This window comes from Sorghum bicolor, chromosome 1 (genome assembly GCF_000003195.3).
Source record: "Sorghum bicolor cultivar BTx623 chromosome 1, Sorghum_bicolor_NCBIv3, whole genome shotgun sequence".
In the NCBI taxonomy this organism is placed as follows: domain Eukaryota; kingdom Viridiplantae; phylum Streptophyta; class Magnoliopsida; order Poales; family Poaceae; genus Sorghum; species Sorghum bicolor.
This window is the reverse complement of record NC_012870.2, coordinates 39280986-39353074: the sequence shown is the minus strand read 5'-3', so window position 1 is coordinate 39353074 and position 72089 is coordinate 39280986.

Genomic DNA, 72089 nt, shown 5'->3' with positions numbered 1-72089 from the left:
GAGGACAACGATGATTCTGAGGGGATGGCGTCTCGCCTTGACCGGATCATCGAGGGTCCCCCTCGAGGCGACGTCGACGCCCACCGGACTGAAGCTCCGAAGGAGGGTCCAGGCGAATCCCACCGCCTTCGCGCCGACACCCCTCCTGCGCCCGCGGCTGGTCGGGTCGCCCCGCGCCCTCCTCCCGTGCCCAAGATGGGTGGCCACGCTAGGCCCTAGGCGACGGGGCCATTAACCCGCGGTCGCGCCGCGGCCTCCAAGAAAGGCGAGACTGGCCACAGGAGCGCCAGTCCCGGTGTCCGTCAATCGGAGGTTACCAGGCCAAGGCCGGCGCCTGTCTTCGAGGGGTCTGGGATCTCGACGCGGGGTGGCTCAAGGCCCACCGGTCGGGGTACTGGCAGGCGAGCTGTTCTTCCCGTAGGGTAAGCCTTTCGACGTTGTGACTTTTGTTTTCCCATTCCTCCGTGTTTCTTTGTATACCGGTCTTTTCATGCTCGTTCCCTTCTCTTCGGACTAAAGCGGACGCTCGAGCAGGCCCAGCCTTCAATGGCGAAGAGGCTTAAGGTGGGAGCAGTCTCCGATGTGCTAGGTTTGTAGCTTACTTCTAGTCTTTTGACACTCTTGCGTTGGTTATTATAGTAGCCGGCCTTTATTCTTTGTTTTGCAGGCTCCTCCGACTCTCAACCTCCGGCCGACGCTGAGAGCGCCCCGCCTCGTCCCGAGCCTACCCCGTTGCCGCCGACGCGTGACGAGGTGGCCCAGACTCAGGGGCAAGAAGGAGCCCCCGAGCCTCCTCGATTGGGGGTCGAGGCGGACCCCATCACCATCAGCGACACGTCTGGCGGTAACGAGGCGTCTGGGGATGCCCGCCCTATGGAGGAGGATGCGTCGACCTCCCTTCTCGCGGGGCGGACTTCCTGGCCCGCTGGCCTTAGCGCCCTCGAGGAGCAGAAGAAGAAAGAGGAGGAGGAGGAGGAGGAGCGGGTGCGCAAGGCAACGCGGCAGCCGCAGGAGCAGCAGCAGCAACAGCAGCAGCAGCAGCAGGTGGAACAGCAGCAGCAAGTGCTCGAGGAGCAGCAGCAGCAGCATCAGGGGGGCCAAGAAGAAAGATAGCTCGAGCTTCCGCCTCAAGGTCTGCCCCAACCAGTACCACCGGCGCCGCAAGAGCCCGGTGAGCAGGAAGAAGATTTGCCGGTGTACGGCCCTCCGACCCCAGCGTGGCTCCTTCCGGGGGCGCCCGCCGCGATCCGGGCAGAGCCGGGGCGAGCGGATGGCGTGGTGGCACTTGCCTGCATGATGCGCACCCCCACCGACCCCGAGTCCGAGATCAAGAGGACGATCTACGGCATGGACAGGATCGCCCCAGGGTTCCTCCGGGAGCGTCGGGCGTGGGAGGACCGCTTTCCCTCTGAGGAGGACGAGATCGGGACATCGGGGAGTAAGGACGGTACCTGGAAGACAGTGGACGACGATGGGCGGTTCCCATGCCTCGTCGACCTGTTCTTGCGCCATGGGGGTTCCCTCGAGACCGTCGAGAACCTTATCCGCGGCGTCAAGGCGCGGGCTGATCGGGAGATGGAGAACTGGTGCCCCGATCGGATTCGTATCCGGGCTTCCACCGATCCGTCCGAGCCCAACATCTTCCTCGATGATAAGAAGGAGGCCGAGAAGTGGGAACACGTCGAGGAGCTCCGCCTTTGGATGAAGCACGTGGTGGGGCTCCTGTCGGACATCATCAATTACGGGCTCGGGCCGGCTTACCTTGTAAGTATTTTTCGGTCCTTAATCCTCATAGATCCTTTGGTTTCGTGTTCTAACCGTTCGACCCCCGGCTCGCAGGACATGAAAGAGACCTCCCGTATCAAGTCGAGCTTCATTCACGCCACAAGAGGAGGCTGGGAGCAGCTCCCCGTCCTCAAGGATCAACACCTCGAGTCGCAAGAAAAGCTCCTTAAGGCCTATAAAGACCTCATAGCGCTCGAGGAGGAGAAGAAGGCATGGGAGGCTGCCTTGGTCGAGGCTCGAGAAGCCTCAAGGAAGGCGGAGGAGGAGACGACGATGCTATGGGAGCGGGCTCTGACGGTCGAGGAGGCCGCATCCAGAGCCCGGGAGGAGGCCCTGTCCTACAAGAGCGTCATTGCAGACCTGGACAAGGAGAAGGGCCTTCTCAAGACCGACCTGGACTCCCTTCGAGAGTCCTTCCAAAAGATGAAGGTGGAGCATGTGAACGGCGAGATCGCCAGGAGCGCCGCGGAGGAAGCCAAGAAGAAGGCCCTCGAAGATCTCGAGGCGGAGCGGGCTCGATCCCGCAGGCTCTCTGACGACGTCGAACGTCTGAAGGGAGAGCTGTTGGAGAAGAGTGGGACTATTGCTCAGGCTGGCAAGGGGATCGAGGATCTCCGCGTTGCCAACACTGAGCTGACCCGCTCCAACAGAGAGATCGAGAGGGCCAACACCAGACTAGTCGGTGAGAACACGGCCTTGGAGGAGAGTGTTCGCGGTACGTTTCCTTTGTCGGATTTCTTTTTCGGGATGTGCTTGGTTTTCCCTAAAGTTTCTTGTATTGGTATTTACAGGGCTTAAGGACGAACTCCTAGCCACCCAAGCCGAGGCTCGTAATGTTAAGGCCCAGCTCGAGGCGGAGGTTGCTTTGAACCGTCACGTGCGGACGGCGATAAACGACCTCTCGACCTCCTGGGAGGTCGAGCCTGTGGACGAGTCGAAGGAGGACGCTCGAGGCGACGCACTGGTCGACCAGCTGTGCTACTTAGGCGCGACGCTGAGAGATCGGGTGCGGGATGCCCTCCACATCAGGGTGAAGCGGGCGATGGCGGTTGTCTGCTCCAGCTTCTCCTACGACATGGAGGTAGTGTCCCATGGCTTCATCACCGACATCTCTAAGACCGACGCGGAGAACGAAGAGAGGCTCCACGCCTTGATCGACGACGTGGAGGCTCCTGGAGAGAGGCTGGCCAAGCTATTTGAGCCTGAGGTGCTTCCTCCTGAGACTAGCTGGGGCGGAGGCGAGGGTGTTGAGGATCGTGCCATGGACTGAGGCCTGCGAGCCTGCTCAGGTGCCTGGGGCCCCTTGTATAATACTTTGTTAATCCTGTTTTTGAGCGATACAGTATCTTTTGGTAATTGTTAAATGTTTATTTGTCTTTCCGCTCGAGGTTCTTTTATTTCTCTTAGCGCCTACGTATGTGTTCCTTGTTTGATTTTTCGTAAAAGACAGCTTCGATTACCTCGAGGGTGAGGGAGTGAGTAGAGTTTCCATAGCCCGGAGGCGTAGGAGTTCTCAGGCTCGTTATCCCTCAGCCCTTAAGGGGCTCGAGGCGCCTCAACTACTCGATCATGCAAGGTTTACTAAGTAAGAAAGAGAGAAATTTTTGGCTTTTTCGACACTTGGGGGGGTCGCCCCCCTGGTAGCCCCCGAGGGGGTACCGACTATGATGGGTCATAGTCGGTACTCCCTTCTTACGTCGGGATTTTGACTTGTAAAGCCTTAGTACAAAAGGAAGTTGCTCGAGGGAAAGACTTCATTTATTCATGCATTTATTTACAAAGTCTTGGTACAGAATGTGCGCTGCTTTGAGAAGCATCGAGCATACTCTCGAAGAGTTTCTCCTGACTTCTGTTTGCACTTGCTGAGGTCCCACGAGTTCCCGGGCCGTATGTAGGTTCCTTTGAAGTTACCCTCGAAGACTCTAACCAAATCGACCCAGTCGTGGATCTGATTAGCTGGAAGTTCCTCGAGCCACCGACGGGCGGTGTCGGAGAGGAAGAGTGGCAGCTGTCTGATGATGGCTCGATCATCTCCTCGAGTGCCTCCTAGCTGACAGGCCAGCCTAAAATCGGCCAGCCACAATTCTGGTTTGGTCTCACCATTGTATTTTGCGATGCTGGTCGGGGGTCGGAACGGACTGGGTAGGGGCGTGCTGCGGATTGCCCTGCTGAACACCCATGGGCCTGGTGGCTCAGGGGCCATCTGGTCCTCGTCGCTGTCGTACCTTCCACCGCGATGCGCGATGTAACCGCGCTCTTCCGCGTCCCCATACCGACGGCGTCGATTCTCTTCGATGTCACGCTGCGCGTCGTGTCGACGCTGATTGTCGATGGGGAGGACGAGAGCGGTCTTTCTACCTCGAGGGGGAGGCTGTTGATGGACTGACACCTCCTTTTCGTTTTGGGGTGGCTCATCGCGCTTTTCGGTGGCAGCTCCTCGGCATCGAGAAGCTGAGCTTTCGGCTTGTTGAACTGCCGCCACCTGGAGCAAAGTCTGTACCTCGTCTTGAATGCGCCGAGCCTGGGAGTTCGATGGTTCTGGCATGTTGCGCAGTAGCATCGTCGCCGCCACTACATTCTGGCCCACTCGAGGGAAACGGCTGACAGGCTGCTCTGGCTCTGCGTCTCCGACGATTTGTCGATGTACCTCTCGAGCGCGTCTGCGGACAATTCCGCCCGGCGGGTAGGGCAGGTCTTGCTCAAGGATTTGCTCGAGCAGGACGAGGCGCTCATGGTCTTCGTCGAGCTTCATCTTGAGCTCCCGTAGCTGTGCAAGCTGCGCAACCCTGTCTTACTGTGGAGGGGGGTCGACCTGTCCGTCGTTCCCAGGAGTCCTGGGGTCTTCCCGTGCTGCAGGGACTCGACCGCCCGCAGCAGCATCCTGCATCTCGTCGGTCGTTTCTACCGCCCCGTCGACGTGATAGCATTCTCTTGTAGGGTCGTAGCTATCAGTCTCGGAGTCGGAGTCCGGCTCGGCGGTGTAGAAACATCCACGTCCCTCCTCCAACAGTCGTTGCCTGAGTGAGGCGATCGTGTATCGCCCAGGGCCTAGGCGGCGGAGGCCTCGCACCTAGGAGAAATCCGGCAGTTCAGACGTCGGCCGTAGTGCTTCAGAATCACGTGGGAGGACCATTGGTCTCACCACGTACGTCTGGGTGTTTGGGCATATTGCTCTGGCGAGCGACGCCGCGGCGTTGTCTAATCCGAATGGCAGTACCCTTCTTGGAGTGAACAACCCGTGTGGAAGTAGCTTAGCAGCGGTGGGGGAGGGCGCGCGAGACACGTTCCCTCCCGTCGTCGTGCGGTGTTGAGCCGTCGTGCCCGCGGTTCCGGCACATGGTGCTGCCGACTCGTGGCCCACCTCCTGCCTCGCACGAGTTGCCGGTTGTGATGAGGCAGAGGGGCGGCGGTGGTGCTGTCCGCGCCTCTTCTTGGGCGGGGAGGCGTGGTGGCGAGGGCGTCTCGGGGCCCTCAACCGTGCTGGTGCAACGCAGGCTCCTCCTGGTCCTTTGACTGAGAGCAAGATCATGTCATAGCCGGAGCCCATGGGCATGAACTCGAGACTCCCAAACCAAATCACCGTGGAGCGCGCAATCGGCGAGGCGAGAGCAGCCATCTGGAAAGGAGTGGGAAATCGATGAAAAAACATGCAGGACCCCTACCTGGCGCGCCAACTGTCGGTGTTTTCCCCACGGGGGTCACACCAACGAGTAAATTTATATGCGTGCTCCCATTCCCAGATGGTGATGCAAGAAGACACAGAGATTTATCCTGGTTCGGGCAAGAGAAGGCCCTACGTCCAGCGGGGGAGGGAAGTTTGTATTATCTTGCACCTAAGTGCTTGTACAGGGGCGAATACAAGCGTGGTATGGAGTATGGGAGTCCTACCGCGTATGGGTGAAGTGTTGCGTGTGTCCTCTATCTATTCCCGGGTCCTTCCTTTTATAGCTCGAAAGAGAGACCCAGGGTACAAGTATAGGTGTCAGAGTAGGGGTCGATAGAAGCATAGAGCGCTGACCTACTCGAGGCTTCCGTACCGGCGTGACCTCGAGCCGTCCCGTCTTAGTAGCCTGGTGATGATCACGCGTGCCCCTGTAACCTACCCTGCGCGCCCTCTTGGGCTGGTTCACCGGTCGCACGCCTGTACGACACGGCGGCAGATCCGGCGGAGTGGTTGTGGCATTGTCAGTCGACGCCCATTTCGTCCCCAGGAAGGAACTAGGTCTGGTCGAGGGTCGGACGCCACGCTATGTCCTGATATCCGGAGCGCTGACTTTGGTTGTCTTGAGGGGGTCCTGATTGGACATTCCGTCCCTGTTTCCCGCGTCCTGACACGCCCTGGGTCGTTTGGTGGGGAAGGCTGCAAAAAGAACGACGGGACGGGTGCCTGTTCCCTATCACGCTTCCCGTGATCAGCGTGTTAGGTGGGAAAGCGACAGGCACATTAAATGCCTTGGCTCTCGTGCGCGTGTCAGGCGGCGGGCAGCGTCCTTGCGCTCGATGCCTCCCGGTTTGCGCGAGCCCGCTTCCGTACTCGACAGTATCTAGCGCTCGACCCCTGATCGATTCGCTCGACGCCATTTCCGTCTTCGAGGCTGCGGTCGTCGACGACCGCGCACATGTATGACCAGGGCATAGAGTTGAGGGCCTCGACCTGCGTACGGATAATCTCGATATGTGGGTCGGTGAGGGTACCCATTACTGATACCCTCGACACATTCAGACCACAAGATGAGGGGGAGGAAATCCTAGGACCTCATGTCCCATACCTTAGTGCCGTTGGAGCACTGATGTACCTTGCCAATAGCACCAGGCCTGACATCGCTTTCGCAGTGAATTTGCTAGCAAGGCACAGTGCCGCTCCTACCAAGAGACATTGGACAGGAGTAAAACAGATCCTCTGATATGTTAATGGCACAAGGGATCTCGGATTATTCTTCCAAAGAGGAACAAATTCTGAGATCATAGGATACACCGATGCTGGATATCAATCAGACCCCCATAATGGCAGATCACAAATCGGTTTCGTATTCTTACAAAACGGAACCGCCATATCATGGACATCATCCAAGCAAACCTTGGCAACAACGTCCACGAATCATTCTGAAATAGTTGCACTATATGAGGCCTCACGTGAATGCGTTTGGCTTCGCAGAATGATCAACCACATAGAACAGTCGTGTGGTCTTAAAGCTATCACAGCTCCAACCATTATCTATGAAGATAATGTTGCTTGTGTTACACAGATAGAGACAGGCTATATCAAGAGCAATATCAACAAACACATCTCTCCAAATTTGTTCTATCCTCATGAATTACAACAAAAAGGAGAGATTGATATCTTGAAAACCAAATCATGCGACAATCTCGCTGATCTATTCACTAAGTCCCTACCAGCTTCCTCATTTGAAAAATGTGTCAAAGGAATTGGTATGCGACGACTTAGGGATTTGCAAATTTCAGGGGGAGAAATCTCCTAGACATTGGCCTGTCTACACCATCATATTATACTCTTTTCTCTCTATGAGTTTTTCCTCACAAGGTTTCTCATAAGGAGTTTTTAATGAGATAATATTAACACAACAGTGTCATACTCCTTGTTTTCCCCACAGGGGTTTTTTTAAAGGAGTATCAAAGACACATATTGTCCTCTAAACTACAACATGAGTTTTCTCCTGCAAAGGTTTTCTCATATTAGTTTACAATGAGGCAATCATTAAGTGCTATAACTTTCTCCTTCTTTTCCCAAGCGGTTTTAAGGAGTTTTACTATAGCACATATATACACGTATTTTTCCTCGTTTTTATCCTACAGGAATTTTTGGAGGAGCAATACGATTCATTGATCTCAACAAGTGATTCGATCAAGGGGAGAGTGTTACGGATATTTTACCGGGGTGATCTCATCTCCTCGGATCCTCTTACGGGAGATCTATCCTAACTACGACATCTCCCACGACCGCCTACGGGATATCACCCACGACTACGCACGTACCCGTGGAGACCGGTTCCACCTCCGTGATATCACCCACGACTCATCGTGGGCTCGAGTTTACTTGGGGCGAGAGTTTTCTCTCCCCCCCCCCCGACTTGTATAAATACCCGTGATCAAAACACCGAGTTTATTCTATTTCTCTCTGTTCTCGTACTCTTACATTCTACTTGTAACATACGTCACGCCCTTGGCCGACTAGGGCGATCTTTGTCTTGTACGGCGGAACCTTCGCGTTCTCCTCATACGTCCGATGTTCACATGGATCACGGTGGGATGCGGCAGTTATTTTTATGTGCTAGATTTCGTTGGCCAGAAAAAAACATGGAGTAATAAGCGTTACAAAGAATCAGGAGATGGGACAAGGATTTTTGTGGAGAAACGAGTGTGATCTATTGACACCCCTTTAGGGATAGAAGTCGTATTTGACTCGATCGTATATACCTAAAATAAGGAGACATACGTGAGTTTGAATCTTAGTTTACCAAGAGTCTTATATGTAAGATCACCATCTCATATAGCATGATGTGTAGACGTAGATCAAACTATTATTATAGAAGAAGAGTAAGATCACGGATGATAAAGGACTCATTTAGTACGATGTGTAGATATAACGGTTATTATAAAGGGATAGCAAAAAAAACTCTTCTTTTATACTGTGATGATAAATTTAGTCAAAAGCTTAAGGGGCTATTTAGTTTTCAAAAATTTTACAAATTTTTTTAAGATTCTCCATCACATCGAATCTCATGGCACATGCATGTAACATTAAATATAGATAAAAAATAACTAATTGCACAGTTTGTCTGTAATTTGCGAGACAAATCGTTTGTATTTAGCAATTATTGTTCAACCATGAACTAACTAGGCTTAAAAGATTAGTCTCACAAATTATAGCCAAACTATCAATTAGTTATTTTTTTACCAATATTTAATGCTTTATGCATGTGCCACGAGATTTAATACAATGAGAAATCTTGAAAAATTTTGAGAAGTAAACAAGGCCTAGAATTGCATTCTCTTTTGCAGACCAGAGGGAGTATCATTTTAATTTTTATTAGCAAAAATGTCGGTACGTTGCAATGGGATAAAACATATTACATAACTATATATCTTTTCCCTCCTTTTTATAAAATGTGAGCGATTCATATCTAGCTCTGCATGGTGGTCTTTCCCAAAGCTTGAAAGATCCTGAGTCACGCTTTTTTTTCTTGGTGAATGAGACTTCCGAAATACGGACATCATTGATACATATAGTTTCTAGTCATCAAATCAGTTCGATAGGGTAGACTAAAATTAGGCCAAAATTTTTACCTCTTTAGTATAGTACTGTCCAAACATGCCCGTACGTTGCAACAGGGTGTACAATTTATTATTCGATGATTATACACTTTTTGTAAATCTTAAATGAGTTTGGCCCAATTTTAAATAAAATAAATATAATCTCATATGAAAATTTGACAAGAAATTAAATCAATTTAATGACTATGGTTTGTATTTATTATGAGTTTATAAAAAGGTTGAAGGTGAGCCACACATCTACACAAAGCATTATGAATAGGACAAATAGTGCAATGTTAAGGAATGTTTTACGGTTCCAAACTCAAATTTGGTAGAATAGCAAAGGAATTATATAGTCCATGACCAACCAAACACTATCAAAGTGACATATTACACACACGTAAGCAATTTGGCGATGGTTCTCTTGGGAATTCCTTCGCACGTTCTTCCTAACACAAAGCCGCTGAAAGAGACATTAGAGAGAAAGATTCAGGATCAGACTCATACTTTGCTTTTAATCACACCCAGTTCTAACCTGAGTGCTACTCAAAGAGATAATCACATCCAATTCCAAACAATGAGTACTACTTAAAAATGTCTCAAAAAATTAATGCCTTTTCTTTCTTCAGGACTTCAAAAGGGATGATGTGTAAAAGCTATCCCTGTGATAAGAAAAATAATTAACAAAATCCTTATAGGCTTATAGGAAGAAAATAAACTATGTCAATACTATCACTTAAGACAATGAAATAAAATTAGATTCATATAAGGTCCACACAATGGGAACACGAAACAAAATTAACAGCCAGTGTCGTTGAGTCATCTTGCCAATTAATTTGCTTCAACTTTACCAACTAAACCATAAGTAAAGATTGTATGTAGTATGTGTTGACAGTCCTTAATGCTCACATTTAACCGTCAACTAATCATGAAAAAGGATCCAAATACAACCGACACCTAGACTTAGGGTTTCATCTGACAGATTTCCACGAGTTTTGGTGTTTGTCTATTTCTAAGGGGGTTATCAGAAAATACGAAGGAAAGGCCCACACGTCGGGTTTACATAGAGAATTAATGTGTTCGGTAATTTTCCATAATCAGAAAGACTCTAGAAGCAACTCGACCGAAGCGGAGCCGAGATAGGCCTCGGACCAGGGCGCCCGCCCTTGATCCTAGGGCGCCCGCCCAGGTACAAGCACCAATGAATGGAGTACACCATTACAAAGATCTCGTCGAGCTGATCGAAATGCATATATTATTTGCTATATTTGGAGTTCGAAATCAAGAGATATTAATAAAACAAAGACTCCACATAAAAGAGCTGCGGGATTAATTGGGCCAAATCAGATTTTGGTCCATTAAGGCCTATGTGCATTTGAATAAGATATGGTGGAAAGTTTAGTACCAGATCGCCTGCTGATCCAAAAAGGGCACAAAGGAGGAGGCTATATAAGCAAGGCCCCTGGCCCCTGGAGGAGAACACATCATGGCCCCTGGAGGAGAACATATCATTATAGAGTTGAGAGGTGCCCTTGAAGGATAACCTTTCTTCTATAGATAATTAGGGCTAGACATTCCAATGTAGTAGATTAGTTCTAGTCGGAAGTTAGGGAGAGCGGAGCTGCACTTCGGTTTTGGAGAAGTCTTTAGAGTTTTGGTATGTCTTTATATTTATTGTAAGACTTATGCTTTAATATATTTATCTTCTCTATTTACTTTTATACCTTTATTATTATCGAGTAGTGTAGTTGTTATATTTTGGCATAGGATCTCCGTTCGCTATCGAGTGCTCTAGTTATTCATGGTAATTAGAGTAGTAATCGTTAGTGTAGACGTGGTGTCTATACTAGAGGTTACCTGAGGTTGCACCCAGTCCTGCGGATTGTTGTGGTAGCCTTAGGGTAGTGACAGCCCTAACGGTCAACGTATTCCACCTCGTTCGGATCGGTGTTTGTAGGACCGTAGTCAGAGCTTCCCAGCCCCCTTCCAGTTCTCTTTCTATGGTTGGTGTTCTGATGTCCCAAAGTGCTAATATGTGATTGCTATATCTATTCATTCTTTGTTATCATAGAACTAAAGTAATAGAGAAGTATACAGGAACCCAGGTCTCTCCCGTTGTCCTCCCGCTATGGCTATCTACGCATTTATCATAGAATTCTCACCTTTATATTATTACCTATCATATATCATTTACCCCTACCTTAGTCTAGTTGGTTTATTAAATTAGTAGATGCATGATAGTAAGTTATCAGATTCTTTGACCTTAGCTTCCCAGTGGTAAAATATAAATAACGATATCTGGAATACTCCCGGTAAAATGCTACGATGATGTTCTGTGCGCTTGCGGAATTTTTCTTATTCTTATTGCACTTAACGAATGTCAACAAGCATTTTTGGAGTCATTGCCGGGGAAGTAATTGGTGTGAAGATTTTGATAATGATCTTGATGTCTGCTAATTTAATGTATCACTAGCTTTAGTAGGTTTATTGTATTTATCTTTTTTGCATTTGTTTTTAGCGTATTTATTTTTCATCATCATTTCTTCATAACATATTTATCCTTCTGCATTATTATTGCATTAGAAAATATAATAAAAATATTTTATATAACTCATTGCATCTTAAATACTAAAACCCCATGTGAATAAATTGTGTGGTGTGTAAAAGCCCACACGGATATTCACCGTGGTGGAATAAAAATAATAATAATAAATAAAAGTAAACAAAAATGCATTCATCCTGTTCCATTTCCTTTTGCTTCATAAAAAGATTAAAACCCAATATATATATATATATATTGAGAAAGAGATCTTGTTGAAACTCTGCTTAGAAAAAGAATTAAGAAAAATCTAAAAAGCTTGGACAACTAAGGCTTAAGTGGCCAACTACTAATGTTTAATCAGTGCCACAAATTTTGTTGTCTATTTGAGTTTAACATGATTTAAAGAGAGAATCCCCAATGATCAAGATATCTTCATCAACTTGGAAGCGCTGCAATCATCACTGACATTTTGAAGCTCAAGAATATTGAAGAACATCTGTGTTGTGCGGATTCAAGATTAAAGACTATGTCAACATTCAGCTTGGGGGAAAGCAATCCCGTTATCTTCGTGATTCAGGCTTGAAGTAAAAGAGTGAAGAATAACAACAAGGTATGTCCAATCAATCATCATGCAACATTGAATTAAATTCATCCAAACTTGACTTGTTCAAGCTGGGGGGAATACCTTACACAAAAACATCCTTTGCCATGTTGCTATGTTGGTTGTCCCTACCCTTAAGACATGCTCAATTTGTTAAACACTAATCATTCTACTTCATCCCCACTTGAGTAGATCTCTATAATGTTGTCATGCTACCTTTGTCTATTCACAAGTAAGTGTTGGTTTGAAAGTACTCGACATACTTCCATTGGCATTTAAATTAAGCATGGTGCTTAGGTTAAATAGCTTTCCTTAATCCGATTAGACATGGAGTCTAGTTTGGTTATTGAACTAAAAACTGCTTGTGTAGACACTGGTATATTTTGTTGGACTAACCCCTGCAGGAAAAATTTTAATATCGATTTGAGAAGTCTTGAGATAAATTCAGAATGGAGATAAAGAGGGAGACATATGAAGTTTAACAATTTGCACAAGAAAGACATAGCTCGTCCATCATAGAGAGATAATCCATAGAACGAGACGAAGAGTGCCACGAACAAGATGCACAACCATTGAGAAAGAAAAGCTTCCACAGGGTGATATTGTACCATCACTCTTCAATTAAGGTAACATCTTAAGGTATGTGACTGTCACTGTTATAAGCTTCTCCTTGATTCTAGCATGCATATGGATAAAAAGACAAACATGTATGATTTATAACTCCAAATTAACCAACCCAATTGATTCAACATGTTTAGTCCTTTAATCTTTGTTCCCGGTACTACCTTCTTGATCCCACACTCTTAACCATATGAGCTAAAATGTTGCACATCCAATCTTTGGAAAATGATAGTCATGTAAAGAAAAAACATTTACTTAGATAGATTATTTCTCCATAAGGTTGAGTGATCTGATCTGACAAATGTGACAAATGTTTTAAATGCTATAATCATGATCTTATCATCCATCAACTTTGTCTTGCTCACTATGCTTAAGGTTAGAGAAGAATAAATACACTTTTGGTTCTGTTGGTGTTTTCCACCAATAGGGCCCATGCACTTAATCTCTGCCTTGTCTCTATGAGCAGGATACACTTCGAGCAAAACATGAAGGATTTTTCCAACTCCCAGACTCTACCAAGTGAAGGACCTAGATCTACGAGCACAAACACACAGAGGAGGATGCTGCCAACGCCGCACTTCGAACTGCTGGGCAAACGAAAAACATGGGTGACACCGTATCAAGAGGTGCAGATGTCAAGGTCCACACCTAACTCAAATGACGCACCTAAAGAATAAATGCGGTGAGAAGTCTTGTTCAAAAGACTTAAAACATTGAACCCTCGCCGAAAGGTAAAATCGCTAGTTATCCATATTTATCCTTTCTGCATTCTTTTTTTAAAATTATTTACTTTCCTTAAAGAGCTTGTTAGTTAATCATGCTATCTTGAAAAGAAAATAAAAATATTAAAAACAGTAAGCCCCATGTGAGTATGCTCGTGGCATAAAACCCATTCACTGTGGTGGCGTAAAAATAAAATAAATATATTACTGCCCTGTAAAAATGAAAATATAAAAATAAATTTATGATCCTGCTAAAGAGAGTAATATTTATTAGAGAAAGCTCGATGTTGACACTTGCTAACACCACTTGAATACTAGGTTGTCATTCCCAGCGTGGCACTAGAGTGTACTATGGTATTTATATGCACACAGATAATCCGCAAGCGCACGGATACCGTTGAAGCTTTTACCCGGTTAAAGGTTTTATCGTATCCACAGGGAAACGGGAGAACTGATCTATGCTCTAACTTAACCAAGATAAGTAAATAGGTGTGAATAGGAAAGATGGTAGAATCGAATAAGAACAATATTAAAGGTAAGATAACAGTGAGTGATAATATGGGAATAGAGAGTAGAGCAATTCTAGTATATGGGCGATGGTAGCAGAATAGAGAGGATAACTATGGTTTCTCTACTTCAAAGGGGTATGTCTATGTCTGGGACGAACCACGTGATAAGAGTACACCACAAAGGATGCTTATCCATAGGCCGATAAACCCTACCCGTCCTGCTAACGAGAGGTGGACTACAGGGGACCAACGTAATTGTCACCTACGCGGCCTACCACACGATCCAGCTAGTCAGGGGATATCCACAAGTAATCTATGTCTAAGCACCACGCTTACACCTATACTACAACTCTAACCTATAGGGTCCTATAGATTAGAAGTACTCAAAAGAGTTGTGAACCAGAACATACATGATTAGTAATTGCATAATGAATTAGAAGTAGATTACCAGAGTCATCCCATGAGCAAGCTTGATTAGAGCTTGATCATGGCGAAGTACAACCGGAGGAAGAACCGACAGGCCGGCCTCTCCTCTAATCCTCCTTCGCTCTCCATCTCGCTACTATCTAGATCTACTCTAGTTTAGAGAAGAGAGGAGAGCTCTCATCTCTAAACCCTAGCTTTTGCTCTGTCTATGAATAATGAATAATGATCAAGGGGTGCCTCCTCTAGGGGCCAGGGGGTCTGGTTATATAGTCTTTTCAGATGAATCTGGGCCGTCGGATCAAACCGACATTGATCGTGTGGTTTTCCTTGAAGTATTAGGTCGGTGGAGCATGATCCGCGAAGTTGAAGCTGATTGGTTACTGTAGCTGGGCGGGCACCCAAGGGACTTGGGCGGGCGCCCTGCCCCCGGGCCCGATCGGCCTCCCGTTCGTTCCCGTGGCTTCTGGAGTCTTCTAGATGGTAGAAAATTGCGCGGCACGTTAATATCTCTATGTAAACCCGATGTGTGGGCCTTTCTTTCATATTTCCTGATAACCCCCTGCAGAAATAGACAAACACCAAAACTCGTGGAATTCTATCAGATAAAACCCTAAGTTTAGATGTTGGTTGTATTTGGATCCTTTTCTTTATTTATTTGATAATTAAATTTGATACTTAAGGACCGTCAACAAACTCCCCCAAGCTTACCTCTTGCTCGTCCCTGAGCAAGGATAGACTCAGCAATGGATCAGAAGTTGTTGCAATATCTTAAAAATTTGACGGTACACATGCTTTTAAATAAGATCTCATCTCTGAGTTAGAGTAAACTGTCAAGAACTAAAACTTACTTACTTTACCTTTCACCATGGGACTTGTAACCGTCACTTCTGTCTTGAGTAGTTAAAAGATAGAACAGTCTAGCCAAGTGCCATGTCTCTTATTCTTGATCAGCTATAGCTCTGGATTTTTTGCAGATTTTCAAATAAAACTCAGAGATTCCTTATATGACTCTCTAAATCTCTCTTTTGTGGTATTTCTGGATCCTTACCAAGGCAGTGATGGTATATGCCTTCTCTCAAGATATGTGGTATTTGTGGTATAAGGCATAGTGACATTGCCTTCTGTCTCACCCTACTCTAATAAGGCTTTAATATCTGGAGCTCATAGGTGGCAGACAGCTAATACATACTTACAAGACATTTATTGCATAGTCAAACCATGGATCCAGAGAAACAAATCAATAAGTCAAATCAAGATGTGCATGTGTGGCGAATGAATGGTGTATGGTGATGATGGTGATAACAATGGTGAAAGTCTAATTCTAATTTTTCTCTTTTGAGGGGATACATACCTTCCTTGCTTTTTGAAACTTTATGAGGAGAATGAGATACTCTATCTTTCATTTTTCTTTCCTCTCAGGTGGGTATCCTGTACTCCTAATTCTACTGTCGGACACTTGTCCATTTTTACCTCTCGTCTCACTCTTTTTCTTTTCTTTCGAGGTTCCGGGCACTTGCCCCTTTTTATTTCCTCGTTTTTTTTATTATTTTTTTTCTTTTCTTCTTTTTTCTCTTTTTTTTCTTTTCGGAGCACTCATCTCTTGAGATAATATAGCAAGTGGTAGTAGCAAGATAACTTGAGCATTTATTTTACAAGGGAAAACATAAATATTTTTGGCTATTCTCTCCCGGATTAGGAGTAGAATATTTTTGGGTGGTTCTGGAGATGGAAATGAGTGGATATATGTGGATGGTACTTCCGGAGTAGAAGTAGCATATATGAGTGAATGTGCAAGTGAAATCTTGATTTAACCACATGACAAGCTCCTAAGGGTCTACACAGCTTGACCACACTCAATGCTCATAAGCAGTAAATAGTAAATGTGTGGCTCAAAGTCTAGCAAGCATGTATATATGGCTGTGGTAGGAATTTAAACTCTCATCATACAGGAACTCATCATGCAACATTTTAAAGATTTTCAAAGATAAAATTCTCCAGAATTCTAGCATCTCTAGGAACAGATAAACAACAGCTCAACCTTCCCATATCATATCCGTTAACAACTTAGATTTTAGATCAAGTTTTCATCCCACAAGTTTAGATCTAGAGCAAGCTTTAAATTATAACAGTTATGTCTAAACTTGAGAGAGAACTTCAAATTTGCAAATTAGGCAGAGCAACTATTCATCATATCCATGCTAGAGTTTTATTATTAAGATTCAGATTAGCATAGCCACTTTATTTATTTATTAAACACACTAAGCAAAAGATATATATAAGCACAAAATCTTTATTTGGTTTTTCATAGTTTATGTATTTTAATATTCTAATATAATATAAGTATAAAGATAGGTAGAAATACTTAGCGAGATAAATGGGGGTGGTCTCCCCCAAGCTGAATTTTGACGTAATTTCTCTTGATGTAGCTAGCAGGTGGCAGAGGTGTATTTGAAAGTCAGCAGCATTCTGACAGCGATTAGAATGTCCTCCGTCTGCTAGTCTTCTTGATTCTTAAATTCTGTGGAGCTCAAATAGACAACAAAGCTTGTGGAACTAATTAAGTGTTAGCATAAATATCTAGCCTTCATCATGTTGAGCTTCCTCAATAAATATTACTCCCTGTTTTTATATTTTTATTTTATAAAGCAGAAAAAAAATATTTATTTTATTTTTATGCCACCACAGTGAAGGTACTTATGGGTTTTACGCCACTCGTATACTCACATGGGGCTTAGTATTTTTTAACATTTTTATTTTCTTTTCAAGATAGCATGATTAACTAATAATCTATTTAAGGAAAGTAAATAATTAAAGGGAAAAGGGAATGCAGAAAGGATAAATATGGATAACTACCGATCTTATCTTTCGGCGAGGGTTCAATGTTTTAAGTCTTCTTAACAAGACTTCTCACCGTGTTCATTCTTCAGGTGCGTCATTTGATTCAGGTGCGGACCTTGACGTCTGCACCTCTTGATACGGTGTCACCCATGTTCTTCGTTTGCCCAGCAGTTCGAAGTGCGGCGTTGGCAGTAACCTGCTCAGTGTGTTTGTGCTCGTAGATCTAGGTCCTTCACTTGGTAGAGTCTGAGAGTTATAAAACTCCTCCGTGTTTTGCTCAAAGTGTACCTGCTCATAGAGACAAGGCAGAGATCAAGTGCATGGAGCCTGTTGGTGGAAAACACCAACAGAACCTAAAGTGTATTTGTTCTTCTCTAACCCTAAGCATAGTGAGCAAGACAAAGTTGATGGATGAAAAGTTCATGAGTGTAGCACTTATAACACTTGTCAGATCAGATCGCTCAACCTTATGGAAAGATAATCTATCTATGTATATGTCTTTTTCTTTATATCTCTCAAAGATTGAATGTGTAATATTTTAGCTCATATGATTAGGAGTGTGGGAGCACAAAAGTAGAAGGACTAAACATGTTGAATCGATTGGGTTGGTTAACCTAGAGTTGTAAATCATACATGTTTGTCTCTTTTATTCATATGAACACCAAAACCAAGGAGAAGCTTATAAAAGTGATAGGCAAGTACCTTAAGGTGTTACCTTACTTGAAGAGTGACGGTACAGTATCACCTTGTGGAAGCTTTCCTTTCTTAGCGGTTGTGCATCGTGTTTGTGGCACCCTCCATGGATCATCTCTCTATGATGAATGAGCTATATCCTTCTTGTGCAAATTGTTAAACTTCATGTGTCACTCTCTTCGTCTCTGATGTGAGTTTATCTCAGGACTTCCCAAATCGATATTGGAAGTTTTTCTGCAGGGGTTAGTCCGACAAAAATATACCAATGTCTACACAAGCAGTTTTTAGTTCAATAACCGAACTAGACTCCATGTCTAATCAGATTAAGGAAGGCTGTGTAACCTAAGCACCATGCTTAATTTAAAAGCCAATAGAAGTATGTGCAGTACTTCCAAACTAACACTTACTAGTAAATAGACAAAGGTAACATGACAGCATTTATAGAGATCTACTCAAGTGGAGATGAAGTAGTGTGATTAGTATTTAACAAATTGAGCATGTCTTAAAGGTAGGGACAACAAACATAGCAACATGGCAAAGGATGTTTTTATGTAAAGTACTCCCCCAAGCTTGAATTTTGCAGAATTCAAGTTTGGATGAATTTAATTCAGTGTTGCATGATGATTGGTTGGACATACCTTGTACTTGCTTGTCATTCATCAGATCTTCTTGTTCCAATCCTGGAAAGGTTAGTGACAAGAATACCCGAAGGAATATTTTTTTACAATTATCCTTATATGCTCAATACACCAGGTAATGTTGTAAATAATTAAAAACTCATGTTACGATCTGATCAGTGCTTATTTTAGGACACCAAGCTTGTCCTTGGGAAACCATCAATTTATGTCGGCGAAGTGGTTTCCCTTCCAACGCTGACCTAAATCAAGATCAACTCAACGAGATCTGCAATATTTATTATAGACATATGCATCGACAACCGCCCTTTTAAAGTTTTTATAAATAGAAAGGAAGAGGGGGTTGGAGATCTCAAATGTGGTGATGTCGGAGAGACCAATAGATTGGGAAGATGTTGCATATGAGCATGGAGTAAACGAAGTGGCTATGAAATAAATTCCATGCTCATTAATGTTATCTTCGTCTCTAATCTGAATGTTCGGAGTTTCTCCTAGATTGGTCTCACCTATGTCCTCTTCTGTAGTTGGATGAATCTCATCTTCAAAGGGAGTCAAGAACTCACCATTTGGAATTGAGCCAAAGTCAGAACCCATTAAGGCTTCTTCCTTATCCATCCATTCTACACATTCTAGCCATTTAGAACTTGTGATCAAAATAGGGGAGGTGTTAGAATTTTCTATATGGCTTAGCTCTCCTTCTATGGCATTACTTGACATGCCATCCTTATGGTCTTCATGACTCCTATGGTTTGGTTGTCTTGGTGAATTGCTAGGATCATCATGAGACTGAAAAGAAGAGGGATAAGAGGGATCTCTAAGGTCAAGGATGGATTTAGAACTTGTGAACATGAAAGGGGAGTAGATAGAATTGTCTATATGGCTTAGCTCTCCTTCACTTGATATGTCATCCTCGACTTCTTCATGACAGGAACCAGGACATTCTCTAAGAGAAACATTATTGCAATGATTTGAATTATCCCTGCTTGAAGGTCTCTTATAGAACCAGAAGTCTAAACCATCAGCATCTAAAAGATTTAAGGTCGGAATTCCTTCCTCCCTTGGAGAATTTTGGGGTATTGATGGTTTATGATCGATAGCTAAAGTTTGGGATTGAAGTGGTTGTGATCTGGCTATCGAAGCTTCTTCTTCTTGTCTAGGAACTGGTTCTTTCTCTTTCTCAGGGATATAAAAGCTAGGAGACTTTCCGCTCATTAAATCAATCAAATTCCAAGCTTCACTAGCGGATAGGTGGTGGAAAGATCCTCCAGAGGCCGCATGAAGGGTTTGCTTATTTTTCCTACTAAGGCCCTCAAAAAAGTGAATTAGAAGAACTTCTTCTGGAATAGAAAGTTTTGGGCCAGTGAGAGTAAGGTTAATAAAGCGGTCCCATGATTTGCCAAGAGATTCTTCTTCCAGTTGTCTAAAAGAAAGAATCTCACGCCGAAGTTCCACCACTTTGGAGATTGGAAAATATTTAGAAAGAAAACTACTATATAACTCCTTCCAATCTCCATGAACACTCCCTACTTTGAGTTTATACCAATGTCTAGCTTTTCCCGTTAAAGAGAACGGAAAGAGCTTCCATTTAAGGGTCTCATCGGACATGCCTTCTATGCGAAGGAGGTCACAGACTCGATAAAACTCTCTTAGGTGTGTGTATGGGTTTTCCTCACCTTTTCCTGAGAAAGGTTGTTTTTGAATAAATTCTATGTATTCGGGGTCTATCTCAAAACTAGATGCTATGATAGGCTTTGAAGATTTTGGTGGTTCGAGATGTGTGCCCATAGGTCTATGAAATTCATAGATAGACATGTTTGAATTCATAATAGACCAGAGATCAAGGATTAGATAAGAAGAAAGAATAGCAGAGATGAGGCAAAGGATAAAAGGAAAATATATTTTTTTATTCATTTTTTAGAAAATGATTAAACTAGTTCGTAGTCAACTCAGCAACCGTTTCCCCGGCAACGGCGCCAAAAATGCTTGTTGACACTTGCTAACACCACTTGAATACTAGGTTGTCATTCCCAGCGTGGCACTAGAGTGTACTATGGTATTTATACGCACACAGATAATCCGCAAGCGCACGGATACCGTTGAAGCTTTTACCCGGTTAAAGGTTTTATCGTATCCACAGGGAAACGGGAGAACTGATCTACGCTCTAACTTAACCAAGATAAGTAAATAGGTGTGAATAGGAAAGATGGTAGAATCGAATAAGAACAATATTAAAGGTAAGATAACAGTGAGTGATAATATGGGAATAGAGAGTAGAGCAATTCTAGTATATGGGCGATGGTAGCAGAATAGAGAGGATAACTATGGTTTCTCTACTTCAAAGGGGTATGTCTATGTCTGGGATGAACCACGTGATAAGAGTACACCACAAAGGATGCTTATCCATAGGCCGATAAACCCTACCCGTCCTGCTAACGAGAGGTGGACTACAGGGGACCAACGTAACTGTCACCTACGCGGCCTACCACACGATCCAGCTAGTCAGGGGATATCCACAAGTAATCTAGGTCTAAGCACCACGCTTACACCTATACTACAACTCTAACCTATAGGGTCCTATAGATTAGAAGTACTCAAAAGAGTTGTGAACCAGAACATACATGATTAGTAATTGCATAATGAATTAGAAATAGATTACCAGAGTCATCCCATGAGCAAGCTTGATTAGAGCTTGATCATGGCGAAGTACAACCGGAGGAAGAACCGACAGGCTGGCCTCTCCTCTAATCCTCCTTCGCTCTCCATCTCGCTACTATCTAGATCTACTCTAGTTTAGAGAAGAGAGGAGAGCTCTCATCTCTAAACCCGAGCTTTTGCTCTGTCTATGAATAATGAATAATGATCTAGGGGTGCCTCCTCCAGGGGCCAGGGGGTCTGGTTATATAGTCTTTTCAGATGAATCTGGGCCGTCGGATCAAACCGACATTGATCGTGTGGTTTTCCTTGAAGTATTAGGTCGGTGGAGCATGATCCGCGAAGTTGAAGCTGATTGGTTACTATAGCTGGGCGGGCACCCAAGGGACTTGGGCGGGCGCCCTGCCCCCGGGCCCGATCGGCCTCCCGTTCGTTCCCGTGGCTTCTGGAGTCTTCTAGATGGTAGAAAATTGCGCGGCATGTTAATATCTCTATATAAACCCGACGTGTGGGCCTTTCTTTCATATTTCCTGATAACCCCCTGCAGAAATAGACAAACACCAAAACTCGTGGATTCTGTCAGATAAAACCCTAAGTTTAGATGTTGGTTGTATTTGGATCCTTTTCTTTATTTATTTGATAATTAAATTTAATACTTAAGGACCGTCAACACTCGACATGATAAAGGCTAAGAGATTTTATGCTAACACTTAACCAGTTCCACAAGGCTTTGTTGTCTATTTGAGCTCCACAGAATTCAAGGATCAAGGAAGACTAGCAGACGGAGGATATCCTAATCGCTATTAGGGTGCTGCCAACATTCAAATACACCTAGGCCACCTGCTAGCTACATCAGAAGAGATTACGTTAAAATCCAGCTTGGGGGAAAGCACCCCCATTTATCCAGCTAAGTGATTCTACTCACATGTATACTTTACTCAAATAATAAAAAAATGCATAATCATAAAAACCCAATTAAACATTTTGTGATTATATATATCTTTGCTTAGTTTACTAAATAAATAAATAAAGTGTCTATGCCAAACTGAACTTCAATGATAAACTCTTACATGGATATGATGAAAAGTTGCTCTGCCAAGTATCTAGTTTTCAAATTTGAGCTCTCTCTCAAGTTTAGGCATAAATGTTATAATTTCAAGCTTGCTCTAAACCTGAATTTGCGAGAAGAGTACCTGATCAAAAGTCTAAGTCGTTAACAGATATGATATGGGAAGGTTGAGCTGCTGTTTATCTATTCCTAGAGATGCTAGAATTCTAGAGAATTTTATCTTTGAAAATCTTTAAAATGTTGCATGATGAGTTCCTGTATGATGAGAGTTTAAAATCCTACCACAGCCATATATACAAGCTTATTGGACTATGAACCATACATTTACTTTTTACTGCTTATGAGCATTGAGTGTGGTCAAGCTGTGTATACCCTTAAGATCTTGTCATGCGGTTAAAATCAAGATTCACTTGCATGTTCACTCATGCATGCTGCTTCTACTTGTTGATATTTGGTAACGCCATCAGAAAATGATCCGCAAGCGCACGGATATCGGTGAGCATTTCACCTAGGAGGTTATCTAGAGTATCGTATATATATTTTTACCACTGGGAGAAAGCGTGCATCTGACTAACCAAATCTATTGCTACTACCCTTTAAGCTACAAAGAATGTTTCTCGATGTGAGCGATGTATAGAGAAGACTACAACCGTAGTCTCGTTCTAACCTTGGTAAGGATGATCTATTGTTCTATTGGGGAAGCTTACAGAATCTAGACACCATAAAGGATGTTCGACCCGCACCTATAAACCCTACCCTTCCTGCTAACGAGATGTGGGATGCAAAGGTAACTCGGAAATGTCACGTTCCTCGCTACTACCACGGTCCAGCTAGTCAGGGGATATCTATGAGTACCCTAGCCCAAACACCATGTTTACGCTAGCAATGATTACTCTAAACTCAACCGGAAGAGATTAAAGTAAACTTATAAACCAAAGAACAATAAAACAAGAACTTACTAGAATTAGAAGTCGAATTACTGAAGAATCCTAGGAGCAAGCTTCGGGTTAGGAGAACTTGATCCCGCTGGTACAACCTCGGAGTAGACACCGACAGGCCGGGCTTCCTCCGATCTACACCTCCACTCTATCTCTCTCAATCTAGTAGAAACTAGAAGATCTAATTCTACTCACATTGGATGCTAAGCCCGAAGCCTATTTAGAGGAGAGGTATTCCTTCGAGGGCTCCTCTCAACTCTATGATGAACTTGTTCTCCTCCAGGGGCTAGGGGGTCTACTTATATAGTCCCCTCAGGTGAATTTGGGCCTATTGATGCAAAAGCTGATCTGCAAACACAAAAGGCTAATACCCGATTTAAACGTTAAGGCGTGCCAGCCGATTTGACCTTACTATCGGCAAAGGTGGTAACTCGAATACTTTGGTCCTGACAACAGCGATGCGCCCGGATGCCACGGCCAAGAGATATTCACGCGGAACATGAGAACACACCGAGCTTAAGTCGACGAATTCCTAAGAACTCGTAATAAAAAGGAAAAAGTATGACGAAGTCGTCGGAAAAGTAGATGCTGGAATATGAGTAAAAACTTGTGTTTGATTGATTGATCGATTGTATTGTGTCAATTACAAGGCCCCAGGGTCTACATTTATATCCTGCTCAAAGAGCTACAACCAGACACGACTAGAATTCGAATATTCCAAATCTAAACAAAATCTGTGTACAAAACGATTTAAATAACTAAGGAAAACATAAAACTATCCTTCCGTGACAAACTGGGACACCACCACGGATCAATCGGCAACCTTCAAATCTTCCTTCCATGTCGTCGGCATACTCCCAATCGGCAACAGTTAACCCTGGCCATCGGCAAAAACACATCACCATCCATGGACTTAGCCATATCCAGCTGTCTTCTCATCGGCAACCGCCCTCATCAGCAACCCTTCTGCAGACCAGTGACCATTACTCTGTCTTGCCGATCCACACTCTACCAATCCTGGATACGTGTCCAAAAACGGTGTCAACACATGCCCCCCAATTTCGGAGTATGAAATCATTAATGCTCCGAAATTCTCTACAGTAATGATGCCTTTCCGCAATTAATTCTCCCAATTTGGTAACCGACAACCTCAATCTGAACAACCCTGATCCAATCCCTCCACAGATTCCTCGAAATCCTCAACCTCCTAAATAGACATCTCCACTGTAATGTTACCGTTACAGAGAGCTGCCGATGGACTGACCAGGACGCCCCGTACAGTGACGTTTCTTATCCTCCCCAATGGATATCTCCACTTTATTCGTCCATCGGCAATATTACCGTTACAAGGCACTGCCGATGGACCGACCAGGAAATCTCGCACAGTAAAATATCTCCAAATCACGACCGCTTCCTGTCAAATCACCTGTGCAATCCCTTGATTACCGTGCGAACAGTTACCATATCTTCCTGAGTATCCTCGGATTTCACGGATATGGCGAAGTGAAAGTCAGATTTACCCCTGCCCATTTTATCCTATAAATAGTTCCTTCTCGGGTACTCCTTCTCCATCACATCATTCCACAGCTCCGACTCCACTTTCCTAGCGGCGGCGCTGTTCGAGAGCTCTGAGAACTCCAGCGAAGGCTTTTCTCCACCAATCTCGAAGTCTTCAATCTCCTTCCTTGCGAGGAATGGCCATCAACTTCACCGTTCCTGAGGTCAGTTCATCACCCTATCTCTTGTACCTTTACCACATCCATGTTTGTTCGTGATTCATTTTACTGAATATTCCTCTTTTTCTTCTTTTGATCTTCTTTTTATCTCCAAAACCATAGGATCTGTCCAACAAAATTGTCATCCCCACCGATCAGCCACACCTCCAATGTCTTGGTCCGTTAGGGGATCCAGATCCCACCAATCTTATTAACGCAGAAACAAATAGAATCCCCTTTAGAGCCGAGAATTTTTCTCTGGATCTGTGGAAGGATACTTTCCGTTCCTGGCCCAGTCCTACCGTGGGGTGGAAGGATTGGTTCTTGAGAGTCAGCCACTCAAATGAAGTCCAGTGGGGCGAGAGAAAACTAGACCAATGCATCAGGTTGTCCATTGCCGATATGCATAGGATTGAGTCACTACTGATAGCTACATCATATTTCTGGTCAGACACACTCAATGCCTTCGTCTTTGGCCATGGCCCTGCTTCCCCTACACTTGCCGATGTGGTTATGCTCATCGGCCTAGATGTATCTTCTGCCGATAGGACCCACTTTTTTGATACCAGACCCAGTGCTAAGGTAGAAACTCGCTCCATCGGTGGTTGGTCAGGGTACATCCAAAAATACAAACGAACAGGCCCTGTTAACATAAAGGAACAGACCAGCTTCATGAATATGTGGTTGGACAAATTTGTATTTTGTGGTCGATCGGCAGGCCCAACCTCCGTCTACCTGGCAACAGTAGAAAGACTAGCCAATGGTGGCCGATTCCCCCTCGGCCGATACCTGCTTGGCGCAGCTTACCACCTCCTTCATTAAGTAACCAGGAAACTCCTACTCGGCCAGTCCATCGGCAACTTGGGGGGTCCCTGGTGGTTTATCAACATGTGGCTCAGCCTCCACATGCACAAGCATCTTGAGTTTGACCTTTTCGCACAGCGCTTTCCTAGGGATATAGCTGAGGACTATGAACTGGACGAAGAAGAATCAGCAACTCGCCCTGCTATAAACTTTGGCGAGGCTGCCATAGTTCTGCCCGGTACGGGGGGCAATGCAGACCAGGTCAGCCGATTCTTCCAAACCCTGTATGAAGGCCTGACCAGAGAGCAGCGAGCATGGATGCCCTATGAAGACCCACATACTATGTTTCCTTTGGTTTTCCATCCATTCAATGACGCTCTCAATAAGGATCATGACGTGATGATGGCACTGATCACTCCCAGAGCTATACCAATGAATTTCTTTGGCAGTGGGAAAACTTCCAACTAGACTTATGAGTTCTACAACCCATCGGCACTAGCCCGTCAACTAGCTTTCGGCCAGCTGCCGATCGCACTCTGTTATGCCAATGTGATAAAACCCAGGGAAGCCATCACTAACCTCCTCGAGTGGATCTGAGTAGCCCAGCTATCACCGAACACCGATACAGATGCAGATCTATCAGAGTGGGTTCCAGCCCTCTTCATCACTCAGTCGTACAAACAATGGTGGGAAGAATGGAAGGAGCATTTGTTCTGCAGGTCGGCCCTTTCATACCGTGGCATGATTGATCCCCAGTACAAAGTTCCTGATGATACTATAAGTATCTCCAAATCAGCGTTCTAATCTTTTTATTCTCATCCTCATCGATAACTTACTTTTTGTGTTATATTGCAGGTTGATGATACTCCCCCATCGGTCAGCAGGAGCGGCAAGCCGATTGATCTGTTCCCATCAGGTCCAATCTCCTCAATCGGCAACAATGCTCCCACTTTGGCTACCATAATGCACCGAGGTGTACGCCTCAAGAAAGTCACCACCAAGAGGACTAAGACATCTCCATCGGTAGCTGCCTCTGCTTTGGCACAGGCTTTCAAGGTAAATTTTCAAACTTTTACACACCGATTTCATTTTGCATCTGTTACACTTGTACTCACAAATTTTTCTTTCTGTATCAGCATACCGGCGCATCGGCAAAGACTAGAAGCAAAAGTGCCGATGCCCCACAGTCCAGCCAACCGAAGAGAAAGGGTGCCAAGAGCACCAGGGCACAAGCAAAGCGCCAGAGAACAGCAACACCTTCTCCTCCCCCAGTATCACCAATCCCAGTAGAATCTTCTCCTTCCTCTCCAGAGACACAGACGCAGCAGGTACCATCCCCTTCTCAGCTACAAGAAGCACGACAAGTGGAAGAGCCCCAACCAGAAGAGCCAAAACAGAAGTACCTTAGCCAGAAGACATATCGGCTGACGTGCATGAACAAACTACTGATCCAGCAGGTTCCATTATAGCATCGGTAGTTTCCTCCATTCAGACAAGTACTGCTCCCCCTCAAGGTAACATACTTTTATGAAATTATTGCCGATGCACTTATCTTCTCTGTCTTATAGTTATTTCTGTTATTTTTCAGCTGACATTGTTACATCGGCAACCCCAGCCGATCAGCCTGTAATCCCATCGGCATCTTCCAGTCAGAGGTGAGAGATTGCCCTAAAACAAGTAAGTCATCCTGCCTCTATCGGTATTACTTGTCAATACTTGACCATAGAATGACCCACTTTATTTCCCTTTCAGGAACAGGATTCTCCTGACAGCTTGTTCTCCTTTGCTATTGACATCTCCGAAGACAAAGGTGAAGAAGCAAGTTCCTCCCGGGCAATCGGAATCACATCGGCAGAAATCAGGGCGAAGTTGGAAGAATTATCAGCCCTCCTTCATCAAGACACAGCCCAGCTGGTTGACGATTCTGACCCGGCCAAGGCTTTGTTCAAGACCCTCAGAGGCCAAATCCCTGCCGATGCTGAAGAAATCCTTTTTCAAGCTGCACATCTAGAGAGCCGTCAGCTGCAGTACCAGAGGGCTGCCCAACGTCTTGCCGATAGAGCTGCACATGCCCAGCTCTCTGAGGAGATGATGAAGGTGAAGCTCCTTGCCGATGAGAAGCACAAAAACATCGGCATTTTACAGTCCTTAGGGGATGTGTTGAAGCAAAAGATTTCTGACCTATCGGCAAGAAGAGAAACCTTGTTGGCAGAACTCAAGCAGGTAGAGGATGCCTTGTCCCAGGCCCGACAAGAGGAAAGCCAACTGCCGGAGACAATCAAGCTTCTTGAGCAAGAGCGAAATATTCATGGTCGTAAGGCACTGCAGATGAAAAAGAAGCTGAAGCCGGTGGAGGGCTCTGCCGATGACGACGTGAAGGAGATAAAAGAAGCCAACCAGATCCGTCTGCGCGCCATATCGGCAATCCAGGCACTGCTGAACACATGAGCTCTTCATCGGCGATACATCCTCCTCTCCTCTTTTGAGCACTCCCAGTACCTTAGTCTAGCCGATAGGACTGTTATCGGGACCTTTCAAAACACTAAGTTCAACTCCAGATACATTTTGATCCAGCCGATAGGAATGTTATCGGCACTTAAACTTTCATGCATCGACCCATATGCTGGGGTAGCACTTCTTCAGATATTTGCCATTTAATGCTCTGGGAAATTCAACTCCTTCGAGAGTTTCTAGAATATAGGCATTACCAGGAGCCGATTGACTTATCTGATAGGGACCCTCCCAATTGGGAGACCACTTCCCAAATTTTGAACTTTTAGTCCCGATCGGTAAGATTAACTTCCACACTAAGTCCCCATCGGCAAACTCCTTAGCTTTTACCTTCTTATCATACCATCTGGCAACTCTCTTCTTATTCTCTTCTATACTCATTAAGGCCCTCAGCCAATGTTCTGCTAGATCATCCAAGTCGTCAGTCATCAAAGTAGCATAATCATCGGCAGCCAATTGATCTTGAAAAGATAATCGCCTAGACCCAGTCTTAATTTCCCAAGGTAACACTACATCATGCCCATACACCAACTGATAAGGTGAAATCTTGGTCGATCCATGACAAGCCATCTGGTACGACCATAAAGCTTCAATTAATAATGTGTGCCACCTTCTAGGATTTTCTTCAATCTTTCGTTTAATAAACTTGATAATTCCTTTGTTAGATGCCTCGGCCTGCCCATTAGCTTGAGCATAGTAAGGAGAAGAGTTTAACACTTTAATTCCCATATCGATTGGAAATTCATCAAACTCCCCCGATGTGAACATAGTACCATGATCGGTAGTAATTGTTTGAGGAATCCCAAATCGGTAGATAATGTGCTCTTTCACAAAATCAATCATGTTGGCCGATGTAACTTTCTTCAAAGGAATAGCTTCAACCCATTTGGTAAAATAATCGGTGGCAACTAGAATAAATTTATGACCCTTGCTGGATGGCAGATAAATCTGGCCGATCAAATCAATAGCCCATCCCCGGAACGGCCAATGCTTGATGATAGGATTCATGGCCGATACGGGCGCTCTTTGAACATTGCCAAATTTCTGACAACCTTGACACCCTTTGACTTAAAGCAATCCTCAAGTATAGTCGGCCAATAATACCCATTTCTTCTAATCATCCACTTCATCTTAAAAGCCGACTGATGTGCTCCACATACTCCCTCGTGGATTTCTCCCATTGGACTCTTAGCCTCATCATCACCTAAGCATATGAGAAGAATCCCATCGATAGTTCAGTAATATAACTCACCTTCAAGGAGCACATACTTGGTAGCTTGAAACCGAACACGCCTCTCAACTTTCTTAGATGGATCCTTCAAATAATCAATTATTTCTTTCCTCCAATCATCGGCACCGATTGCCGATATTGTATTAATCATAGGTTGATATCCCGACGCATGCTGAGCCAACCGATTGGCCTCTTCATTATGCAATCGAGGAACATGCTCTAACCGGAAATCCTTGAATTCCTTTAACAGTTGCATACTCCTTTCATGATAAGTTATCAAGACTTCACTCTGGCATTCATAGCTTCCAGCCAATTGATTTATAACCAGCATAGAATCCTCGATGACCTCAACAACATCAGCACGAACTTCTCTCAGCAATTCCAAACCCTTTATCAAAGCTTGATACTCAGCTTGATTATTTGTGGATGTGGCAACAATCGGCAAGGAAAACTCGTACTTCCTTCCCCGAGGGGAAATTAACACTATGCCGATTCCTGCCCCCTGGTCACACGTGGATCCATCAAAGAAGAGCGTCCAAGGTATAATTTCCAAAGCTTCCACTGTACCGCAATGTTGAGTTACAAAATCGGCCATAATCTGTCCCTTAACCGCTTTAGCCGATTCGTAACGCAGATCGAATTCCGACAGCACCAAAATCCACTTACCGATCCTGCCGCTCATGATCGGCATAGACAGCATGTATCGGACCACATCATCTTTGCAAATAACCGTGCATTCGGCCGATAGCAAATAATGCCTTAACTTAATACAGGAGAAGTACAAGCATAAGCATAGTTTCTCAATAGCCGAATACCTGGTCTCAGCATCAATCAACCTCCTGCTTAAATAGTAAATCACATGTTCCTTCCCTTCAAATTCTTGAATTAAAGCCGAACCGATGACCATCCCATCGGTAGACAAGTACAATCTGAAGGGCCTCCCTTGCTGAGGTGGAATCAAAACTGGAGGATTTACCAGATAATTCTTGATTTCATCTAAGGCCAACTGTTGTTCCTTCCCCCAAACAAATTCTTGATCGGCCTTCAACTTGAGCAAAGGACTGAAAGCACGAATCTTACCAGATAAATTAGATATAAATCTCCTGATAAAATTTACCTAGCCGATCAAGGACTGGAGCTCAGTCTTGTTGGTAGGAGCAACTATTTTGTTGATAGCATGAATGGATCTTCGACTAATTTCAATCCCCCTTTGATGCACCATGAAACCAAGGAACTGTCCTGCCGACACACCAAATGCACACTTATTGGGATTCATCTTCAAACCATGTTTCCTTGTGCATTCCAACACCTTTCGTAAATCGGCAAGATGCTTTGTGAAGTCTCTGGACTTAACCACCACATCATCAATATAAATTTCCACCAACTTACCGATGAACTCATGAAATATGAAATTCATGGCCCTCTGATAAGTAGCACCAGCATTTTTCAAGCCAAAAGGTCATGACTATCCATTCAAACAACCCAACATGACCAGGACATCTAAATGCAGTCTTTGGAATATCTTCTTCAGCCATGAATATTTGATTGTACCCTGCATTGCCATCCATAAAGCGGATAATCCGATGCCCTGCCGCAGTGTCAACTAGCAGATCAGCAACTGGCATTGGGTAGCCATCCATCGGTGTAGCTTTGTTAAGATTCCTGAAATCAATGCAGACCCGAAGCTTCCCATTTTTCTTATAGACTGGAACAACATTGGAAATCCACTCGGCATACCGACATTGCTGAATAAATTTAGCTTCAACCAGTTTGGTTATTTCGGCCTTGATATCAGGAAGAATATTAGGATTGCATCGGCGAGCTGGCTGTTGATGTGGCCGAAATCCAGACTTGATAGGCAACCGATGGTCGACAATTGATCGGTCCAAACCAGACATCTCAGTATAATCCCAAGCAAAGCCATCTTTTATATTCCTTTAACAAATCAGTTAACTATTGCTTACACTCAGAATTTAACTTGGCACTAACAAAAGTAGGTCTAGGTTTATCACCACTACCTATATCTACTTCTACCAGATCATCGGCCGATGTGAATCCCTGGCCTAATTTTGCATCATCGGCGAACCTATCCATTAAAAACCATCTTCAGAACCGACTGCTTGGATCGGTGGAATTTCATAATCGGCAACCTTGAGAAAATCCTTTTCCCAAGCTTCTCCTGAAATACACCTAGTCCTTTCATAGGTGTCTGCCTCTGCCGATGCGATGACATAAGAAGAATCTCCTGGGACAATCTCAATCTTATCACCTACCCACTGGACCAAGCACTGGTGCATTGTAGACGGGATGCAACAATTGGCATGAATCCAATCTCCTCCCAACAGTAAGTTGTAAGCACCCTTTCCACTGATCACGAAGAAGGTTGTCGGCAAGGTTTTACTGCCGATGGTTAACTCTACGCATATTGCCCCCTTAACTGGAGACACATTCCCTTCAAAGTCTTTGAGCATCATATCAGTTTTGGTCAAATCCTGATCTCCTTTTCCAAGCTTCCGATACACTGCATACGGCATGATGTTGATAGCAGCCCCACCATCAATTAAAATCTTGGTCATCGGCTGACCATCAACCCTTCCTTTGACAAACAGAGCCTTAAGATGTTGACTTTCATCATCGGCAGGCTTTTCGAAGATGGCTATCATCGGATCTAGAGCCAACTTAGCTATCTGGTCGGAAAACTCCAACTCATCATCACAGGATGGTGCAAGGAACTCCATCGGCAACATAAATACCATGTTGACGTCTACCGATGGACCTTTACCCTTAGGATCTTATTGTTGCTGATCCCCAGACTGTCCAGAGTTCTCGCCCTTGCTTAACTCTTCTCGCCTTTCGCGCTGCAGTCTTCTCTTCTGTGTCCTGGTCAACCCCTCTGGACACCATGGAGGAAGTTGCTGCTGCCTTACCGATGGGCGATGATTCTCCCTTGACTCCATCCGATAAGTATTGGCATCCCTGCAAAATATGAACTCATCGGGAATTCGAGCATTAGCCATCTCCTCAAGTTCTTCCTGGTTCCTGGGAAAGTATTCAACACGATCGCCGAGCCTATCGTGCACACTGAGGCTGCCCCCCAGCCGATCATGAACGGATGCTCTCCCCCTAATCGGCCCATTAAATCGCCGATCATCATCACGATAGCACCGATCGGACTTGTCATACCGGTCATAACCGTTGCACTCAGGGCAATCTCTGACAGTGGGAAGTTTGATATTTTCCTCCCAACAATGGATGAAGAACGGACAATTCTAGTGGTCCCTATGCCGATTCCACTCCTGTCGGCGTCTTTCTTCTTCTTGACGATAGTCCTCTTGCTGGCGCCGATACCGATCTTCACGCTGCTGCCAAGTTTCCCGAGGCCTTCTGTGAGTTATCACAATAGCAGATCGGGGAGGCCTTCCTGAGTTAGTCCCCTCCTGGATCAAGCCTTTTCCTTTTGCATCAGCAGTAGTGATCTGATGCTGAGGATCCACCGTTGCACTTCTTTCAGCAGCCTCTGATGTCAAGACCTTGGCCTTTCCCTTAGCATCCAGCATGTTTGTTGGGAAAGGATGCTGATCGATCTTCATCAGCTTCTAGGTTTTGGAACTGTCAAATTTGATCCTTCCAGATTCTATAGCCGATTGCAGCTGTTGTCTGAAAACTTTGCATTCATTGGTGTCGTGAGAAGTTGCATTGTGCCATTTGCAGTACTTCATCCTTTTTAATTCTTCAGCCGATGGGATTACATGATTGGGTGAAAATTTGATCTGACCTTCCTGAAGTAGGAAGTCAAATATCCTATCGGCCTTGGTGATGTCAAACGCGAACTTCTCTGGCTCTTTATGCCCAAAAGGGCAAGACATCGGCTTCTTATTTTTCACCCACTCTGCCAAGCCGATGACTGGTTCCTCATCAGAATCCGAGCTTGCTGCCTCTTCAACGAATGATACCTTTTTATTCCATGCTCTCTTGGGCTCAAAAGGCTTGATATCTTGATCAGAAATTCTCTGCACCAAATGACTTAAGCTTTCAAACTCTTGAGATGCATACTTGTCTCTGATATGTGGCAACAGGCCCTGGAAGGCCAAATCGGCTAGCTGCCGATCATCCAAAACCAGACTATAGCATTTGTTCTTGACTTCCCGTATCCTCTACACAAAACTTTCGACCGATTCATCACTGCGTTGCTTCAGTTTGACCAAATTGGTGATCTTCTTCTCATGAACTCCAGAAAAGAAGTATTTGTGTAATTGTTTCTCTAGATCGGCCCAAGTAATCACTGAGTTGGGAGGTAATGATATAAACCAGGTGAAAGCCGATCTAGATAATGATGATGAGAATAAGCGAACCCTTAGCTCGTCCCTGTTAGCAGCCTCTCCGCACTGGATGATGAACCTGTTGACATGCTCCATGGTTGATGTATCATTCTGCCCTGAAAACTTAGTAAAATCCGGCACTTTGTACAGATTTGGATGCGGGATTAAATCATATGCGGGAGGATATTGTGTCCGATAAGAGTAAGTGTTGACTTTGTTCTTTATCCCAAATTGGTCTGTCATTACTTCAGCTATCTTGTCGGCCCAATAAGCATCGGCATCTTGTCGATGAGGCCATTGCGGATCTGGAACCTGCTGGTAAGCTCCCACGTGTCTGTGCAGTGCACGTTCTGCATGGAACATTGGGTTGGCCATCTGACCACCAACCTGCTGACCACCGACCTGTTGCCCGCCAAACTGTTGCCTGCCGATTTGCTGCCCAAGATTCATCGGCTGGTTGGGCAACCCTTGATTTTCTAACCCAGGGTAGATCTGGCCTTGCTGGAATCCTGTAGCTTGATGATGCTGTTGGGGCATTTGTGGAAAGACTTGCTGCTCAGGCCATCCACTATTAGCATTCATCGGCATAGAGCCTGCCGATGACTGGTAATTGGGCATGATCATTGAGTTGACATACCCTGGCTGAGTCATAAATCTCTGTTGCATCAGCATTGAATCTGCCAATGCATTAGGCATCTGGAACATTGGAGCTTGAGAATTCCCAGTGCAAGGTCTTGCAGTAGTAGTTGTAGTATACTGGGGACTCTGATTCATCGGCATATTGGGAGGTGCCGATGCCATAGGAGCCTTGCCTCTCATATCAGCCGTCTGAGATGTGCCAGGTGTCTTTAATGTGAACTCTGGAGGCATACCAAAACCCCACCAGTTAGGGGGAGGAACTGGTCTCGAAATTGCTGATGCCAATAGATCTATAGTATGTTTAATCTGCTCATCTGAAGTCGGTGGATTAGTCGTCATCGACGTAGATTGTGCATCAGTGACTCCCAACGTACTTGGAGGAACAGTAGTCTGGACGCCCGCAGCGGCTGTAGCAGCCGATGGAGCTGTGACCACCGGTGACCCTGGCTGATGATGAGATGGGCCCACATGATTTGGTGGCAAATGTCCTTCTATGAAAGTTCTAGCCACGGCATTGAAAACCGTATTGGACAGCACACCAGCTTGGTTGATCAAAGCACGGTTAATAGCATTATCAACCATATCTTGACGTTTACCAGGATTGGCATCAAAAGTAACCTGTCGAGGCATCGACAGAGCTTCCTTCTGGATCACCTCACCGCTCCTGTTTATGCTGAAAGACCTCAAGCATTGCTGCTTGTAATCCTCCATGGCTTTAGCAATAGCTTGCTTCTGCTCATCCTTGAGATTGGCCTCCGTCACGGGGATGACATTCTCCTGATCAAACTCAGTAGTCGACATGTTGATCTTGATTTTGAATCTGGTCCCACTGGGCGTGTCAAAAGATGTGTTGATGCAAAAGCTGATCTGCAAACACAAAGGGCTAATACCCGATTTAAACATTAAGGCGTGCCAGCCGATTTGACCTTACTATCGGTAAAGGTGGTAACTCGAATACTTTGGTCCCGACAACAGCGATGCGCCCGGATGCCACGGCCAAGAGGTATTCACGCGGAACTTGAGAACACGCCAAGCTTAAGTCGACGAATTCCTAAGAACTTGTAATAAAAAGGAAAAAGTATGACGAAGTCGTCGGAAAAGTAGATGTTGGAATATGAGTAAAAACTTGTGTTTGATTGATTGATCGATTGTATTGTGTCAATTACAAGGCCCCAGGGTCTACATTTATACCCTGCTCAAAGAGCTACAACCAGACATGACTAGAATTCGAATTCCAAATCTAAACAAAATCCGTGTACAAAACGATTCAAATAACTAAGAAAAACATAAAACTATCCTTCCGTGACAAACTGGGACACCACCACGGATCAATCGGCAACCTTCAAATCTTCCTTCCATGTCGTCGGCATACTCCCAATCAGCAACAGTTAACCCTAGCCATCGGCATAAACACATCACCATCCATGGACTTAGCCATATACAGCTGTCTTCTCATCGGCAACCGCCCTCATCAGCAACCCTTCTGCAGACCTACCGATCCTGGATATGTGTCCAAAAACGGTGTCAACAGGGCCATCGGATCAAACCGACATTGATTGAACGATTATCCTTGAACCTTTAGGTCAGTGGAGCGTAATCCCCGAAGAGAGTCCTGATTGGACTCTAGGACAGGGCAGGCGCCCTAGGTGGCTTCCCGTTCGTTCTCGTGGCTTCTGGAGTCCTCTAGGTGACAGAAAATTGCGCAGCACGTTGAAAGGATCAAGATGCCCAAGAGGGGGGGGTGAATTGGGCTTCTCCAAAAATTTAAGCAACCTATAAGCTCCAATTCAACTCCTTGTACCTAATGTGACCTAGAGAGCTATCAGATAAAAGTTTTGCAATCTAGTTCCAATCCTATTCTAGCAAGGCAATTCTAAGAATGTAAAAGCACAAAGTAAATGCTAGAATATAAAGGAGTAGTGGAAGAAAGTGCTCGGCGATGTTTTACCGAGGTATCGGAGAGTCGCCACTCTCCACTAGTCCTCGTTGGAGCACCCGCGCAAGGGTCTTGCTCCCCATTGGTCCCGCAAGGACCAAGTGCTCTCTACGAGCTGATTCTTCAACACTGCATCGCGGTGAATCACCCAAAACCGCTCACAAGCTTGACACGAGCCACCCACCAGAACTCCGGGTGGTCTTCGTGCCTCCAATCACCACAGAACCGTCTAAGTGATGGCGATCACCAAGAGTAACAAGCAAAGAACTCTCACTTGACCCAAACAATGCTCTAGAGAGTGGTGGATGCACACTTGACTCTTGGAATTCACTAGAGAAGGATTCTCTCAAGAAATCACTCAAATCTCAATCCTCTCTAGGCTCTTGCTACTCTCTTGCTCCACAACAAGTTTCTCAGATGTTCAAATGGGCAAGAGACCTCTCATGGATGAGGTAGAGGAGTATAAATACTACCCACGAAGTCCAAAGGTCAGCCAACCGTTTTCCACTAAAAATGGGGTCACCGGACGCTCTTTATGTTGCACCGGACGCTCTACACCGAGCGTCCGGTGCCCCATAACGGCTAACTGTACCTGCGTCTGACAGGTCACCGAACGCTAACTCTCAACGTCCGGTGGCGCCGTCCGGTGCTCCGGGGAGTTTTACATACTCCCTGCGCATGGGACCGGACGCTACCCGGTGCGTCCGGTGCTAGCGTCCGGTGCTCAGGGGAAGTTTACAACCTCCCTGGGTGTGGACCGGACGCTGCCCGGTGAGTCCGGTGCCAGCGTTCGGTGCTTAACCCTAAGCACCACACTGTTCCAACGGCTAAGGACCTCACCGGACGCACTCACAGAGCGTCCGGTGCAGCGTCCGGTGCCCCCTTGGGCACCCTAACTTCGTCGAAACGCGGTCGCTCCAAAACGAAGTTGGTTCCTCTCGATCTAAGGACTATCTCTGAGCTGCCTAGTGGTAGGTTTATCAAGTGTGCACCACACCTAAACCTAAAGCCTTGCCTAAGTCAATTTACTAGATCAAAGCCCCTCTTAATAGTACGGTCAAAGGAAAACAAAGTCCTAAACTACTCTAAGTGCCCTTCTTCACCATATGGCACTTACACCTAGTCTAGTCTTGACGATGTCCATCCATCCTTTGAAAACCGAAAACAATTTTCACTATTAAGTAGGCATGTACGTCCCTGTCCATCGAGTACCTATTACCATGACCTTACCTATGACTTTGCCTCTGCAAAACACATGTTAGTCATAGTAATCAACATTGTCATTAATCACCGAAATCACTAGGGGCCTAGATGCTCTTTCAATCTCCCCCTTTTTGGGGATTGATGACAATAACCTCGAGTATGAAAAGAGTTGAGGTTTTCAAAAGACTTGGTTTCAATGAGCATGATACAATAAGAACAAAGGGATTAGACATGCTTATATCAACCAAGTCCAACATCCTGCATCAAATATGTGAGTGAAGAACAACAGGATATAAACACACGGCTCATACGTACATTAGAGTAAAACACGGAAGCAAGGTAATATGAGCCAAAAACACATGAAATTAGGATATCGCAATTAAGCACAAGTCATGTCTCACAACTATAGTGTATCTCACACAAATGCAATGCATAAAGATAAACGTGATGCATGATGGAGTAGCACACATAAAGGTATATCAAAAGAATAAAAGCCCTCCTCACTAGCTCTCTAGCTCCCCCTAACTCTCATACTCAGAACTCTCTCTCCCCCTTTGGCATCAAGCGCCAAAAACCTATGAAGACGGAGGTGGAGGCGGAGCAGTGGAGTCCCTCGGCACGGCCTCAAAGTGAGCGGCATCATCGGAACCATCGGCCGTCGAGGCGGAGGAGGTGGAGTGACCCTCTGAGGCTGCATAAGCTGGCAAAGCGATCTGGGTCTGCTCTAGAGGCGCTGAAGCGGTCCCTGGCTGTGCGGGCTGCTCGAGTCCTGCTGACGAAGCTGGCACAGACTCGGTCGCTGTAGCTGAAGTCTCTGGCACGGTAGAAGAAGGTGCTAGCTGCTCAGACGACGCTACTGACGACGACAGATGCTCTGTAGTGGTGACTGGTGCCGTAAAGGCTGAAGGAGCCTGCAGAGGTGGTGACGTGGGGTCACCAGTCAGAGCACTGTAAGAGAAGCTGAGGTGCGGGTCTGTCGACGAGTCCAACACAATCTGAGATGTTGTCGCTGACTGTGGAGTCAATCCAGAGCGGAGAGGTGTAAACTGCGGTACCTGCTCAAAGCCAGAGGAGATAGCACCCTGGGAGACATGGTGCTGAGGCGTCGAGAATGGCTGACTCTGAGCGGGGAGCTAAAGGGGCTGCTGAGACTGACTCTGAGTCTGAGGCGCTGGAGTGGGTGGCCTGACAGTCGAAGTGCCTGGGAGCTGTATCTGCGGAATCTGAATCCCTGAGGCGGCCATAAGAGCGGCCATCATCGCTGTCTGCTGGGCCTGGAACACAAGCTGCTCCTCCTGAAAGGTCAGAAACTGTCGCTGGAGCTTGTCCTGCCTAGCCCGCACGGCTGCATTGATGGCAGCCTGGTCCCTGTCTCTCCCCACCTGCTCCTCAGCTGCCCGACGCTGATCGGCCCTCATCCCCTCTAGAATGGCAAGCAGAGTGGGGTTTGAAGCACTCGAGGAGCTTCCTGCCTCGTGGTCGTGTGCCCTCGGTAGAAGGTCTGACATTGGAGGACGATAGTCATCGTCCGAGCTGTCCGAAGCGAAGTCAAACTCTCCCTCAGCCTCAGCATCTGCAAAAGCTCCAATGGCTATGTCCTATTGCTCCTCGATCTCTGGTACTGCTCCTGTACTGTGAGTGCCCCTAGGAGAAGGTGGGGGCACCTGTCCACGTGGTGCACGAGGAGGTGGTGTAGCCCTAAGGTCGTGGTGTGCTCTCAACATCTGCCGGGGGTCGTAGTGAGGGAAAACGGTGTCCGAGTCTGTCAGCTCTCTATGTAGGTGAGGTGGTAGGGGAACGGGCCTAGCACGAAGAATGAGTAGGGTGATCCAATGTGCATACGGCAACTGACCCATCCCCTGAAGCTCTCTGAGATAGTATCCTCGATCTCTAAGACTATCAAATCCCATAGGTCAAACGGAGTCTGCGAGATGAGGTGAGCTACGAGCCACTACTGAATCCAAGTGAATCCATCTCTGTAGCCTGTCCTGGGGAGGAGTGTCTTCCTCAACACAAAGTCGAGGATCCTGGCTGGGCGAGTCAAATCTCCCACTGTCCGGCTGGAGCCCTCTCCAAAAGGCGGACGGAAACAAGGAGCCACAAAGTCAACTGGTGGTATCTCACCACCATGAGGACGTCGAGGAGGCTCGAAGTCTCCGTAGCACAGCTGGTGAATCCTGGTGGAGTAAGCTCTGAAGCCAAGTACCTCTCTGGCCCTCTGTGCTGTGATCCTATAGTCTGAGCCTGCCAGTGCGTAGTGGATATAGCTGTGATCTGGAGACACCCACACTGAAGCATAGAACTCTCTGGCCCACTGCTCACAGTAAGTACTAGGTAAAGCTAGTAACTCGGGGAGACCGTGGAGGTATGTGAAGTACTGACGGATGTCTGCCCCAACCACGTTCCCTAGTATCTCAAGATCTATCACTCTGTGCTCCCTGAACTGAGACTGTGAGCGAACCAGTGCCTCGTAGATGTCCTCCTAGACCACTGTGTAGAACGTGGCACCGGCTCATGGATCCCTAGCAGCTGGAAACCAGGTGTGAAAAGGAACAAAGCGTAGCTGCTGGATCTCCCTAGCTGACACAAGGGTGAGGTCCTTGTGTATCCTGACTGGTCCCTGACAAGGAGCTGGTGTGCCTCTAGCTGGTGTAGCACGAGCAGCGGAGGTAGACTGGCCCTGCATACCAGTCCAAGGAGTGGCCTGAGTACGAGTGCGGGTCGACCTCCTGAGGGGCTGCTCCTGCTGCTGTCCCTCTGCTCAACCCTCTGCCTGGGCCTCTATCTCTGTCTCTGTGTCCGGGTCCTCCTGATCTGGATCTCTGACATTTATCCTGACATGCTACCCTCCTATCATAATGGTGCCTGGAGGTGATCCATGACGAGCCTCGGCCTCAAGAACTGCACGCCTCTGACGTGGCGTGAGATCGGCCCCTATCCTCAGGGCACCTGAACGACCACCCCTCTCAGCTGCCTCTGCTGCTGCTGCAACTGCCTCTGCCACCTCTGCATATCTGTCGCTGGCCTTGCGCTTCTTGGTGGCCAACTTCTTGCCCTTGCCCTTCTCTGCCGCTGACAGGCGATGGGGAGGATCACCTCCTAGGGAACATCCAGCGCTGGCTGCCGGTCCACTAACGTTCTTGCAACGAGCCATCGAAAGAACAAATTGCCTGAACAACTGCTGACAACCGACAAATTTGCACGAGAGAGCAACGTAGATCCGATGACGGGATGCGTTCCGGACGAAGTATTGCGATCGAGATCGGCTGGAGAACGCAAATCCTCTCAACAAGGTGCCAAAAGCCCTAACTTCCTGCAGGAAGGGGATCACGAGCGAGTGGAGAGGAGAAGGGAATCCAGGGGTTTAGATCTAGCCGCGGGGGAGGACGCCGAGATCGCCGGGATTGAAGAACACGACGGCGGCGACGATTTGGCGAGGGGTCTAGGGCTCGGGCGCAGGCGGCGACACGGGGAAAAGAAATAACTGCCCCGAATCCAACCCCCGGGCGTGGGTTATATGCGCCTGAATCGGGGTCACCGGATGCACTTAAAGTGGCACCGGACGCATCCGGTGACCACCGGACTCATGCGCAGAGAGGTTTTCAAATCTGCGGACCACCGGACGATGGCCACCGGACGCTGGCCTTAGCGTCCGGTGCCCTAGGGCACGCCTGGTGAGCACCGGACGCACGTCACCGAACGCTGCAGGGACACTGTTCCTGCGTCCGGTGAGTGCAGTCTGGCACACTCACCGCACCGGACGCACCGTGACAGCGTCCAGTGCATCGTCCGGTGCACCTCTGAGTCCTTTTTCAACTTAGCACTACGTCCGACTTTGACCCAACCAAGTTCCATCTTCAAAGACACACAAATAAACACCAAATGGAACTGGTATGAGTGACTTCTCTCAAACCCTCAAATTTTCACAAATATTTAGCCATAGGCTTAGTAGTTTTTATGAAAATAATTCGAGAAATCACCAAGGAGCATCATATGGCCATAAAGCTAGGGGTTTGAATCACAATGAGCTTTGAATGCTCCCCCTATCTATGGACGAACACAGCGGATGCTCAAAGAATAACCGAAAAGAAACGGTAGGCATGTACATCCCTGTCCATCGAGTACCTATTACCATGACCTTACCTATGACTTTGCCTCTGCAAAACACACGTTAGTCATAGTAATCAACATTGTCATTAATCACCGAAATCACTAGGGCCTAGATGCTCTTTCACACGTTAATATCTCTATGTAAACCTGACGTGTGGGCCTTTCTTCCGTATTTCTTGATAACCCCCTGCAGAAATAGACAAACACCAAAACTCGTGGAATTCTGTCAGATAAAACCCTAAGTCTGGGTGTTGGTTGCATTTGGATCCATTTCTTTATTTATTTGATGACTATATTTGGTACTTAAGGACTGTCAACAACTCCCCCAAGCTTACTTCTTGCTCATCCCTGAGCAAGGATGAACTTAAGAGTTTTTGTAGTGATTTCATGCCTTAAAAGTATGATCTCATCTCTGAGTTAGAGTAAACTGTTAAGACTTTTCATCATGGGGCTTGTAACCGTCACTTGTGTCTTGAGCAGTTAAAAGATAGAATGGTCAAATTAAGCGCCATGTCTCTTGTTCTTTGATTAACTATAGCTCTTGAGTTTTTGCAGATTTTCAGATAAAACTCAGAGATTCCTTGTATGACTCTCTCAGATCTCTCTTTTTTGGTATTTTTGGTGTGAGGCATAGTGATATTGCCTTCTCTCTCACCCTACTCTAATAAGGTTTTGATATCTGGAGCTCATAGGTGGGAGACAGCTAATACATACTTACAAGACATTTATTGCATAGTCAAACCATGGTTCCAGAGAAACAAGTCAATAAGTCAAATCAAGATGTGCATGTGTGGCGAAAGAATGGTGTATGGTGATGATGGTGATAACAGTGGTGAAAGTCTAATTCTACTTTTGCTCTTTTTAGGGGATACATACCTTTCTTGCACTTTGAAACTTTTTGAGGGGAATGAGATGCTCTATATTTTCTTTTTCTTTTTCTCTCAGGTGGGTATCTTTGTACCCCTAATTCTACTGTCGGACACTTGTCCATTTTTACCTCTCGTCTCACTCTTTCTTTTCTTCGAGGTTCCGGGCACGTGCCCCTTTTTATTTCCTCGTATCCTCTTTTTTTAGAGCACTCATCTCCTTAAATAATATAGCAAGTGGTAGTAACCAAGTTAACTCGAGCATTTATTTCACAGGGAAAAACAGAAATGTTTTTGGCTATTCTCTCCCAGATTAGGAGTAGAATACTTTTGGGTGGCTCTGGAGATGGAAGTGAGTGGATATATGTGGATGCGTACTTCCGGAGTAGAAGCAGCATGTGTGAGTGAACGTGCAAGTGAATCTTGATTTTAACCATATGAAAAGCTCCTAAGGGTCTACACAGCTTGACCACACTCAATGCTCATAAGTAGTAAAAAGTAAATGTGTGGCTCAAAGTCTAATAAGCATGTATATATGGCTGTGGTAGGAATTTGAACTCTCATCATATAGGAACTCATCATGTGTTATTTTAAAAATTTTAAAGATAAGATTCTCAAGAATTCTAGCATCTCTAGGAACAGATAAACAACAGCTCAACCTTTCCATATCATATCCGTTAATGACTTAGACTTTAGATCAAGTACTCTCCCCACAAGTTCAGGTTTAGAGCAGGTTTGAAATTATAACAGTTATGCCTAAACTTGAGAGAGAGCTCAAACTTGAAAACTAGGTACATAGCAGAGCAACTATTTATCATATTTGGCCTAGACACTTTATTTATTTATTTAGCAAACTAAGCAAAGATATATATAAGCACAAAAATTTTTATTTGGGTTTTCATGATTATGCATCTTTTTATTATTTGAGTAAAGTATAAACGCGAGTAGAAACACTTTGCTGGATAAATGGGGGTGCTCTCCCCCAAGCTGGATTTTGACGTAATTTCTTCTAATGTAGCTAGCAGGTGGTGGAGGTGTATTTGAAAGTCGGCAGCACCCTCACAGCGATTAGGATGTCCTCCGTCTGCTAGTCTTCTTTGATCCTTGAATTCTATAGAGCTCAAATAGACAACAAAGCTTTGTGGAACTGGTTAAGTGTTAGCATAAAATCTCTTTGCCTTTATCATATTGAGCTTCTTCCTAATAAATTTTATTTAGCAGGATCATGCACTTATTATTTATATTTTTATTGTAAGATGGGAACATATTTATTTTATGCCACCACAGTCAATATACCTATGGGTTTTTAAACCACACGTCTACTCACATGGGGCTTACTATTTTTTAACATTTTTATTTTCTTTTCGAGATGATATGAACCCGATTAACTAAACAAGCTATTTAAGGAAAACAAATAATTTGAAGGGAAAAGGATAACTACAAAGTTTACCTCTTGGCAAGGCGTTCAGTGTTTTTAAGTCCTCCGAATGGGACTCCTTGTGTTTTCAGTCATCTTGGGATTCGCTGGATGGCGTAGTCGGTGGTTCTGGCGGCGCCTCCTCTTCGAGTATAACTATCTTCTCTCCCCACACCTGACTCGGTGCTACGGTCTCCTCAGGACAGTTCTGTTCAAGTTGTATGTCTTTGGACCTTACTACTTCTCCTTCGTAGTCTGCCCATCCGTCCTTGATGATTTGCTGCCTCTGGTTGCGGTTGTGTTGTCTTCTTCTTGTCCTCGCCTGCTTAGAGTTTTCAACTAAATAGATAGGGTCAGTAAAATAGCGGCGTACCTTCTTAGAGGGGAAGTGCATGTGGACTTCTCCGGTTCCAATATAGATGATAACTTTGATAGTGTTGAGGAACGGTCTTCCAAAGATGATGGGTGGATCTTACTCGTCTTCTCCCATGTCAATGACCTGAAAATCATCTAGAGCTGAATGTATGTTGGTTGTAGGGGCGTGGTTCCATGCAGGAGCTGATAAGTGACTACAGCCATTATGTTGACGTCACATCTGGTGTCGTAGAGTGTATTCTGAAAAGAGTATCCGTTGATTGTGCACGATGCTTGGAACACCAGGGTCGTCCTTCTTGATCAGGAAAGGCGACTTGAGTAGACGATCTTGACCTCCTCCGACAAGGATCCAATGTTTTAAGTCTTCTGGACAAGACTTCTTACCGTCTTCATCCATTAGGTGCATCATTTGATTAGGTGTGGACCTTGACGTAGGCACCTTTTGATACGAACTAACCTATATTCTTCGTTTGCTCAGCAGTTCGAAGTGCGGCGTTAGCAGCATCCTGCTCAGTGTGTTTGTGCTCGTAGATCCAAGTTCTTCACTTGGTGGAATCTGGGAGTTGTAAAACTCCTCCATGTTTTGCTTGAAGTGTACCTGTTCATAGAGACAAGGCAGAGATCAAGTGCATGGGCCCTGTTGGTGGAAAACACCAACAGAACCAAAAGTGTATTTGTTCTTCTCTAACCTTAAGCATAGTGAGCAAGACAAAGTTGATGGATCATGAGTGTACCATTTGTTAGATCAGATGGCTCAACCTAATGGAAAGATAATCTATCTATATTTATGTTTTGTTTATATCTTCCAAAGATTGAATGTGCAACATTTTAGCTTACTAGGAACAAAGATTAAAGGACTAAACATGCTAAATCAGTTGAGTTGGTTCATTTGGAGTTATAAATCATACATGTTTGTCTCTTTATTTTATGTGAATGCTAGAACCAAGGAGAAACTTATAAAAGCGATAGTTAAGTACCTTAAGATGTTACCTTAATTGAAGAGTGATGGTATAGTATCACCTTGTGGAAGCTTTCCTTTCTTAGCGGTTGTTCATCGTGTTTGTGGCACCCTCCATAGATCATCTTTTTATGATGAATGAGCTATGTCCTTCTTGTGCAAATTGTTAAACTTCATGTGTCTCCTTTATCTCCAATGAGTTTGTATCTCAGGACTTCCCAGGTTGATATTGAAAGTTTTCCTGCAGGGGTTAGTCCAACAAAATATCACATATCTACTATAGCATACTATCGGCTCAAAAATCAACCTAGACACCATGTCTAATTTGATTTAGGAGGGCATTTTAACCTAAGCACCATGCTTAATTTAAAAATCCTTTGGAAGTAAGATCATCATTCCTAAACTAAGCACCATGCTTAATTAAGAGATAAATGAAACTACTCCAAACCTAGACATATACTAAAGCAAATAAAGGTAGCATGAGAGCATTTATAGAGATCTACTCAAGTGGAGATGAAGTAGGATGATTAGTATTTAACAAATTGAGCATGTCTCAAAGGTAGGGACAACCAACATAGCAACATGGCAAAGGATGTTTTTATGTAAAGTACTCCCCCAAGCTTGAATTTTGCAAAATTCAAGATTGGATGAATTTAATTCAATGTTGCATGATGATTGGTTAGGCATACCTTGCGCTTGTCATTCCTCGGATCTTCTTGCTCCAATCCTAGAAAGGTTAGTGACACGAATACCCGAACGAATATTTCTACAATTATCTTTATATGCTTAATACACAAGGCAATGTTGCAAATAATTCATGTTACGATCTGATAAGTGCTTGTTTTAGGACACTAAGCTTGTCCTTGGGAAACCATCAATTTATGTCGGCGAAGTGGTTTCCCCTCCGACGCTGACCTATATCAAGATCAACTCAAAAAGATCTGCAATATTTATTATAGACATATGCATCGACAACCGCCCTTTTAAAGTTTTTATAAATAGAAAGGAAGACGGGGTTGGAGATCTCAAATGTGGTGATGTTGGAGAGACCAATTGATTGGGGAGATGTTTTATATGAGCAAGGACTTGGTGAGGTATTTATGAAATAACTTCCATGCTCACTGTTGTTTCTCTCATTCTCAAACTCCAAGGATGATTCTTCATGAATGCTTAAAATTCCTCTAGGATTGTCTCTCAAGTTTGTTTTATCCATCCATTCAATGGTGATAGCACATGGATTTTTAATGCCCTCTAGCCATTGATGTTGCTCTTCTCGATCCTCCTTGTGGTCTTGGTAACTCTTATGAATGGGATGTCTAGAGAGATTCATAGGATCATCGGGAGGTTCAAGAGAAAGATCATAGGAGAAATTATTAGGCTCAAGGATGGGTTGGATAGCTGAATCATGGGATTGGAATGTTTGGAAATCGGCTATTGAAACTTCCTTTCCTTGTCTGGGAGATGATTCCTTCTCTATCTCTAGGAATTTTTTATGAAGACTAGTGCAAGAAGGATATCCACAAATGAAGACATACCTTCCTTTACTAATAGATAAAGAAAGAAAGACTCTACCAAAGGTTATATGATTAAGACCAATGTGAAAATATCAAGAAAAAACTTGGTCTTGTAGGGCTAGGTCTAAACTAGAATTTATAGAAAGATTAAAAGATTCCCTAAGTGTAGCTAAAAGTTCATTATCTTCTTGATTAAAAGATAGGACTTCAGCTATAGGAATGGGTTGGTTTTGACCTATTGCAATCAACTCCGGACACAGATCATAATTAGGGGCAGGACTTGTTGACTCCCATGGTCTATGGCTGGTCTCCGAAGGTGCAAAAAATTCAATAATAGGTATGGAATTTGAGTTATCCATAAAGATGAAAAAAATAAAAAGATAAAAGAATAAAAGAATAAAAGTATAATACAAGATAATAGCAAGATTCAAAGTTATCTCAGCAAGCCATCTTTCTCCCCGGCAACGGCGCCAGAAATGCTTGTTGATATTTGGTAACGCCATCAGAAAATGATCCGCAAGCGCACGGATATCGGTGAGCATTTCACCCGGGAGGTTATCTAGAGTATCATATTTATATTTTTACCACTGGGAGAAAGCGTGCATCTGACTAACCAAATCTATTGCTACTACCCTTTAGGCTACAAACAATGTTTCTCGATGTGAGCGATGTATAGAGAAGACTACAACCGTAGTCTCCTTCTAACCTTGGTAAGGATGATCTACTGTTCTATTAGGGAAGCTTACGGAATCTAGACACCACAAAGGATGTTCAACCCACACCTATAAACCCTACCCTTCATGCTAACGAGATGTGGGATGAAAAGGTAACTTGGAAATGTCACGTTCCTCGCTACTACCACGGTCCAGCTAGTCAGAGGATATCTATGAGTACCCTAGCCCAAACACCACGTTTACGCTAGCAATGATTACTCTAAACTCAACCAAAAGAGATTAAAGTAAACTCATAAACCAAAGAACAATAAAACAAGAACTTACTAGAATTAGAAGTCGAATTACTGAAGAATCCTAGGAGCAAGCTTCGGGTTAGGAGAACTTGATCTCGCAGGTACAACCTCGGAGTAGACACCGACAGGCCGGGCTTCCTCCGATCTACACCTCCACTCTATCTCTCTCAATCTAGTAGAACTAGAAGATCTAATTCTACTCACATTGGATGCTAAGCCCTAAGTCTATTTAGAGGAGAGGTATTCCTTCGAGGGCTCCTCTCAACTCTATGATAAACTTGTTCTCCTCCAGGGGCTAGGGGGTCTGCTTATATAGTCCCCTCAGGTGAATCTGGGCCGTCGGATCAAACCGACATTGATTGAACGGTCATCCTTGATCCTTTAGGTCCGTGGAGCGTAATCCCCGAAGAGAGTCCTGATTGGACTCTGGGACAGGGTGGGCTCCCTAGGGGGAGGGCGGGCGCCCTGCCCCCGGGCCCGTTCGCCTTCCCGTTCGTTCCCATGGCTTCTAGAGTCTTCTAGATGACAGAAAATTGCGCGGCACGTTAATATCTCTATGTAAACCCGACGTGTGGGCCTTTCTTCCGTATTTCCTGATAACCCCCTGCAGAAATAGACAAACACCAAAACTCGTGGAATTCTGTCAGATAAAACCCTAAGTCTGGGTGTTGGTTGCATTTGGATCCTTTTCTTTATTTATTTAATGATTATATTTGGTACTTAAGGACCGTCAACACTACTCCAGAAGTACGCATCCACATACATCCACTCATTTCCATATCCAGATTCACCCAAAATTATTCTACTCCTATCTAGGAGAGAATAGCCAAAAACATTATCCTATCCCTGTTATTCCCCATGAAATAAATGCTCGAGATATTTTGGCTACTACCACTTGCTACATTATTCTAGGAGGGTGAGTGCTCTGAAGAAAAAGTAAATACGAGGAAATAAAAAGGGGCAAGTGCCCGAAACCTCAAAAAAAAAGAGAAAGTGAGACGAGAGTTAAAAATGGACAAGTGTCCGACAGTTGAATTAGCGGTACAAGATACCCACCTGAGAGAAAAGAAAAATAAAATATAGACCGTCTCATTCCCCTCTGAAAGGATCAAGATGCCCAAGAGGGGGGTGAATTGGGCTTCTCTAAAAATTTAAGCAACCTATAAGCTCCAATTCAACCCCTTGTGCCTAGTGTGACTAGAGAGCTACTGGATAAAAGTTTTGCAACCTAGTTCCAATCCTATTCTAGCATGGCAATTCTAAGAATGTAAAAGCATAAAGTAAATGCTAGAATGTAAAGGAGTAGTGGAAGAAAGTGCTCGGCGATGTTTTGCCGAGGTATCGGAGAGTTGCCACTCTCCACTAGTCCTCGTTGGAGCACCTGCGCAAGGGTCTTGCTCCCCCTTGGTCCGCGCAAGGACCAAGTGCTCTCTACGGGCTGATTCTTCGACACTCCGGTGCGGTGAATCGCCCAAAACCGCTCACAAGCTTGACACGAGCCACCCACAAGAACTCGGGGTGGTCTTCGTGCCTCCAATCACCACCGAACTGTCTAGGTGATGGCGATCACCAAGAGTAACAAGCAAAGAACTCTCACTTGACCCAAACAAGGCTGTAGAGAGTGGTGGATGCACACTTGACTCTTGGAATTCACTAGAGGAGGATTCTTTCAAGAAATCACTCAAATCTCAATCCTCTCTAGGCTCTTGCTACTCTCTTGCTCCACAACAAGTTTCTCAGATGTTCAAATGGGCAAGAGAACTCTCATGGACGAGGTGGAGGAGTATAAATACACCCCACGAAGTCCAAAGGTCAGTCAACCGTTTTCCACTGAAAACGGGGTCACCCGGCGCTGTTAATGTTGCACCGGACGCTCTGCACCAAGCGTCCGGTGAAACACAACGGCTAACTGTACCTGCGTCTGATAGCTCACCGGACGCTACCTCTTAGCGTCCGGTGGCACCGTCCGGTGCTCCGGGGAGTTTTACAAACTCCCTGAGTACGGGACCGAACGCTACCCGGTGCGTCCGGTCCTCGAGGGAAGTTTACAACCTCCCTGGGTGTGGGACCGAACTCTGCCCGGTGCGTCCGGTGCCTAACCCTAAGCACCAAACTTTTCCAACGATTGAGGACCTCACCGGATGCACTCACAGAGCGTCCGGTGCCTCCTTAGGCACCCTAAGTTGTCGAAACACGACCGCTCCAAAACGAAGTTGGTTCCTCTCGATCTAAGTATTATCTCTGAGCTGCCTAGTGCTAGGTTTACCAAGTGTGCACCACACATAAACCTAAAGCCTTGTCTAAGTCAAGCTACTAGATCAAAGACCCTTTTAATAGTACGGCCAAAGGAAAACAAAGTCCTAAACTACTCTAAGTGCCCTTCTTCACCATATGGCACTTAGACCTAGTCTAATCTTGACGATGTCCATCCATCCTTTGAAAACCGAAACGATTTCTACTTTTAAGTAGGCATGTACGTCCCTGTCCATCGAGTACCTATTACCATGACCTCACAAATGACTTTGCCTCTGCAAAACACACGTTAGTCATAGTAATCAACATTGTCATTAATCACCGAAATCACTAGGGGCCTAGATGCTCTTTCAATCTCCCCCTTTTTGTTGATTGATGACAACAACCTCGAGTATGAAAGGAGTTGAGGTTTTCAAATGACTTGGTTTCTATAAGCATGATACAAATAGAGCAAAAGGATTAGGCATGCTTATATCAACCAAGTCTAACATCCTGCATCCAAATATGTGAGATGTATACAACAGGATATAAACACAAATGGCTCATAAGTACATCGGAGTAAAAAGTGGAAGCAGCAGTAATATGAGCCAAACACGTGACAAAGAGATATCACAAGTAAGCATAAGTCATGTCTCACAACCGTAGAGTATCTCATAAAAGTGCAATGCATAAAAGTAAACATGATACATGATGGAGTAGCACATACACAAAAGAGTATATCACAAGAATAAAAAACCTTTCTAGCTCCCCCTAACTCTCATACTCACAACTCTCTCCCCCTTTGGCATCAAGCGCCAAAAACCTAAGATGACGGAGAGGTGGAGGCAGAGCAGTGGAGTCCCTCGGCACGGCCTCAAAACGAGCTGCATCATCTGAACCATCGGCCGTCGAGGCGGTGGAGGTAGAGTGACCCTCTGAAGCTGCAGGTGCTGGCAAAGCGGTCTGGGTCTGCTCTAGAGGTGCTAAAGCGATCACAGGCTATGCGGGCTGCTCAAGTCCTGTTGACGAGGCTGGCACAGACTCAGTCGCTGTAGCAGATGTCTTTGGCACGGTAGAAGACGGTGCAAGCTGCTCAGACGAGGCTACCGACGACGACAAGCGCTCTGTAGTGGTAACTGGGACCGTAAAGGCTGCAGGAGCCTGCAGGGGTGGAGGCGTAGGGTCACCAATCAGAGCACTGTAAGGGAAACTAAGGTGTTGGCCTGCTGACGAGTCCAACACAAGCTGTGACGCTGTCGTTGACTGTGGACTGAAACCAGAGTGGAGAGGCGTAAACTGCGGTACCTGCTCAAAGCCAGATGATATAGCACCCTGAGAGACCTGGTGCTGTGCCGTCGAGAACGGCTGACTCTGAGCGGGGAGCTGTGGCGGTGGCTGACTCTGACTCTGAGGTGCTAGAGTGGGAGGCCTGACAGACAAAGTGCCTCAGAGCTGTATCTGTTGAAGCTGAATCCCTGAGGCGGCCATAAGCGCGGCCATCATCGCTGTCTGCTGAGCCTGGAACGCAAGCTGCTGCTCCTGGAAGGTCAGAAGCTGTCTCTGAAGCTCGTCCTGCCTAGCCTGCATGGCTGCATTGATGGCAGCCTGGTCCCTGTCTCTCCTCGCCTGCTCCTCAGTTGCCCACCGCTGATCAGCTCTCATCCCCTCTAGTATAGCAAGTAAGGCGGGGTCGGAAGCACTCGAGGAGCCTCCTGCCTCGTGGTCGTGTGTCCTCGGAGGAAGGTCTGGCACTGGAGGACGATAGTCATCGTCCGAGCTGTTCGAAGCAAAATCAAAATCCTCCTCAGCCTCTGCATCAGCAAATGCCCCAATGGCGATATCTTGCTCCTCCTCAATCTCTGGGACTGCCCCTGAACTGCGAGTGCCCCTAGGAGAAGGTGGGGGCACCGGGCCACGCGGTGCTGTAGGAGGTGGAGGAGCTCGTAGGTCGTAGTGAGCTCTCAGCATCTACCTGGGATCGTAGTGGGGGAATACGGTGTCTGAATCCGACAACTCTCTCTACAGGTGAGCTGCCAGGGGTACGGGCCTAGCACGAAGAATGATCATGGTAATCCAATGTGCGTACGGCAACTGACGCCGACCTCGGAAGCTCTCTGAAATAGTGTCCTCAATCTTTGAGACTATCAGATCCCACAAGTCAAAAGGAGTCTTCGAGATGAGATGGGCTACTAACCACTGATGTATCCTAGTGAAGCCGTCTCTGTAGCCTGTCCTAGGAAGGAGTGTCTTCCTCAACACAAAGTCGAGGATCCGAGCTGGGCGTGTCAAGTCTCCCACAGTCCGGCTGGAGCAATCTCCAAAAGGTGGACGGAAACAGGGAGCCACAAAGTCAACCAGTGGTATCTCACCACCGTGAGGTCGTCGAGGGGGCTCGAAGTTCCCGTAGCACAGCTGGTGAATCCTGGTGGGATAGGCTCTCAACCCAAGGACCTCTCTGGCACTCTGTGTTGTCACCCTGTAGTCTGTGCCTGCCAGTGCGTAGTGGATATAGCTATGATCTGGAGACACCCACACTGACGCATAGAACTCTCTGACCCACTGCTCACAGTTAGTACCAGGCAAAGCGAGCAACTCTGGGAGACCGTGGAGGTATGTGAAGTACTGTCTGATGTCTGCACCAACCATGTTCCGTAGAATCTCAAGATCGACCACTCTGTGCTCCCTGAACTGAGTCTGTGAGTGAACTAGTGCCTCGTAGATGTCCTCCAGGACTACTGTGTAGAACCTGGCACTGGCTCGCGGATCCCTGGCAGCTGGAAACCAAGTAGGAAACGGAACGAACCGCAGCTGCTGGATCTTCCGAGCTGAGACCTGAGTATAGTCTCTGTGTATCCTCACTGGTGTCTGACAAGGAGCTGGAGTGCCTCGAGCTGGTGTATAATGAGCAGCTGAGGTAGACTGACCCTGCGTACCAGTCCGAGGAATGGCCTGAGTACGAGCGCGAGTCGACCTCTTGAGGGGCTGCTCCTGCTGCTGTGCCTCTGCCGGACCCTCTGCCTGGGCCTCTGCCTCTGTCTCTGTGTCCGGGTCCTCCTGAGCTGGATCTCTGACCGTAATTCTAACATGCTGTCCTCCTAGCATGATGGTGCTAGGAGGTGATCCATGCATAGCCTCTGCCTCAAGAACGGCACGCCTCTGACGTGGCGTGAGATCGGCCCCAATCCTCAGGGCACCTGAGCGTCCACCTCTCTCGGCTGCCTCAGCTACTGCTGCAACTGCCACTGCTATCTCTGCCTCTCTGTCGCTGGCCTTCCTCTTCTTGGTGGCCAGCTTCTTGCCTTTGCCCTTCTCTGCCGCTGACAGGCGACGGCGAGGATCACCTCCACCATCACCTCCTGGGGAACCTCCAGCGCTGGCTGCCGGACCGCTGACATTCTTGCAACGAGCCATCGCAAGAAACAAAACCTGAACCAACTGCGGGCAACTGACCAACTGCCACAAGAGATCAACGTGTTGCAAGAGATAGAATAGATAGGGCATACATAAGCAAATATAATAGCTAGAGATGAGAGAACCCTATAGATCGCAAGATTGGGTAAAGAACGGGCGCGAACTGCTTACAATCCGATGACAGGACGCGTTCCGAATGAAATATCGCGATCGGAATCCGCCGGAGAACGCAAATCCTCTCCTCAAGGTGCTATGATAAGCAAACGAAGACAAACATCGTCAAAAACAACATCTAACTTCGTTTAGGCATTGAATCGAACACCTTGAAGGCAGGGTTCAAAGAACTCACCCAAACCCTAACCACTGCACGAGAATGAGATCCTAACGCGGAGAGAGGGAAGGGGAGGAGTTCCTTAGCAGATCTGGGTGGAGAGGACGAGGTTTCACCGGAGAACTTGACGGCGGCGGCGGCTTGGCGATCTAGGGCACGGAGCGGGCGCAGCCAGGGCTCGAGCGAAAACTGGAGGAAGAAAGAAAACCGTCGTGAGATACCCCCGGGCGCGGGTTATATGCGCCCGCCATGGGGTCACCGAACGCTCTTTATGTGGCACCAGACGCGTCCGGTGACCACCGGACTCATGAGCAGAGAGATTTTCAAAACGGCAAGTCACCGGACGATGGCCACCGGACGCTGGCCTTAGCGTCCGGTGCTCTAGGGCACACCTGGTGAGCACCAGACGCACATCACCGGACGCTCCAGGGACACTGTTCCTGCGTCCGGTGAGTGCAATCCTGCATACTCACCGCACCAGACGCACCGAGACAGCGTCCGGTGCATCGTCTGGTGCCCCTCTGAGTCCTTTTTCGACTTAGCACTACTTTTGACTTTGACCCAACCAAGTTCCATCTTCAAAGACACACAAATAAACACCAAGTGGAACTGGTATGAGTGACCTCTCTCAAACCCTCAAATTTTCACAAATATTTAGCTTTAGGCTTAGTAGTTTTTATGAAAATAGTCCGAGAAATCACCAAGGAGCATCATATGGCCATAAAGCTAGGGGTTTAAATCACAATAAGCTTTGAATGCTCCCCCTATCTATGGACAAACACAGCGGATGCTAAAAGAATAACCGAAAAGAAACGGTCAATGAACAAGCATGCATATGATATGAGTTGAGATGCAATACTTGAAAGTAAACTAATGCTGGTCAAGTTTGATCCAAGGTTAAGCTTTTTCACACACACATGAGGGTTATCTTAACCATGTTAGACAAGCCCTACACACAATTTTTGAGTTTTAGTTTTGGTATGCATGATATGCAAAGCAAAAGCTATTTACAAGTTTCAACACACAACTTCATTTTTTAGTGAAGTTAGAGAGATCAAGCACATTAAGTTCATTTCTCAACATACAAAACCTAGCTTCATCTAGGGGTTTTGTGAAGATATCCACCAATTGATTTTCCGTTCCCACATTCTCTAAAGATATGTCCCCTTTAGCAACATGATCCCTAAGGAAGTGGTGGCGGATGTCAATGTGTTTTGTGTGGGTGTGTTGAACCGGGTTGTTAGCAAGTTTTACGGCACTTTCGTTGTCACACAACAAAGGTACTTTGTCGAGAACTACTTCATAGTCTAGCAAAGTTTGTTTCATGTAGAGTATTTGTGCACAACAAGCACCGGTGGCAATGTATTCCACCTCGGCCGTTGACAAGGCAACACTATTTTGTTTCTTTGACATCCAAGAGACAAGTGATCTACCTAGGAAGTGGCACCCTCAGGATGTCCTTTTCCTATCAATCCGGCACCCAGCATAATCCAAATCAGAATAGCCTACAAGTTGGAATCTTGCACCTTTGGGATACCACAAACCTAGGCAAGGTGTGTATTTTAGATACCTAAGAATTCTCTTGACAGCAATCAAGTGAGATTCCATAGGCATTGCTTGATATCTAGCACACATACACACACTAAACATGATATCGGGCCTAGATGCGGTGAGGTAGAGTAGACATCCTATCATGGAGCGATATAGAGTCTTGTCAATTGGGTTACCTCCCTCATCCAAGTCGAGATGCCCATTTGATGCCATGGGAATTTTGATTGGCTTGCAATCCATCATCTTGAACCTCTTGAGAAGATCTTGTGTGTACTTCTCTTGAGAGATGAAGACTCCTTCCTTCATTTGCTTGACTTGAAATCCTAGGAAGAAGGATAACTCGCCAATCATGGACATCTCAAACTCCTTGGACATCAAATCACCAAATTCCTTGCAAAAATCTTCATTAGTAGAGCCAAAAATAATATCATCAACATAAACTTGGCAAATGAAGATTTCCCCATTCATTTTCTTGGTGAAGAGTGTTGTGTCAACTTTCCCAATCTTGAAGCCCTTCTCAATGAGGAAGTCCCTAAGCCTCTCATACCAAACTCTAGGAGCTTGCTTGAGACCATAGAGAGCCTTGGATAACCGGTAGACATGCTTGGGGTACCTAGGGTCTTCAAAACTGGGGGGTTGCTCAACATAGACAAGCTCATTAATATAGCCATTCAAAAAAGCACTTTTCACATCAGGGTTGTTTAAAAGCCACTCGACTTTGGGAGCACCACAGCATTCGGAGCATTGGTGGTTCATTCTTGTGTCGACAAGTCGTGCTACATCTTTTCAAAAAAACCCATTAGCTTTTCGAAACCAACCCGCAGTCCAGATGTGTTGATGTCCGTCGGGCTCACTGCCGCACGGCCTGGGTGCCTGGGTAGCGCCCGAAACCCTAGCTTTCCTCATTTCTTCTCTCTTCTCGCCTCAACTCATGGTGATGCTCTAACGGAGGAGCTCACGGATCTGCAGCCACCTCTCCTCCCCTCCCCTCCGCTCGCGGTGCCGGGGCAGGGCACGTATTTGCGAGGACCTCCTCTCCCCTCTGCTCATGGTGACAGCACAATCTACAGGTCAGTGACATCTTCCCCATCTGTTTCATGGTCTCCCTTTCATCTCTTCCTCCTTACCGCCGGTGCGGGTGCCTCCATGCGAGGACCTCCTCTCCCCTCTTCACATGGTGACGGCACAGATCTACAGGTCAGTGATATCTCCCCCATTTGTTTCATGGTCTCCCTTTCCTCTCTTCCTCCTTACCGTCGGCGCGGGCGCCTCCATGCCTTCTCTTCGACGTGCCGCCTCCATGCCTCTCCCCCATCTCCTCCTCGTGACACCTCCATGCTGGCACGAGAAGAATGTCGCTTTATCAAGATGAAGTGAGCTCCTCTGCCTCCGGATCTGGTGTAGTGGCCTCGATTCACACCCCGAACTGTGAAGGGAGGAGTGTGGTGCAGTGGAACCCAAGCCCTCAACGGCTTGAAGATCGACTGCTTCGTCACTCTCACCGGATCTGCTAGCTCCTCAGCCATCATGTTGGAGCGTTCTTGCTTCCACTGGATCTGCGAGTTCCTCATGTGGGAGCAGAGATCAGAGAGGAGGCGATGTCCACCTAGGGTGGCTCACGAATCTCAAACATCTAGCAGCTGTCTTGAGCACTCTGATGCACGCTGGAGTGGACTCTGTAGAAAAAAGTGAGCTGTAGCGGGTTCATCCCAATCATCAGATACTATGAATTGGTTTGGTTTGGGGATTCGTCAATTCACAAACAAACTCCCTGATTTCTTACCCGTATCTTCGTTGATTCAGGTAACAGTGGAAGAAAGTGAATGTAGCAGAGAAAGGAGATTTATTATCCATTTCTTAGTTGATTCAGGTAACAGTGGGAGCAAGTGAATGTAGTGGGGAAAGGGGTTTTAGAGAAGTGGGAAGGTTTCATGATAATTCTTAAATTAAAATTAAAATTAGCAGATGAAGAGAGCTACAATGTTGGAATGTTACTCATTTAGAGTGGAATCCAGAATGATGCCATATAGTCATTGCTCTCTTGTTGGTCGTATTAACAGCTTTTGCCATGTTTAGTTATCACACTAATTTAGCTATGCAATTCTGCAATCATTTATCATGTGTCTTATACCCATTGTTTTGTTTTTCTCTATCTGACGCTATTGATATGCTCGGTACATGAGGTTTTATATTTATATCTGACTTGCAAATAAGTGTATGCAACTGTTGACACTTGCTAACACCACTTGAATACTAGGTTGTCATCCCCAGCGTGGCACTAGAGTGTACTATGGTATTTATACGCACACAGATAATCCGCAAGCGCACGGATACCGTTGAAGCTTTTACCCGGTTAAAGGTTTTATCGTATCCACAGGGAAACGGGAGAACTGATCTACGCTCTAACTTAACCAAGATAAGTAAATAGGTGTGAATAGGAAAGATGGTAGAATCGAATAAGAACAATATTAAAGGTAAGATAACAGTGAGTGATAATATGGGAATAGAGAGTAGAGCAATTCTAGTATATGGGCGATGGTAGCAGAATAGAGAGGATAACTATGGTTTCTCTACTTCAAAGGGGTATGTCTATGTCTGGGACGAACCACGTGATAAGAGTACACCACAAAGGATGCTTATCCATAGGCCGATAAACCCTTCCCGTCCTGCTAACGAGAGGTGGACTACAGGGGACCAACGTAACTGTCACCTACGCGGCCTACCACACGATCCAGCTAGTGAGGGGATATCCACAAGTAATCTAGGTCTAAGCACCACGCTTACACCTATACTACAACTCTAACCTATAGGGTCCTATAGATTAGAAGTACTCAAAAGAGTTGTGAACCAGAACATACATGATTAGTAATTGCATAATGAATTAGAAGTAGATTACCAGAGTCATCCCATGAGCAAGCTTGATTAGAGCTTGATCATGGCGAAGTACAACCGGAGGAAGAACCGACAGGCCGACCTCTCCTCCAATCCTCCTTCGCTCTCCATCTCGCTACTATCTAGATCTACTCTAGTTTAGAGAAGAGAGGAGAGCTCTCATCTCTAAACCCTAGCTTTTGCTCTGTCTATGAATAATGAATAATGATCAAGGGGGTGCCTCCTCCAGGGGCCAGGGGGTCTGGTTTTATAGTCCCCTCAAGTGAACCTGGGCCGTCGGATCAAACCGACATTGATTGAACGGTTATTCTTGATCCTTTAGGTCGGTGGAGCATAATCTGCGAGATTGAGCATGATTGGCCACAGGAGGTGGGCGGGCGCCCAGTAGGACAGGGCGGGCGCCCTGTCTCTGGCCCCGATTCGCCTCCGCTTTGGTCTCGTGGCTTCTGGAGTCTTCTAGATGTAAGATAATTGCACGGCACGTTAATATCTTTACGTAATCCCGACGTGTGGGCCTTTCTTCCTTATTTCCTAATAACCCCTGCAAAAATAGACAAACACCAAAACTTGTGGAATTCTGTCAGATAAAACCCTAAGTCTAGATGTTGATTTCATTTGGATCCTTTTCTTTGTTTATTTGATAATTAAATTTGATACTTAAGGACCGTCAACAAACTCCCCCAAGCTTACCTCTTGCTCGTCCCTGAGCAAGGATAGACTCAGCTATGGATCATAAGTTGTTGCAATATCTTTAAAAATTGAAGGTACACATGCTTTTAAATGAGGTCTCATCTCTGAGTTAGAGTAAACTTACATACTTTACCTTCACCATGGGACTTGTAACCGTCACTTCTGTCTTGAGTGGTTAAAAGATAGAACAGTCCAGTCAAGTGCCATGTCGCTTATTCTTGATCAGCTATAGCTCTGGAGTTTTTGCAGATTTTCAAATAAAACTCAGAGATTCCTTTGTATGACTCTCTCATATCTCTCTTTTGTGGTATTTCTGGATCCTTACCAAGGCAGTTATGGTATATGCCTTCTCTCAAAATATGTGGTATTTGTGGTATAAGGCATAGTGACATTGCCTTCTCTCTCACCCTACTCTAATAAGGCTTTAATATCTGGAGCTCATAGGTGGGAGATAAAGTATACATACTTACAAGACATGTATTGCATAGTCAAACCATGGATCCAAAGAAACAAATCAATAAGCCAAATCAAGATGTGCATGTGTGGCGAATGAATAGTGTATGGTGATGATGGTGATAACAATGGTGAAAGTCTAATTCTACTTTTGCTCTTTTGAGGGGATACATACCTTCCTTGCTTTTTGAAACTTTATGAGGAGAATGAGATGCTCTTCTTTTTCTTTTCTCTCAGATGGGTATCCTGTACCCCTAATTCTACTGTCGGACACTTGTCCATTTTTACCTCTCGTCTCACTCTTTTTCTTTTCTTTCGAGGTTCCGGGCACTTGCCCCTTTTTATTTACTCGTTTATTTTTTTTCTTTTCTTTTTTTTTCTTCTTCTTTTTTTTTCAGAGCACTCATCTCTTGAGATAATATAACAAGTGGTAGTAGCAAGATAACTTGAGCATTTATTTCACAAGGGAAAAACACATATGTTTTTGGCTATTCTCTCCCGAATTAGGAGTAGAATATTTTTAGGTGATTCTGGAGATGGAAATGGATGGATATATGTGGATGGTACTTCCGGAGTAGAAATAGCATATATATGAGTGAACGTGCAAGTGAATCTTGATTTAACCACATGACAAGCTCCTAAGGGTCTACAATGCTTGACCACACTCAATGCTCATAAGCAGTAAATAATAAATGTGTGGCTCAAAGTCTAGCAAGCATGTATATATGGCTGTGGTAGGAATTTAAACTCTCATCATACAGGAACTCATCATGCAACATTTTAAAGATTTTCAAAGATAAAATTCTCCAGAATTCTAGCATCTCTAGGAACAGATAAACAGCAGCTCAACCTTCCCATATCTTATCCGTTAACAACTTAGATTTTAGATCAAGTTTTCATCCCACAAGTTTAGATCTAGAGCAAGCTTTAAATTATAACAGTTATGTCTAAACTTGAGAGAGAACTTCAAATTTGCAAATTAGGCAGAGCAACTATTCATCATATCCGTGCTAGAGTTTTATTATTAAGATTCAGATTAGCATAGCCACTTTATTTATTTATTAAACACACTAAGCAAAATATATATATATAAGCACAAAATCTTTATTTGGTTTTTCATAGTTTATGTATTTTAATATTCTAATATAATATAAGTATAAAGATAGGTAGAAATACTTAGCGAGATAAATGGAGGTGCTCTCTCCCAAGCTGAATTTTGACGTAATTTCTCTTGATGTAGCTAGCAGGTGGCAGAGGTGTATTTGAAAGTCAGCAGCATTCTGACAGCGATTAGAATATCCTCCATCTGCTAGTCTTCTTGATTCTTAAATTCTGTGGAGCTCAAATAGACAACAAAGCTTGTGGAACTAATTAAGTGTTACCATAAATATCTAGCCTTCATCACGTTGAGCTTTCTCAATAAATATTACTCCCTATTTTTATATTTTTATTTTATAAAGTAGGAAAGAAATATTTATTTTATTTTTATGCCACCACAGTGAAGGTACTTATGGGTTTTATGCCACTCGTATACTCACATGGGGCTTAGTATTTTTTAACATTTTTATTTTCTTTTCAAGATAGCATGATTAACTAATAATCTATTTAATGAAAGTAAATAATTAAAGGGAAAAGGGAATGCAGAAAGGATAAATATGGATAACTACTGATCTTACCTTTCGGCGAGGGTTCAATGTTTTAAGTCTTCTTAACAAGACTTCTCACCGTGTTCATTCTTCAGGTGCGTCATTTGATTCAGGCGCGGACCTTGACGTCTGCACCTTTTAATACGGTGTCACCCATGTTCTTCGTTTGCCCAGCAGTTCGAAGTGCGGTGTTAGCAGTATCTTGCTCAGTGTGTTTGTGCTCGTAGTGTACCTGCTCATAGAGACAAGGCAGAGATCAAGTGCATGGGCCCTGTTGGTGGAAAACACCAACAGAACCAAAAGTGTATTTGTTCTTCTCTAACCTTAAGCATAGTGAGCAAGACAAGTTGATGGATGATAAGTTCATGAGTGTAGCACTTATAACATTTGTCAGATCAGATCGCTCAACCTTATTGAAAGATAATCTATCTATGTATATGTCTTTTTCTTTATATCTCTCAATGATTGAATGTGTAACATTTTAGCTCATATGATTAGGAGTGTGGGATCATGGAGGTAGTACTAAGAACAAGGATTAAAGGACTAAACATGTTGAATCAGTTGGGTTGGTTAATCTAGAGTTGTAAATCATACACGTTTGTCTCTTTTATTTATATGAACGCCAGAACCAAGGAGAAGCTTATAAAAGTGATAGTCAAGTACCTTAAGATGTTACCTTGCTCGAAGAGTGATGGTACAGTATCATCTTGTGGAAGCTTTCCTTTCTTAGCGGTTGTGCGTCGTGTTTGTGGCACCCTCCATGGATCATCTCTCTATGATGAATGAGCTTTGTTCTTCTTGTGCAAATTGTTAAACTTCATGTGTCACTCTCTTCGTCTCTGATGTGAGTTTATCTCAGGACTTCCCAAATCGATATTGAAAGTTTTTCTGCAGGGGTTAGTCCGACAAAATATACCAATATCTACTCAAGCAGTTTTTAGTTCAATAACCAAACTAGACTCCATGTCTAATCAGATTAAGGAAGGCTATTTAACCTAAGCACCATGCTTAATTTAAATGCCAATGGAAGTATGGCGAGTACTTCCAAACCAACACTTGCTAGTAAATAGACAACGGTAGCATGACAGCGTTTATAGAGATCTACTCAAGTGGAGATGAAGTAGTGTGATTAGTATTTAACAAATTGAGCATGTCTCAAAGGTAGGGACAACCAGCATAGCAACATGGCAAAGGATGTTTTTATGTAAAGTACTCCCCCAAGCTTGAATTTTGCAAAAATTCAAGTTTGGATGAATTTAATTCAATGTTGTATGATGATTGGTTGGACATACCTTGTGCTTGTCATTTATCCGATCTTCTTGCTCCAATCTTAGAAAGGTTAGTGACAAGAATACCCGAAGGAATATATTTTTTTTTACAATTATCCTTATATGCTCAATACACAAGGTAATGTTGCAAATAATTAAAGGCTCATGTTACGATCTGATCAATGCTTATTTAAGACACTAAGCTTGTCCTTGGGAAACCATCAGTTTATGTTGGCGAAGTGGTTTCCCCTCCGACGCCAACCTATATCTAGATCAACTCAATGAGATCTGCAATATTTATTATAGACATATGCATCGACAACCGCCCTTTTAAAGTTTTTATAAATAGAAAGGAAGAGGGGGTTGGAGATCTCAAGTGTGGTGATGTCGGAGAGACCAATAGATTGGGAAGATGTTGCATATGAGCATGGAGTAAACGAAGTGGCTATGAAATAAATTCCATGCTCATTAATGTTATCTTCATCTCTAATCTGAATGTTCGGAGTTTCTCCTGGATTGGTCTCACCTATGTCCTGTTCTGTAGTTGGATGAATCTCATCTTCAAAGGGAGTCAAGAACTCACCATTTGAAATTGAGCCAAAGTCGGAACCTATTAAGGCTTCTTTCTTATCCATCCATTCTACACATTCTAGCCATTTAGAACTTGTGATCAAAATAGGGGAGGTGTTAGAATTTTCTATATGGCTTAGCTCTCCTTCTATGGCATTACTTGACATGCCATCCTTATGGTCTTCATGACTCCTATGGTTTGGTCGTCTTGGTGAATTGCTAGGATCATCATGAGACTGAAAAGAAGAGGGATAAGAGGGATCTCTAAGGTCAAGGATGGATTTAGAACTTGTGAACATGGAAGGGTAGTAGATAGAATTGTCTATATGGCTTAGCTCTCCTTCACTTGATATGTCATCCTCGACTTCTTCATGATAGGAACCAGGACATTCTCTAAGAGAAACATTATTGCAATGATTTGAATTATCCCTGCTTGAAGGTCTCTTATAGAACCAGAAGTCTAAACCATCAGCATTTAAAAGATTTAAGGTCGGAATTCCTTCCTCCCTTGGAGAATTTTGGGGTATTGATGGTTTACGATCGATAGCTAAAGTTTGGGATTGAAGTGGTTGTGATCTGGCTATCAAAACTTCTTCTTCTTGTCTAGGAACTGGTTCTTTCTCTTTCTCAGGGATATAAAAGCTAGGAGACTTTCCGCTCATTAAATCAATCAAATTCCAAGCTTCACTAGCGGATAGGTGGTGGAAAGATCCTCCAGAGGCCGCATGAAGGGTTTGCCTATTTTTCCTACTAAGGCCCTCAAAAAAGTGAATTAGAAGAACTTCTTCTGGAATAGAAAGTTTTGGGCCAGTGAGAGTAAGGTTAATAAAGCGGTCCCATGATTTGCCAAGAGATTCTTCTTCCAGTTGTCTAAAAGAAAGAATCTCACGCCGAAGTTCCACCACTTTGGAGATTGGAAACTACTATATAACTCCTTCCAATCTCCATGAACACTCCCTACTTTGAGTTTATACCAATGTCTAGCTTTTCCCGTTAAAGAGAACGGAAAGAGCTTCCATTTAAGGGTCTCATCGGACATGCCTTCTATGCGAAGGAGGTCACAGACTCGATAAAACTCTCTAAGGTGTGTGTATGGGTTTTCCTCACCTTCTCCTGAGAAAGGTTGTTTTTGAATAAATTCTATGTATTCGGGGTCTATCTCAAAACTAGATGCTATGATAGGCTTTGAAGATTTTGGTGGTTCGAGATGTGTGCCCATAGGTCTATGAAATTCATAGATAGACATGTTTGAATTCATGATAGACCAGAGATCAAGGATTAGATAAGAAGAAAGATTAGCAGAGATGAGGCAAAGGATAAAAGGAAAATATTTTTTTTATTATTTTTTTTTAAAAAAATGATTAAGCTAGTTCGTAGTCAACTCAGCAACCGTTTCCCCGGCAACGGCGCCAAAAATGCTTGTTGACACTTGCTAACACCACTTGAATACTAGGTTGTCATCCCCAGCGTGGCACTAGAGTTTACTATGGTATTTATACGCACACAGATAATCCGCAAGCGCACGGATACCGTTGAAGCTTTTACCCGGTTAAAGGTTTTATCGTATCCACAGGGAAACGGGAGAACTGATCTACGCTCTAACTTAACCAAGATAAGTAAATAGGTGTGAATAGGAAAGATGGTAGAATCGAATAAGAACAATATTAAAGGTAAGATAACAGTGAGTGATAATATGGGAATAGAGAATAGAGCAATTCTAGTATATGGGCGATGGTAGCAGAATAGAGAGGATAACAATGGTTTCTCTACTTCAAAGGAGTATGTCTATGTCTGGGACGAACCACGTGATAAGAGTACACCACAAAGGATGCTTATCCATAGGCCGATAAACCCTACCCGTCCTGCTAACGAGAGGTGGACTATAGGGGACCAACGTAACTGTCACCTACGCGGCCTACCACACGATCCAGCTAGTCAGGGGATATCCACAAGTAATCTAGGTCTAAGCACCACGCTTACACCTATACTACAACTCTAACCTATAGGGTCCTATAGATTAGAAGTACTCAAAAGAGTTGTGAACGAGAACATACATGATTAGTAATTGCATAATGAATTAGAAGTAGATTACCAGAGTCATCCCATGAGCAAGCTTGATTAGAGCTTGATCATGGCGAAGTACAACCGGAGGAAGAACCGACAGGTCGGCCTCTCCTCTAATCCTCCTTCACTCTCCATCTCGCTACTATCTAGATCTACTCTAGTTTAGAGAAGAGAGGAGAGCTCTCATCTCTAAACCCTAGCTTTTGCTCTGTCTATGAATAATGAATAATGATCAAGGGGGTGCCTCCTCCAGGGGCCAGGGGGTCTGGTTTTATAGTCCCCTCAAGTGAACCTGGGCCGTCGGATCAAACCGACATTGATTGAACGGTTATTCTTGATCCTTTAGGTCGGTGGAGCATAATCCGCGAGATTGAGCATGATTGGCCACAGGAGGGGGGCGGGCGCCCAGTAGGACAGGGCGGGCGCCCTGTCTCTGGCCCCGATTCGCCTCCGCTTCGGTCTCGTGGCTTCTGGAGTCTTCTAGATGTAAGATAATTGTGCGGCACGTTAATATCTTTACGTAATCCCGACGTGTGGGCCTTTCTTCCTTATTTCCTGATAACCCCCTGCAGAAATAGACAAACACCAAAACTCGTGGAATTCTGTCAGATAAAACCCTAAGTCTAGATGTTGATTTCATTTGGATCCTTTTCTTTGTTTATTTGATAATTAAATTTGATACTTAAGGACCGTCAACAGCAACCAACTTGGATTTTTGTTTAAAAAATTATCAAGTCCTTTGCTTTGCTGGTTCCGCCCATGTCATGTAATTGTGAAATGGTTGTTTTTGCACTGTGGTACATTGTGCTTCTGCAGCACACTAGGATGGTCCTCTGCTTTCTTAAAGAAAGTATTTGTTCTGTATATTCTAGGATTGCCGACACCAGTTTAAGTATGTATCACTTGATGTGTGAACTTCCATCAAATTCAGGTAAAGCACTTCTGAGTTATGCAACCATATTTCTGTTCTTTGGCATATTTGCTTTCTAGCAATCATAGGCTTTATCTGCTCTTAATGCTGGTGCAAAAGTTGTCAAGATTTCATAACTACACAACTACTTCTCATATGCATAGGGTTCATAAATACATAGATACTTCTCGTAGGCATGTTTACTTCAACAATAAGTTAAAATAACATGACTACAAATGTTCTTTTATTCGGATTAGGTTGGGAAAAAACTGTAGTTTCGATCCAGGTTAATAAATAGTCAGATGTAGTTTGATTTTCTTTGGCACCTATAACATTATATATGCAGATTGCAATATGACTATTTACCGGTGTGCTAATGCTAAGATGTAATTCAAATATGCAATGCAAAGCTTAGTATATTAGTCATTTTCTGATTTTAATTTTTTTCTTCTTTAGTTGTGTTGTTCACTGCATATTGAAATATTTACCTATTTTCATTTGCTACCAAGACATGTAAGCACATCATGTAGGTGCAGGATCATGAATATTTATTTACTTAGTAAGTAATGATTTTGAGAAAATACTCTTAATAATCACCAAAACTCCAAAAGAGGGGATAGCAATCACATGACAGATCAATTGCTTAGTTTTATGATCCAGATGTTCCAATAGCCCGTAACTTTATTGCTATGTAATAATCTATGAACATCATATCTTATGCCATATTTATTTCATTTACAGACCTGTCTATGATACCTAATCACCTAAAGAGGAAGGCCACATCTCTTTCGTCTCTACTGGTTGCACCTAGCTTTTCTATGTGTATTTGCTCAAGTGTTGATCGACATGTGATGTTCAGCATCAATGGAACTTGCCACTATAATATGATGATTGACTCTGTGTCTTTTGCAAACCTCATAGCTGCGAACTATGTAGTTTGTCATTCTAAGCTATCAGCTTAAGTGTTCGATTGTTGTGAATTCCAGATCGTAAATTGTACCTAATAGTTGTGAAATGTATGGTTCAACAACACCGTTAATGTAATGAAGGGTGTGTACACGACCATGAGAGCTATAATGTACATACAAACCATATCATTGCTTCATAAATTGTCATGTTTCTAATGGCATGGTATGGTATATGCTTGATCATAGGTACTGACACGACCATGATGGTGGCAATCACTATATATTAATGTGTGTGACTGACATCTTAGCTTTACCATATCTAATTATGGAGCCATGTCTACTGAGCATGGACTTGCTTTTGTTTTCAAATCATGGTAGGGCGCCCGAAGGGCGCCTGATGTTCTAGTCCATTTGAAATAACTTGATATCATGACTAGATGCATATGCACGTAGGATACGGATTGCTTCAAGTCTTGCCACCGGTGCAAAGGTTTCACCGAAGTCAAGACCTTCCACTTGTGAAAAGCCTTTTGCCACGAGCCTTGCCTTGTTGCGCACCCTTTGCCTTGATCATCCTTCTTGTTTCGGAAGACCCACTTTGTTCCAATCACTCTTGCATCTTTGGGTCGCTCTTCAAGTGTCCACACTTGGTTGCGAGAGAAGTTGTTCAACTCCTCTTGCATGGCCATGATCCAATCCGCATCACAAAGAGCTTCCTCTATAGTCTTTGGTTCATCTTCAAGAGACACAAAAGCGTGATGTTCAATAAATAAAGCATGTCTAGAGCGTGTAGTTACACCACATGATGGACTCCCGATGATGAGATCTTGAGAGTGATCTTGGAGGAGATGTGATGTTCTTCTTAGCGCCACTTGAGGGCTTGGTTGGGGAGCATCAACATCTTGTGCTTGTGCCACCGCTTGCTCATGTGTGACTTGAGTGTCTTCATGAGCATCTCTCACATCCTTGTCTTCATCTTGTGGTACATGTGAGATGGATGGTGAATCAATGACTTGCACATCATCATCTTCTTTAGGCTTGATGTCTCCCACCGGCATGTTCTTCATGGCATCCCTCAATGGTTCACCACCTACATCATCAAGATTATCACTTGCTCTTTGGGAGCCATTAGTTTCATCAAATTCAACATCAAATGTTTCTTCAACCATGTTTGAGGCATGGTTAAAGACCCTATATGCCTTGGACTTTGATGAATAGCCAACCAAGTAGCCAATGTCACATCTTCTTTGGAACTTTCCCAAGTGTTGGCGCTTCTTGTAGATGTAGCATTTGCACCCAAACACTCTAAAGAATGAGACATCGAGCTTCTTCCCATTGAGCAACTCATATGGTGTCTTCTCTAGGAACTTGTGAGGAAAGAGCTGGTTTGATGCATAGCATGCGGTGTTGATTGCCTCGGCCCACATCTTCTCCGAAGTGTTGTACTCATCTAGCATTGTTCTTGCCAAGGTGATCAATGTTCGGTTCTTTCTTTCTACAACCCCATTTTGTTGTGGTGTGTATGTTGAGGAGAACTCATGTTTGACTCCCACTTCATCACAATACTCTTCAATGTTGGTGTTGTCAAATTCTTTGCCATTGTCACTTCTAATTTTCTTGATCTTGACTTCAAATTGATTTTGGGCATTCTTTGCAAACTTCTTGAAAATGGATGCAACTTCGGCCCTGTCTTGCAAAAAGAATGTCCAAGTGTACTGGGAGAAATCATCAACTATGACCAAGCAATACTTGTTACCTCCAAGACTAGCATATGTGGTTGGTCCAAATAGATCCATGTGAAGTAGCTCAAGCACTCTTGAAGTAGAGAGATAGGCCTTGGTTGGATGAGTGTTTGCAACTTGCTTGCCCGCTTGACATGCACTACAAAGCTTGTCTTCTTCAAAGGTCACATCCTTCAAGCCTCTAATCAATTCTTTCTTCATCAACTTCTTGAGTGTGCCCATTCCAACATGTGCTAACCTTCTATGCCACAACCAACCAAGTGAGGTCTTGGTGAATAAGCAAGTCTTGACATCAAGTTCATCGGATGAGAAATCAACTACATATAAGTTATTGTGTTGGAACCCTTTGAATATCACTTCATTATCATCTTCCTTGGTCACTATTACTTCTTTCTTCTTGAATAGGCATTCAAATCCAAGATCACAAAGTTGTCCAACCGAGAGCAAGTTGAAACTCAATGATTGCACATAGAGCACATTGGTGATGGAGTTGTCATTTGATATTGCAACTATTCCTAGACCCTTGACCTTGCCTTTTGAGTTGTCACCAAATGTGATCTTCTCTTGGTTGTCAACATCTTCATCAAGAGAGGTGAACATCCGGGGATCTCCGGTCATATGTTGAGTGCAACCACTATCAATTACCCAATGTGATCCACCGGTCTTGTAGTTCACCTACACACAAGAGATCAAGCTTGAGATTTAGGGACCCACATTTGCTTAGGGCCCTTGACCTTCTCTACTAGTTGCTTTGGCACCTAAATCTTCTTTGGCCTTTGCTTGTTGGGCGGCCCCATGAAGCTAACCTTGACCTTGCCACTCTTGTCTTTCCTTACAATGTAGTGAGCATTGAAGGCTAATGGTCTTGCATGCTTGGGCAAGGGTGGTGGTAGTGGTGCCTTACACTCATGAGCAAAGTGTCCTTCTTGACCACACTCAAAGCATCTCTTGGGCTTTGGCTTGCTTGGTTGATCATGAGTGGCTAGTGACTTGATGAGCTTTGTTTGATGAGCCTTATAGCCAATTCCACTCTTATCCATCTTCATGACGGTGTTCATGAAAAGCTCACTTTGAAGGTCCTTCCCTTTTGTGAACTTGGCTAACCCCATGGTTAGATGTTCCTTCTCTTTCTTGAGCTTGCTATTCCCTTGAGTTAGCTTCTTGATGATTGGGTCATTATTGCTAGCTAACTCATCCAAGATGAATGTTTCATCTTCTTCTTGGTTGTCATACATCAAACCAAGCTTGAGATATTGGTTTTCTTCCTTGAGTAACTTGTTCTCATATGCAAGCTTCTTATCTTGATCAAGTGACTCAATCACAATGGTCTTGTGCTTGGCTTGCTCTTGCAACTCTTTCTTGAGCATGACAATTTCATCCTTGAGTTTGATAGTGTCCTCATAGCTCTCGGCCACTACCACTTTCTTGCCCTTGCAATCAACACATTTGCTTGTGCTCTCCACAAGTAAGTCATCACAAGATGTGGCTACATCAAGCTTAGCAACATGGTTAGTAGCAACATGTGTTTCATCAATTGCAAGTTCATAAGCAATTTCAAGATTGTCATAGTTAGCTTTTAGAGTTGTTAGCTCTTCTTTCATTGCTCTATATCTAGTGATAAGCTCATCATGAACACTCTCAAGTTTATCATGTTTTTCTTTGAGCTCTTTTAGAGAGAGTTTGAGCTCCTTGAGCTTAGTGGTCATGATCTCATTTTGATCTCTAAGCTCATCACTAGACTTTAGCTTTGCTAGAAGTGTTTCATTTTCAAGTTCAAGCTTTTCATTTTGACTTCTAGATTTTCTTATGACTTTTGTGTACTTGTTAAGCAATTTTACAAGTTCATCATAAGAGGGTGATTCGTATTCACTATCACTTTCACTACTCTCATCCTCACTTTGTACCTTCCGGTCACCCTTAGCCATGAGGAATAGGTGTGTTGAGGATGTAGATGGTGATGAAGATGATGGTGATGAAGCATTGATGGCAATGGCGGCAACCTTCGCATCATCACTCTCATTGCCGGAAGAGTCACCATTAGAGCTCTCATGTCGGTGAGCCAATCACCAACAATGTAAGCCTTGCCATTCTTCTTCTTGTAGTGCTCCTTCTTCTTGCCACCTTTCTTCTTGTATTGCTTCTTGTCATTCTTCTCATCATCACTTGAATCATCTTGCTCTTTGTTCTTCTTCTTGTATTTGTCCTTCTTGGGCTTACGACATTGATGAGCAAGATGGCCAAGCTCACCACAATTGTAGCAATCCATCTCGGAGATAGGCTTTCTCTTGCTACTTGTGAAGAACTTCTTCTTCTTCTTGGAATCAAGTTGACTCCATTCTTGTTGAGCTTCTTCAACATCTTGGTGGTTCTTCTCACCATGAGAGCAATGGATGCATCATCATCACTTGAAGTTGATGGCTCAACTTCAATCTTCTTGGCTTTGCCCTTGTGAGAAGCTTTGAGGGCCAAGTCCTTCTTCTCCTTCTTGGCCGATGAGGAGCCATCTTGGGGGTTCATATGCATATACATCTCATGAGCATTGATCTTCCCCAATATGGCGGTTGGTGTAGCGGTGGAGAGATCGCCTTGATGAAGCACCGTTACTATGTGCCCATATTTCTCAATGGGGAGCACACATAGTATCTTTCTTGCGACATCCGCCGCACTCATTTGAGTGAGCCCAAGTCCATTTAGCTCCTCTACAATGACATTCAAGCGAGAATACATTTCATTAGCATTTTCTTTAGGAAGCATCTCAAATGTATTAAGCTTGTTCACACCAAGTGATAGCGTTCCTCGCGTTCACTCTTTGATCCCTCATGGAGCGCACAAAGTTCCTTCCAAAGAGCATTGGCGGTTTTGTGACTTCGAACGCGGTTGAACACCTCTTTGCAAAGGCCTCTAAAGATGTTGTTTTGGCCTTCGCATTCCACTTCTCATTTTCTTGCTCTTGTGAAGTAAGAGCGGTGTCTTTTTCCGGAGGGGTAAACCCTTCGGTCGCGGCTTTTAGGCACATTACATCACATGCCTCAAGGTATGACTCCATTCGTATTTTCCAATACGGGAAGTCATCCCCATCGAACATGGGTGGCGGTCCATCCCCGTTAGACATCTTTCTCTAGGCGGTGAAGCCTAAATAATGAGCACTAGGCTCTGATACCAATTGAAAAGATCAAGATGCCCAAGAGGGGGGTGAATTGGGCTTCTCTAAAAATTTAAGCAACCTATAAGCTCCAATTCAACCCCTTGTGCCTAGTGTCACTAGAGAGCTACCGGATAAAAGTTTTGCAACGTAGTTCCAATCCTATTCTAGCATGGAAATTCTAAGAATGTAAAAGCATAAAGTAAATGCTATAATGTAAAGGAGTAGTGGAAGAAAGTGCTCGGTGATGTTTTGCCGAGGTATCGGAGAGTCGCCACTCTCCACTAGTCCTCGTTGGAGCACCCGCGCAAGGGTCTTGCTCCCCCTTGGTCCGCGCAAGGACCAAGTGCTCTCTACAAGCTGATTCTTCGACACTCCGTCGCGGTGAATCGCCCAAAACCGCTCACAAGC